We start from the raw sequence: 71,397 nt of genomic DNA, 5'->3' as shown, positions 1-71,397 counted from the left end.
AGCTATGGTTAAAAATAGTTCTGCTTTGTGAGGCAGGGTGCTTACACACTCCTTGACCTGGCAGCCTGCCCGCTGGAAAGGCAAATGCCAGACTATTTCAGGCTGTGAAAACAAGCCCCTGCCAGGCCCCAGCGTCAAACCCCTAGATAGTGGTATTAATACTCTACTATCTCATACTTTCAGGCCAGAAAAATAAAGAAAAGAAAGCTCTGTGGCTGCATGATTCCTTCTTCTGTGACCCACAACCACAGCTGCCAAAACCACTACAAACAATGCACATGACCCTCAACGCCATGTTCTCTCAAACAAAAAAGACTCAGAAGGCTGTGTAGTCGGAATAGTAACAACAACGACACAACAAAGCACTTACCATACACAAAGCATTACGATAGGCGTATTGTTTTCATTTGATCATCTGTTCATAACAGCCGTAGGCGGTACCTGTCGCAAGCCCCAGGATCTAGGAAAGGAAACTGAGGTTTCCCGTCAGAGAAGTGAAGTAACCTGCCCAAGGTCACACAGGTAACATTCAGAGACTCTGGGATTCAAGCCCAGGGCTGCCTGACTCCAAATCAATGCTCTTTCCTCCAGCTACTTCTCCTGATGCATTACGAAAAGAGCACCTGTTTCACTACTTTTCTTTGTTTTAAGTAACAAAGCCCACTGGGGCACGTTCAATGGCTTTCTGGTGCCCTCAAGAGAAACTCCACCCCCTTAGCTTGGCCTTCAAGGCCCTCCGAAGCCAGCCTCTCCTCCCTCAGAGTTCTGTCTTCCTTCTCTCTGAAAACACCGTGTGTTACTGTCCTCTGTCGCCTGCTCTGACTTTGCCCATCTGGTCCCTTGGCCTCTCTTCTCTCCTCTTTCCCCCTCTTGCCCCCCTCAAACTCATACATTGAAATTCTAACCCCTAATGTGATGGTATTTGGAGGTGGGGCTTTGGGAGGTGATTAGATCAGTGAGGGTGAAGCCCACAGAATGGGATTAGTGCCCTTATAAGAAGAGACCCCAGAGAGCTTCCTATCTCTGCTCTCCACCATATGAGAATACAGCAAGGAAGAGGCCCTTCACCAGATACCAGATCTACCAGTGCCTTGATCGTAGACATTCCAGCCTCCAGAACTGTGAGAAATGAGTGTGTGTTGTTTAAGCAACTCAGTCTATGATATTTTGTTGTAGCGGCCCAAGCTGACTAAGACACCCTCCTTCTGCACCCAGCTCCAGCCCCACCTCCTCCAGGCAGCCTTCCCTGATCTCTCTTTGCCCAGAGCAGAGTGAGATTTCTCCTGTCTGACCTCCTATTACATCCACTCTCTGTGTGCTTGGGATACCTCTGCAGAGGTGGCCTTTCAGAATTAGAGAGTCCTATGTCCATGCGGTGTCTTCCCAAGTGGACTAAAAGCTGCTAGAAGGCAAGGGCTGCATCTGTGCTTCTGTGTCTGTTCACATCACTCCCCTGTCTCCACATCCTCAATGACATAGGATGGCATTCATCCCTCTATGCATGTCTACATCCATCCATATAGTTATTCACTCACTCAACAAATATTGTTTGTGTGCCATGTATTATAAGAGATATGGAAATCAATTAGATACCTACAGTCAGAGAGGAGAGAGAGAGATGGAGGGAGGCAAGTGAAATACAGCCAATCAGTGCTGGAAGGGGCAGAAGGGGCCCTGGGAGTCTCTCCAGGGAAGGGAACATCTGAGTGGATCTAAAGGTCAGTTAGATACAACGAGGAGGCCTTTCTTAGACAAGCTCCTGACGCCCCCTCTACAGTCTGACCTGACATCCCTGTCCCCTGTCAGCCATTGTATTAGTCAGGTCCCAAGAAGGAAGGCTGGCTCACTCAAGTGGGGATCACGTGAGAAGTGTTTGCTTCATGGGGACAATTATACACAAAGGGGCAGGTGGGGGAACCATAGGGGACAGCGCAGTTGCAATGGAGCACTTACCACCCCCCTACATCTAAAAGGGTAAGGAGAGGGAGAGTCTACAGAAATTCAGAATGAGGGAGTTGGGTAGAGACCTCTGAGAAGAACAGTGACTTTCTGCCAAAGGGCACAGGAGCCCAAGGCGACCTCGAGGGAGCCGAGAGGATCCCTGCCCTGACCTCACTCTCCCCCAGGCTTCCATTGGTACCTCCCAGTGGCTAACCCAGCCAGCCTGCCAGGGCAGGGAGCAGGGCGAACAAGGGTAAGGGTTGATTCCAGAGGGACAGCCGAAGCTGCGAGCCCATCCAGCCATGCATGCCTGGCTCCAGCACACTGGGACTGACTGCTGTCCCCTGAGCCCAGCCTTGGCCCTTACACTTCTGTGCTTTTGCTCATTCCCTTCCCTCTATTGCAACTGCCTTCCCCAGCTTCTAAGCCCATCAAAATCCTATTCCTCCTTCAAGCCACACTCACAGGCTGTGTCCTCTGAAAGCCTCTAGCTTATCTATTCAGAAAGCATTCATCTTTTCAGCACTTATGTGATTCTCCTCTAAGTCAGGAGTCTGGAATCTGTCAAGAGCTGTGAAGAGTGTGAGAACGTAGCCTACTTGCAAGCTCAAGTTAGCCTGCCGGTTTCACGGATACTGGCAGAAGACATGAGATTCCTGGGTCAGAGGCAAAGGGCTTTATTGCTCACCACAATAGCTGTAGCCAGATGGTCAGCACCTTTGGTCCAGTTCACTGAGCCCCGATTCCCACAGGACCACACGACAAAAGCCAGGTGGCACCTGTATATACTGGAGGCTGCATTACAGGAGAGTAACGCTGATCTTAGGGACCCCAAGCATTTTATAGAGGGCAGTAAGCTCTTTTCAGAGGAAGACATTCTCTGTCTCCCAAGGATGTCTGCTGTATAAACATCCTGGAAAAGATAGTCCAGAATAAAGGCTACACAGACTCTCTGTTTGCAAGACAGGCAGAGACACAGAAGCCCAGGGGTAACAGTCCCCCATGGAACCTGCTAGGTACCATTGAATGTGAAATGTACACCCGCGGTCCCACTCTGCGCTCCTGATAACAAACATCGGGACTGAGTCTCCAGTCAGTCCAGCCCTGACCGGCTCCCATCCAGTGGATGCTAGGACTCGGAATGATAGCACCACCAGAAATTGGGGACGGGTTGATGAGTACTAAAGAAACTGACTGGTTCCCCCAAACCCATGAGGCCCTCAGCCGTGAATGGGGTTAGGGAAGGAGACGGTAGGGAAGAGAGGCAACCGAGTGTGGAGGACCCAGAGTAGGGTGCAGCCCTGGAATGTCTATGGCAACTCATGGAATTCACTTGTGAGTCTCATTTTCCCCATCTGTAAAAGAGGCTTCATGTCAGTAGCTAGCTCACAGGGTGGCTAGGAGGATGACATGAGTTCAGCCCTGTGAAGTACGTAGGCCAGCACACAGGAAGTAGTACATATATTAGCGAAAAGGAACAAAAGAAAAAAAGAGCTGATATACAGAACAGGAGAAGGCTGAACACCTGGCCCAGAGGCCGGCCCCACTCCAGAGCAGGGAGCAGAACCGCAGCAGCAGAAGGCGGAGAATGTCATTACCCAGCGTGTCCTCCTTTCCCCAGGCAGATACAATTTCCTACACCATTGACTCTGGTCTCCATCCCGCATCTTCCTTCACAGATGGGATGTGATGACATCCACGTGGCTGAGGATGGCCCCAGACTCTGATGGTGCTGACTAGGGAGAAATGATACCCATTAAGAAAAATGGAGATGAATGATTTTGGAATCTTCCTAAACACAAAATAAGTACCAACGCAACATCCCTGCTATTATTCCCACTCTCATGTAGACATTGATTTGCCCTCTTAGCAGTCATGCCATACACCAAATCATTGGAAGACCGTAATGGCATTAATGAAAATAGCCACTGCCACACACTGAGCGTGCCAATGAACATGTCAGCCCTGAGACAGGGCTTTGCATCGATGCTCCTATTTGACCTACATCACAACCCCAGGGACAGTCATTATCATCATTAGCCCCATTTTACAGACCAGAAAGCTCAAGCTCACAGCAATAAAATAACTTGCCTCAAGTTCTAAGCTCAGAGGTAAACCCATGCAGGCCTGACTCCAAAGCCCAAGCTTAGCACAATGCATTCTACTGCTACAAGGAGCCTGGGAGATCACCTACGCCCTCGTGTTTGACTGCAGAGAAACACAGGCCTGCAGAACAGAACATGGGCGGTGCTGAGTCCTAGAAAGTGCCTGCACTAAAACTCCTGACTCCAGGCCCTGGCCTCGGTCCCTTCATCCTGTATTTTCTGATAGCTTCACCAGGACTTTGTGAGAAGCAAACACAAAACGATATAAAAACGCAGAGAAAATTAAGAACACTGGTTGAGAGCAGGGGTGGGGCGGGAACCATAGCAATGTGGCTGGGAAAGCTATTTCCAATTCAGCCTAGTCCAAGAATTCCATGGTGGATTAGAGCAGCGATGTCCACCAGGGGGCGCTAGGAATTTGTTAACTGAGTCACTAAGCAATCTCAATTCCTTCATTTGAGGGAGGGTTTCCTAGTCAGCGGTTCCCGTGTGGACACAAGACGTCATTGTAAAAAAGCACACAGGTAAACTCATAAATATTTTCAATAATTATGTATCTTCTAAGAAAATTTCGTTTTCTTCTAAATGCACTTGGCAAAGGACTGGGGTATAACTATTTCCCTTGGTTAGAAAGTGAAGGATTCTTTGGTTCTTTAACTTCCAAAATATAGTGTCTAATGAAAGGGCTTGAAGAATCATATTACTCAATAAGCTCTTCAGGCCCTCGTCAATGCAAGGCGTCTGGGGGGTCCCACTTGAGGTTCTTGCAGGTCAGAGAGCCCCACAGCTGCTGCTAACCCAGAAAGCACTCGCAGGCCTGTGTTTCTGTAGGATGAGGGAGATGCAGAGCCCAAAGGGGTTGTTTTGTAGCTCCTAGAAAATGGAACTAGGCAGAGGGGCATAAGGGATGTTATATCTTCCAAGAGCCTCACATCCTTCTGGGCAGTTTCAGGTCATTTAATGCTTGTCAATTGGAAGCCAGCTGCCACGTTGCACAACTTCAGGGGCCTGGTTTCCATCATCATCTTTATAAACAGTGTCCCTCTTTCCCTTGGAGTTGTGTAGAGCACAGCCATACACGGGGTGGGGGCCCTGATGGTGAGTATTCATTCATCCATCCATCCATTCATACATTCAACAATATTTCTGAGCAACCGCATTTTTGCCAGATCCTATGATAGGCTCTGCTTTTTAAAAAAACACATAGCCAAAAGTGCCAGGGAGTTGGGAGAAATAAGAGCTCTGAATTGGAGAAATGCAGCCCATTTTGAGAAACCTACCTTTCCCATTTCACAGATGAGAAAACTGAGATCTTCAGAAGGTATTTACAGCATGATGATAACAAACCTAGGAAACAGCAGAGTGGGGAAAAGCCCAGTGCCCTGACTCCTGGCTCATTGCTCTGGCCTCCTCCCTGTGCTGCCCTCCAATGGGCCTTTGACCTTGACAATATCTCTGACCTCTGGAAAGGACCCAAGATCATTGCTTCCATTTCACAGAAAAACAAGTTAAGGCATCCAGAAAGCAACCTGGACAGGTTATCAAGCTCAGCCTCTCTTCAACTCTTACATGCTTCTCGAGGAAGACATCTTTCAATTCCTGTAAGTCATGTCTGGATGTGCTCATACAAACACGGAGCTTGTATTCTCTCTGGCATCAGCGCCTACAGACCCCACCGTGACAAACGCCTTCTTCAAGAACAGCCCTTACACATAATGCCTGCCAAACGTACCCACTCCTTCTCCTCTGGACTTTCTGCTTCACCTTCTTCAGCTGTGTGAGCTCTGTGGTATCAATGCTCCAGAACGTTTATTGTCAGCAAGTTAGGGTGCTGGCAGCAAGCATTTCAGTGTGGGGGCATTTCCGTTGCCACAACAGAAAGAGCGGGAGGGAAAAGAAGAGGGAGGAAGAAAGAAAGAAAAGGAAGGAGAAAAGGGATTGGAAGAGCGGGAAGATGAAGAAAAGAAAGGGGTGAAGGAAGAAGGGAGACGAAGATGGAGCGAGGAAGGAAAGTGGAAGGGAAGGCAGGAGGCGGAAAGAATATCCTGCTAATAAGGACACTGGGCCTTCTACTCATGTTCCCATCCTAAGGATCTAGAACAGCCTACGACAACTGTTTTAATGAGCAGTCTGTCGAAAGAGGAGCGTTTTCACCCTGCAGTCTCTATTCCTCACTGCTTGGGCCTGAAACCAACGTCTACTGCAACTTCCACAGTCTCCTCTAACTGGGAGAAAGGGCATTGTGGCTCCGGCTCAGGCCTTCGCTAAGAAAGAAGAGAATCTTATTATCAAAGAACGTCAGAATAGGGCAAGACCCCAGAGATCTCTGAGGAAGCACTCTCAACCCCCCAATCCGTGTCCCCTTTCCATTAACCCAAAACACAGACCAACAGAAAAGACCTGCTTTCCTTAGATGTCACTTGAAATGTCTAAACAGATAAATACCATTACTATAAATAAGGCAAGGCTACGGCAATTTTACATGAAAATAATTTCTTTTTCCCCGCAGGGGAAATTGAATCTTGACTTTATCCATGTGCTATCAGTCTACTTGCCTACCCCAGTTTTTCTCTCTTGGGTCAAAAGTGGCAGCTAAAACATAATCAAGATCGTTTTTGACATGGAGGCCATTGTGCGCCTTTTTTATGTTGACAAAAATGGGAAATAAAGTACAATGAACGCTTATTTGTTTTCAGGAAATGAGAGAGAATATTTACTCTCCTAAATCTTTAAAGTCAATCTTATGTAAGTGGTCTTGCCCCCAAAGTCAAGCTTGAGTTCCAATACACCTCTGGGAGACCTGGCAAAGACTGAGTGCTGGAGAGAAAGGGGCTCCTTACAGAGTTTCAAATGTGCTTTTTAGCCACAATATCAGAAAAAAAGTGTATATCCTGAATTCACCCTGCATACACATTAGATGAATTTTTTTTTCCTTGAAAACAAGATCACCAAGTGTAAACACTAACAAGAAAATTTTAACATGGACATGATGTATCTATAGATACACTTTGGCTATAATTGCTTGACATAGGAAATACTGAAAAATGAGTTGGATGTTTATTTCATAAAGTTTCGCGATCACTGTATTCAAGGTTTCAAATACATCTGCCGAGTTTGCCCAGTTTCTTAGGTCGGGCTGCCAAGAAGCAGACCCTAGAGGAGGACACGTGTTCAAGGGACTTACTTATGAAGCAGGAACTGTAATGGAGTGAGAGAAGCAAGATGAGCAAAGGGGAAAAGCTGGGCAGAGGGGCCATTCAAGCAGGTCCTCATCTTAGCCAGGTCCCCTGAGACCTCTGGGGCATGAGTTACAGATCAGAATTTCTCTGCACCCCCAAAGCAGGAGCTGGACTTTCGTAACCAGCCCTGCAGTCCCTGGTTATAGCCACCTCAGGTGCTACAAACTCCCAGGAGGCACTTCTGTTCTCTTTGCCTGTGCAGAGGACTCCAGCCATCCCAGGGTGACCCTGGAAGAAACAGCAGATGCAAACAATGGTAGCAAAGCACACAGAAGCTGCAACATGAACGCTTCAAACCTGTGAAAGAGATGCAGGGGCTCCGGGAGAAGCACTGAGATGCACTGAGATTGTCTGCTATACCAAGCTATGAGGACAGTTAATACTTTAGAAAGTTTGGAAAGGTCTTTCCCTGAGTATCCCAAAGAATAAGTGACTGTGACCTTCATTGATTCCAGCCAAGTTAATTTCCCTCAGTGTTCTGGGGTCAGCACTCAACTCTTTACACAAAAGGCAAGTGATCTGATGTTTGAACGTACTATTTTTCATAAACTGGCTATCTTGAAAGCTAAAGCAAGCTTCCCACGCAGAGTTTTTTACTCTAATGCTTGACAGTGATAAGATATTCTAAGAAGATTAATTTTCTCTTGGATTTTTGTCCCAAATGCTGATCTTAAACCTGGCATTGTTGAAATCAGTAGACAATCTCATTTTTGTTTTCTAATTAAGCTCATTCCCTCAAATAATGTTGACAGTGCTTCAAACATATCACCAATGTAAGGGCTTAGGAACAGAGTTTCTTCGATGCAGCATGCACAAACAAGCAGTGAGCACAATTTTTCTTTATTGGTGATGAATTAACCTTGAAATTTGGTTTTCTCAGCTAAGTCATCTTTTCAGCTATTGACTGTAAAAGCAAACAAAACAATACTCTGGAATTTATTTGTAATTTTCTCTCCAAGTGCAGTTTTAGCAACACTCAGAGTTTGTGGTTTTCATTAATCTCTTCAACAATATGAAGTTCTTGTCATTCTTTGTGATTTAAAAAGAAAAAAAAACTATTTCAGATGTTTATAACCTAGGTAGCTTCATGATTATATTCTAGTATTATCCAGCCTCATATGCTAACGAGAATTGTGCCTTATTTAAAAAAGAAATCTATCATTTGTTAAAGGTTTGTCTATGGGACTCAAAGCTGAGCCATCACATGTGTAGTCTCAACATCTTCTCCTACTCAAATGAAACACCAACTCAACATAATAAAAGGCAGTGAAAAGCAATTTTAATTATTTATACTTTGTCACATTGTTTAAGTTACAAAAGTAATACATCATGTTAAAAGGACACAAGAGACAACCTGAAAGAGCTCCCACTAGGCAAAGCTGGAACAATTTGAGCAACAAAATAAGTAGCTATAATATTTTATTATAATCCAAAGAACAAAATAAATAAAAATAAATATCCATGAGCCCATACTGACATTTAAAAAAAAAAGACTGAGCAAATAAATAAATTGGGGGAAAGTGATAACTCTTCCTTACAGAAGAATTCCAATTAAATAGAGAAGGAATGGGGGACATAGAAAGCCACCATCAGCGCGCCCAATAACTACTGTAAAACCCATCGATAAAAACTAAAATTAGTGGGTAAAAGTTGAAGGTGAAACAGGATGTTTGATAACCTCAAAGAATCCCCCCCAATATTTATTAATTACAAAAAAGGAAATAGCAACTTTACAGTAGAGAAAGCTGGAAGACTCATGATCAAAATCAACACTACCCTGTTTCCCCGAAAATAAGACCTCGCCGGACCATCAGCTCTAATGTGTCTTTTGGAGCAAAAATTAATATAAGACCTGGTATTACATTATATTATATTATACCTGGTCTTATATTATATTATGTTACATTATATTATATTATATTATATTATATTATATTATATTATATTATTATATAAGACCCGGTCTTATGTCAAAATAAGACCGGGTCTTATATTAATTTTTGCTCCAAAAGACGCATTAGAGCTGATTGTCCAGCTAGGTCTTATTTTCGGGGAAACACGGTAGCATGTACCCCAGTACACGTCGCCTGTGTGGCATTCTTCCCCTAAATCCCTAACCACAGTCTATCTAATCATGAGAAAACATCACACAAACCCAAACTGAGGGACTATCTACAAAATACCTGATGAATACTCTTCAAAACTGTCAAGGTCATAAAAGACAAGACTAAGAAAGCGTCACATGTTGGCAGAGACCACGGAGACATGACGACTAAATGTCGTGTGGGACCCTGGATGGCGTCCTGCTGGCACCGAGTAAGAACACTGGTGGGAAAACTGGAGAAATCTGAATAAAGTCTGTCATCTACTTAATAGTCTTGTCCCAGTAGTAATTCTTAGTTTTGATAAATGTACCGTGTTAACATGATGGGAAGCTGAATGAAGGGTGTATGAGAACTCTCTTTCCAACTCTCTTGTAAGTTTACAATTATTTCCAAATTTAAACAACCAAAAAAAGGAGTACCTGCTGTTGTAACAAGTCAAACCAAATAGGAGGGATAAAGAAAAATTCCACCCTCCCTCCTCACCCATCCAACCCCTCAAAGTGACCAGTTTGGTGTTAACTTTATGGTTTTGCTCATAGGTAGCTGGATAAATAGATGATGATAACAAATGATAGATAGGTAGGTAGGTAGATAGATAGACAGACAGACAGACAGACAGACAGACAGAGATGATAGGTTTTCCCATTTTTCAGTTGTTTGTTTTAAAAAACGGGTTGTTGTGAAAAGCAAGGTAAATATTTACTGATTTAACCTTTACAGAATTATCTTTTAAAAGGCTCCAAAGGGCCATTCTGTTGTAGGATGCCATCAAAACATGTGGGAACCCCTCTGTGCCCCCAATTTTTTTCTGGGGCTCTTACAGTCCCTGCTAAAACTTTTTCTCTATCTCCACTGTACGCCTTACCTCCAAGTTTCCACCCCGCTGTGATTTCCTTCCCTGTTTATTCATCTCAGCACCCTCCTTCCAGCCTTCTCAACCCACCCTGTTTATTCCAGTCTTCTGTGCCTACTTCCCTACCCTTCCCAGTGGGAGCCAGTTCAACCTTCCTGGCTCCTGCACATGCCCCAGTCCATTTGGTAGCATGAGCTCCATCACCAGAGTCCAAAGCAAGTAGCAGAGCGCCCTTGGAGATGGCGGGGAAGCTGTAAACACATCGATAGCTCTGTCCCTGCCACACTATGTTTGACTCAAATGGTTTTCAAGTCAAGAGGGCTATATGGTGGTATGCTCAGTATTTTTGGACATAAACCATCCCGAAGAAATTGTATTTTAGCCTTTGCAATAAACATGGATCCATTCTTTATATGGGCCTTAGAAATTTGGGGGAAAGGGTGTTTGCTGTTGTGGTCAGGAAGAACACCCAGGAGAAGAAGGAGGGACATGCCAATGAGGAAAGGGGCTGGTTGCACTTTCAGGGTGACCAATGGTGTCAGTGGTGACCTGTTGGGGGCAGAGCAGTCCCAGGAATCCAGCTGTTCTTGGGATCAATTTTTGTTTGTCTCCCTGTATGCAGCAGCAGCCTATGATCCTATCTCACCGTTTAATGAAGTCTAAAGGCAGATCTGTGTGTCCTCACTCTGATTTCTTTGGGCAAAAGTAGAGAGGGTTCTAACTTATGGGAGGATGTCATCAAAATAATTGTTTTTGATACTTTATTGTAGTAACCACAAACAAATCGAACTTTATTTAGCACCAGTCATGCCTGGCACCAATCCTCAGTCTTCCCATTTACTTGCTGTGTGACCTTGGGAAAATTATTTTCCCTCTCTGGGCCTATTTTCCTCATATGTAAAAAGGTACTAATATTATTCATCTTACATAGTTGCTGTGAGGGTTAAAGAGCTAATGCATATAAAGAGCTAATGCATATGTAGAGCTTGGCATTTAAAATTCCCCCATCTTAAAAGGATAAATTACCCAAACTATGTATTGCAATACAGATAGATAGAGCAATAGAAGTAGATATGTATGTGTATATATGGCATTTAGAGACCTTTTGATTATCTGACATGGCCATTTGTATGCAAGTGCTTACCCACCCAATTTGGCTGGAAAACAATTAGACACCATATTCCTTAAAAAGCCTCTCAGAGCTTCTACAGGTAACAAGCAGGGGCTGCAGAAAGTGGCTGGGGCGGGGGGGTTGTTCTCAGGGTACACCTGAGGCAACTTTCCAACAACAGATGTGGGTCAGATTTTACTTCCCATTTGTAAACCATCTCCGTGAATTGAATGAGTTTCCTTTCTTTAAGAAACCAAGCACGGGAAAAGTTACATATTTTGAATAAGCAATCTATTGCTCAAACTCACCATCCATTCAGTCTCCCTGAATTGGTGGGAACAGGTAAAATTAAAAAGGTCTTACCAGGGGTGAAACCAGGCTCAAAACTAAAAGGGAATTGCTGTTTATTGAGTTCTGTCTTACTCATTAACTGGATTATCAGAATTAATCCTCACAAGGACACTTAGGAAATAAGGACTATGATTATCCCTTTTTTAATAGGAATTAGGCTCGGAAAGTTATAATACATACAAAGTGCTTAACAGAGCGTTAGCACATAGTAAACGTGCAACATGGCATAGTTACAGGTATAATTATTTACCAAGGTGTCACAGCTGGTCAGTGCACAGCCCGGCTGCTTTGAATACACATCTGACTGCTAAAGCCGTGTGCTTGCCAATGCTTCACAGAGACTTACCAACTCTCCTCCTGCCTTTTCCCCTACATTCACATGACAGATATTTTTTGAGCACGTACTTTATCTTTATCCCCAACAGTACCTTATTACTTGCAAGGTCTTCTTAATTTGACACCTCCTTTGAATCTCAATCTTCTAAGATGAGCAGAGCAGAAACTGCTCTCCTCATTTGTAAAATGAGGCGACTGAAGCTCAGAAAGGTTCTGCGAGTTTCCCAGAATTCAGAATTCTTAAATATACCTTTCCCTCAACACTCATATGTGTGAGCACATGTGAACACACACACACACACACACACACACACACACACACACACACACCCCAATCCCCTGAGGTTACAGTTATTCATTTTTTCTTTAATTATAGAAATACTATGTACTGATTTATAAAATGACCAAAGCTATAATAAGGAAAAGTTATATTTTTCAGTAAGTACACTCCTCAGAGACAGCTGGTGTCAATATTTTGGGGTAATTCAAACATGGTAGATTGGTGGACCAAAGGCCAAAGCTAAACCACCACAATTTTTATTTGGCCAAAAGGTTTTAAAACACATAAATCAGTTGCTAACATTTTAAAAATTGGGGGATTTCATATAAATACTATGGTTTCCAGCTTCTCCTTAAAAATTTGAAGAGCTAGCAATATGTACAACAGCTGGCTAGGAGCCTCGTTTCCAAAGGGCGGGTTCTCTCTAACCTGCCTCAGTCCCCACACATCCCTACATTACACCTGGCCTAAGCCACTAGTTTCTATTAACTACTGGCTCCTCTACTCATCAGTTAGAATCTTTCCTGTCCTTTACTATGCAAATAGTTTTTACATTAGAGATCATCCTGTATGAACAATTTTTTCACTGGCCTTTTTCAGTCAGCTTTGTATCATCAGTACTTTTCTACATTATTAGACATTCTTTAAATATTATCATTGCTGTACAGCATTCCATTGTAAATATATGTGTCCTGTATTTTATTTCTGACTTTTTGCCATTATAAATGTGATGGTCTCTTTTTGATTACTCAGACTTGGAATTTTTTAAAGGTACTGTTCTGGGATTGATCGTGTTGGTCTCCTTTCAATGTCACCCGTGACCTACGACCTTGGCTACAGTGGCTACTGCTTCTTAATAACCCACCAGCAAGTGTCAGGCTCTGAGTTCTGGGTTTGAAGTGGTTCTCCATGGAGTCAAGGTATTTACCTGTCTGAAGATATGAAAAGAAGAATCCCCAGGGTGTGATGCTACATGGAAGGGAGCCAACATGGGCCTTCAGGGCCACCCAGCTCCCGCCCACCTTGCACACAGGGCAGCCCTGCAGTGACCCATCCCATCTGCCATTCCTCCCATCCTTGGAGCCACCCTGTTACATTTACCCAGTAGAGTGAAATGTCACTTAATCTGGGAATTTCACCTTTCAGAAAATGACTCAGAATATAGAAAAAAGCCAAAAGGGCCTGGGCAAAGTCAAAGCTATTGTCGTCACCAAGTGCATACACCAAAGCCTTTGCTCACAGCCATGACTCATAGTGGAGACAGATTTTTAACAAGGTTAGTTATCTGATGTCCCAGATCATAGCCGACTAGAAATAATGAATTAAGAGGGGGCAGAAATTAGAGAGGCACTGATAGTAACAGGAAGTGGCAGTTGCCAGTGAGGAAAGAAATGGAAAATCTAGCAAAAGTAGCCAAAAGACTTAAAAACTACAGCAATCTGGGGTCCAAGGATAATAGAGGCATCCTCTGGAGACACGGCAGAAAGTAATGCCCCAAAGAGTGAGGGCCACCAATGAGCCAGAGCACAATTTCATTTAGCACAAGACTGAGCTGGATCTGGCCCACCCAAGGCTCAGAGGGGTGAAATGACCGGAGAACACACAGCGAGTGGCACAGAGGCAGAACTAGGGCCAGGTCCCTAAGACCTCAACCCCTGGCTGTGGCACCCTGATTCTTTCCCCAGACTCAGGGTCATTTTCAGAGGCTCAAATGGGCAGAGGTAGTCCCAGAAGGAGGAGCATGTGGGAGCTGGAGCTGACCCTCCAACCAGATGCCCCTGTGGCCTGAGGTCGGAGAGTTTTGGTACAGACTAAACATGACCCAGGCAACAGTGAGCCAGCCAGCAGCCCTGGCTCTTCATCTAGTCCCGGCCTCCACCTGCCTCCTGACTGGGAGGAATTTCTTAACCCTCTAAAACCCCACTCAGCTATCAAGTGAGGATTTTAGTTCCTGTCTTACCCACCTGGGGGCAATCTCCTGACTAAATCTATTACCCTGTGAGAGAACCTAATTTAGAAGCTGTTATTGCCATGTGGGTAACCGGCGAAACGGGGAAAGGACTGGGCCTGCTGGCTCACGAAAGCGAGATAATGCTCTATATTGGCCCCAATCAGCTAGCCAGCCTGCGGGATTGTCCAGAACATTTGCTCAGTGACAAATGGATGCTAGAGAGGCTTTATTCTAAAACAGAGCAAAAGGAAAACTGCAAAACAGACACTAGCCGCTCACTCTATCAAATAGGAAGGTTGGAGTAATCATTTTGGCCAAGCAATTTTTATGATAAGAGATATTATTTTTGCACTTATGCATCTTCTCTGAGTGCTGTAATCTTTATAAACATTGGGTATGGTTTTTAACCTGGCTTATGTTCAATCCAATGTGCCTGCTGTGGTTCCTTTTGCTTTCATCCTGAGGAGGGTTACCCATGAATACCATCCCATCTCTGTTAAGACAGGCCACCTGAAGACAGGGTAAGAAAACCGAGGGCCAAAAAGGTGAAGGTACTTGCCCACCCAGGTGACTGAGTGGCAAAGATGAGATTCAGATCCAAACCCTCTTTCCTCCAAAGACTTTGTAAGCATGATGGTGGCTGTAAGGAGAGACAGAGGCTTAGAGAAGGGAGGCCGGGGGCCGGGAGGCTTGGGCGTTGTAACTGACACCGTCCATCTAAAGTGCAGTGAAAAATGTTATCCTCTTAATGAGGACCTAACTTTATTTGGGAAAATACCTTGATGAGACATTTAGGGAGGAGAGGGGTCACGTGAGGCCATGAAGGTAAAAGAAAAGGAGAACCAAATTGCCATTCCTTGGAATTGCCCAAGAATGTGCAGACGAGGAAGGAAGGGAAAGAGAAATGGCTAGGAGATGCCTGGAAATGGGACTCTAGAAATGGTGGGACATGCTGTGTAAAATGCCTGCAGGGGGCCACCGCTGGGGCTCATGCAGAGATGCCCACGTCCCAACTCAAAGTGGGGATGCAGCAATCCAGCCCCTCTCTTCGCTCCTTCCATATCCTCACAAGGGAAAACCTACCACATTCACAAACCGCCATGCATACATGGGATTTTGATCAGGAGAGGAATTAAAAGTTTTACGTCTGGGCCCATTAAGTGCAAAATAGAGAAAGTGGGCTGACCTCTAAGTTAGAGAAGCAGGAACTCCAAACTAAAAGTCACCATAAAAAGGAATCCCCCCCCATAGGCAGCCAGATAGCTCAGTGGTTAGAGTGCGGTGCTCATAACACCAAGGTCGGCGGTTTGAGTCTCCACAACTATATTGAAAACAACGACTTGACTTAGAGCTGAGCTGTGTCCTCCACAACTAGATTGAGAAATGACAACTTGACATGGAGCTGATGGGTCCTGGAAAAACACATTGTTCCCCAATATTCCCCAATAAAAAAAATAAAATTAAAAAAAATCTATGTATTTTGGGGGGAAAGAAAAAAGGAATCCCTCCTAGAAACTCGCTGAGATTTGGGGGAGGGATTGAAATTTCCTGGGGAATGGTGGAAATGGGGCTCCAAGTTAATGTTATCTCCATGACAAGGGACAGGGGCCCCACCTGACATCTGGGCATTCTGCAAAGAATAAGATCGTTAATATCCTGGGTGATTTCAACATGTGGAAGAGGAAGTGAACACAGAAACCACCATGTCCAACAGTCTCCCCAAGCATCCCTAACCCACACATGACTCCCCTAATTCTGCTCACACGGTCCACAGGAGGAATCCCCATCTTTGATTCTAGCATGGCACGTGGGATGGATTATGTATCTCAGGAACCTATTTTAGAGCTAGTTCTAAGTAAGAACTACATCTGCAAGAGAAACAGAATTTAAGAGTGGTAGCTCCGAAAGCTGAGCATTACCTGCTAGGTCCTTTGGTGAGGGATGGGATGGTCCCTTTCAGGTGAGGTGAGAGTGGGGCTTCAGGAAGCAAAGACTGTTTTAGGGAATCACCTGCGCGTGGAAGGGCTGCGGGCCAGGCATCAGTGGCCTGCGCTTTCATCCCACCGCTGCCTCACACTTGCTGAGTGACCTTGGGTAGGTCACTGTAGGCCTCAGTTTCCTTTTCTGTAAAATAGCTACACTGACATCTGCTCTTCCTATGGTATTTCAAAACAAATTCAAAGTGAATGGAGGCATTTTCAGAAGTAACAAGCAAGCAGGCTTGAAAACTGTGCCCACCCTGCTCGTCTCCAACTTGGCAGCTAGAATGGAGGAAGAGTCCAGGAAAGCCTTGGCCTTGGTTCCAAATGCACCCCACCCCATGTGCCAAGGGCAGGTGTACAGCACGATGTGGGACAACCAGGCTCCAGGCTAAGAGTGGAACCTTTACAGGAATAACGATAATGATGGCAACAGTGAAAACAGCAATTAAACACATACATGCATCACACACTGTTAAAAGCATGTGGCGTGCATTCTCTCACTTACGCCTCCCAAAAATGCTATGAGGTTGGTACTATGATTATTATTCACATTTTGCAGATGAGGAAACTGAGAAACTTGCTCAAAGTCATACAGCTAGTAAGTATCAGAGCCAACACCTGAAACTGGAAGCCTGGCTCCAGAATGCATGCTCTTAGCCATTGGGCCAGAATTATCATTGTAAGTGATAATATTGCTATCAGAGCTATTATACTATCATAGTAAAATAACAATTATTATCATCCATTGCATTTGGTTCTCCCCACAGCTCAGTGAGTAGGGCATTGTATCTCCATTCTATCAGTGGGGAAACTGAGGCTCAGGGAATCACTCAGAGTCCAAGGGGCAAAGCCAAGATGTGACGCAGACACAAGCTCACAGCAGATTTTAAAATAATAATAAAAATTACCACCTTAAGATACCACCTGGCTCAGAGTGACCCACCCCCTGTCGGGACATGTCTTGCAGATTTGAAGTTCAAATGTTAGAAAGGCAGGTTACTCCCAGCTTCACATTCTCCAAAAGAGCCTGAAAGATTCCAGTCTTGGTGGATTTCAGGAAGAGAGAGATCCGCCGGCAGGGAATTAAGCTAAGTGAACTCTTGCACCTTAACTCAGCTACAGAAGCCTAGAATTCTGGAGTACTAGGAACTTGTAAGTCTGCAATGCACGCATTCTTTTCAATGATCTATCAATTTTGCCTGCACTCAAAGCATTACATAGAACTGTTTTACAGAGCTCCACTGCTCCTAGGGGTGAACCAAAATGAATTTAATAAGAACCCAAAACTCAACACTATTTTTAATTCCACTGAGATAAACAAGGGATGATTCAGAAGGATAGATAATCACTTTCCAAAAGTAAGCTTCACCCTGCAAGTCTTCCTAGAATCTATAATTGCCACTTCAAGAGAACATGGCACAAGAATGGGGGCTGGATTGCGGGTATACTGATTGCTCGTCTCCCTAGCAAGTATTCCTGATCCTTTTCCTCTGCTGGGGGAATAAGGGAGTCCCACCCCACATCCCATGGCTAGGAATAAGCATGTGACCCAAGCTGGCCAATCACAGAGCTCCATTGCCCAGACCCAACTATTGTGACCCAAGCCAGGCCAAACCCTGGGGTTTCCCGATTTGAAGCTGGAACAGAAGGAGCCCCACCTTGGGCTCTTGGTCCTGGAAAAACTTGAAGCTAAGACCCAGGCAACCATCTTCCCTGCTCTATGGAGAAAGCCTGTTGGCAGCAGGAAGAAAGGGAGCCTTTCGGAGATTGTCAGAGACCTGAGAGAGATGAGGCGTGAGACAGAGCGAGTGTCCTAGTGGCATCAAACCCCTGCTCCGATCCCTGAGGCCCTAGTTCCTGCAAGCTACTCCCCATCCCTTTCTAACATGTGAATGTGAGCCCACAAAGTCTCCTTGCTTCTGATAAAGTCCTTGACCAACATGCAAACTAAAGATGTGAGAGCTGTAAAATTGCTGGTAGTCAATGACTAGAATGGTGACCCTCTGTGAATTTCTCTGGGAATGCTGGTCTGAAGGTAGTCACGTCAAATGTAAGATGGAGCCAACATTCAACTAGTGTGCACTAACACTCCCATCTTAACCTCTCTGAAACTTATTTACCGCCACTGAAAATGGGGCTAATAAATAGAATTAGCTTCAGAGGGTTGTTGTGTGACTTTAATGGCAAATCCTTCCCACTTGAAGATGTAATGACTTTGGGTTATAATCCAAACTCCTGATGTGAGGCGGCTGAGGTCCAGAGAAGCTGTCAGTGACCCTCACAGGTTACACAGCTGGTAGGACAGGGAGGACTCCCAGCCAGGCTGCAGACTCCAAGTCCAGTGCTCCTTCTACTTTAGCAGCACTTCAAAGAAGGAAGGAGGTGCCCAGGTGCTCTGGCACTGGTGGAAGAGGAAATCGATGAACCAATGAGAGGTACAAACCAGGGGGTGATGATTGAGAAAGCCACCCACTAAGGGTTGTTGTTTGCCTGACTCAGTGGGTTTCTTGGCCAGATAGGCAGACAGAGCCAGCCTTCCCTGGGGCCCAGGGAATGGAGAGGCCACCCTGGGGGTGGTCGCAAAGGGAATCAGATCCCCAGGAGTATTTCTTTTGCAGTGACTGATGGCAGCAACCAAGCTCACTGATTACTTGAGCGGTTCCTCTTCAGCTAAGAAATTAGAATAACTGAGAAGAAAAGGGGACACAGGGCAAGGGATGGAAAAAGCCAAACTGCTCAGCTGGCACTAGACTCGAGACATCAGACACTCAGAAATCCATGCCTGCCGAGACTGCAGACTGAATCTGAAGCCAGTTCATTTCATTGCAAATTAAACTTCCAATATTCCAAGTGCTCAGCCTCTGGCAACACCATGAATTCCTCAGGCATCATCAGTTAGAGGTACACAGAGTTATGTGATTATAGCTCTCGGTTTAAAAACTAGGTTGAGCCGGGGAGAAAAACATGAACCACACATAAGCAAGCAAACATATCAGAGAGTTAGTATCTTCCTAAAGAGCGGATACAAATAATTAAAATGTGAAGATACATGTGTAAAAGATAGGAGAAGAAAATTTCCCAAAAAGAGAAAAGAAATATAAAATATAGAGAAAATGTTTGGCAATCACAATTACCAAGAAAAGTAAGTAGAAACCATGATGTACCATGTGGTATCTAGTAAATTAGGAAAAATAATAACAAAACCCCAGGTTGCAGGAAAACTGGTAAGTTCAAATATTACTAGTGACAGAGTATTTTGGAAATGTTTCTTGAGCCATAAAATTATTGATACCCTGTAATTCAATGATCACACTCCATGGAATTTTTTCTAAAGAATCTGAAAGCCCAGCATCCAAAGATGTTGGCCCTGAAGCATAATTTAATGGCACACCATTTTAAACTTATTTAAAACTTATTTTAAACTAAGTTTAAAAACAATCTATATATCCACTACATGGAAACAGTTCAACAAATTACAATTTGTCCTAATGAAATATTTTGGAGCCATTTAAAATGAGAATTGTGAATAGGTTTTTAATATGCCTAGTGCAAAAAGAAAAATGTGTAGAAGCTAGGGTTACAATTAAGGAAAATGTTTATTTTTAGGGATGCAAGAGTAAAAGGAGCTCAGAATAATGGAAATGTTGTAACTTGGTAAGATAGTGGGGAGCTTTCTCACCAAGGAATTGAGGGCGGAGTTCTCTCTCTCTCTCTCTCTCTCTCTCTCTCCCCCCCCCTTCTTCTCTCCCTCCTTCCTTCCCTCTTCACCATCATCAGAGGAGTATGCATGAGATATAATATGAGAAGAATCGTGCACAGAGTAGACTCAGTTCACGCCCTTCTTCTCTTCTCTTGTCAGCTCAGGGTTCCACGAGGGTGTCACCTGTGACCTGCAGGGGTGGGGAGCTGCCTGAGGAGCTTGAGGTGAGAGGAGAAATGCCTCAAGGGAAGCCACATATGGAGGGTGCCTTCTGGCCAGCACTGCTCACACCCCACATGCTTCTGTCTTCAAACCCAGTTTCCCAGCAGGCCCTGCACCCCTTTCCGCACACTGTTCTGGTCAGTAGGAGACCCAGGCTTTCAGCACCCAGAGATTTGTTCAGAGGAGCCCCGAGCAGAGAGGAGGCTTGAGAGTCATGAGCTAACCACACGCTCCCCTGAGGTTTACAGATTATAAAAGACCTCTGACTTTTTGGTCTCCTCTGAGACAAGAATCCTCAGAGGAGGTAGAATGGAGAATGTCATTTGAGGAGGAAACCAAGGCTCAGAGAGGTGAACCACAATCCCCACAGTTGCACAGCCTGTAAGTGGCAGAGATGGCGGAAGCCAGGCCTGATGACTCCAAGCCCACGTTCTGTTGGCTAAATAGGGAGGCTCCTCCCCAAAAGCCCTTTATAACAAGAAGAAATATTTTTTTTGCTTGTGTTTTTTTTTTTAATTTTAAAAGGAAGAATGTATGAATTTATTTGCCTATGTCAGTTTACTGAATTTTTATTATAGAATTTTATTTATCTATTGATTGTCTGACTGAAATGGTCACATTATTTTTTTGTAATGACAAAAGCAGATTTTGCCAGAACACAGATTGTTGTTTTGTTTTTTTAAAGAAGAAATTTTGATTCACCAGAAACCTCCCAAGGGAAAGAACACTGGTTGTCTAGACCTAAGGTTTCCAAACTTGAGCGCATCAATCACCGCGAGGGCATTAAAACACAGATCACAGGTCCCACCCCTGGGTTTCTGAGGAAGTAGGTTTGGGGTGGGGCCCAAGAATGTGCATGTCTGACAAGCTTCCAGGGGATGCTCAGACTGCCGTCTGCGGACCAAGCTTTGAGAACCACTGGCCTGGAAGCTTTGATAAGTGCTTGAGCTTAAAGATGTACTTGAGGCAGAAGGGAGAAATGGTCTGCATGAAAACCATAAAGAAAATGCATCCTTTTGCTCCCAATGGGGAGGTAAAATGAGAAAAGAGGACCAAGCAGATGGGAGGAAGGCCATGGGCTGTGGAAGGTAACCTCTCCTGCAACTCTACCACCAACTTCCATTAAAGCGATTAGAATTACGAGTGCTCAGGGTTAGCGGTTTGGAGGGTGTGGACGTGGAGGGGTTGAGTGATTGAGTGTCGTGTGGCAATAGGGGTGGGACACACAGCCAACGAGGGCCAGATGGACAGGCTGGTGATCTGGATTCCAGCCACCTGGAAATTAGTGGGAAGGGCTTTAGATGTCCAAGGCTGTGGTATCAGGGGACAGAGGGTGTGTCATGCAGCTGCTGTGGGCAGAGCCAGCTGACACATAAATCGGGTAAACCGATGGTGAGGGCAGCCTTTTGTGGCATCTATCATGCCCTGGCGTGATATTATTGGCATGCATTTATGAATACAGCATGAACCAAATGATGCCACTCAGTGGCTGACCCCTCTGGGCACAGGGAGGCGAGGCTGCAAACCTGGACCAGAACCCTGAACTGCAGTGGCGGCCGTGATGCCTCAGCTTCCACCACTGGAGATTAGTCCTGCAGGGAGGGCTTTAGCATCTTCCAGAGTTCTCTGTTGAAACGTGCTTGGAAAACGGGTTTGCTCATGAGCTCAACAAATATTTACGCAGTATCTACCAGGTGCCAGTGATATAAAACCTTTAGACAGTCGTGAGCTAATGCTTTAGTGGGTTTTAATTGGCAGCTGGCCTGTCTCGTTTTAATTTAAAATGGTCAACGGAGTGAAGAAGCAGGGAGCTGAATTAACAACCCTGTGAATTGGGATTTTCATTTGAGTCATTAGCAGGCTGGTGCTATTTAGATGGAGGGGGGCACTTGTCAGAGAGGCCAGGGTGGTCCAGAGCGGTCCCTGGGCTCTGCAACGTTGGGCGGTCAGATCCCTGTGCCAAGTGTCAAAGGAGTGTGTATGGGGGTGTGAATGTCGGGGGAGGGGAAAGGCAGCCGGGGACATAGGAAAGAAGGGGACTCAGGTGGCCTGGGAACTCTGAAAATGCTCACTCTGACAAGGGCTAGAGAGGCCTGATGGACAAACCCCTGTCAGTCCCTGTTACAGGACTCCCTAGGGAGCGGTGGAGAGTTAGGACCAGTTCTTCTGGAAGCCCACCCACTATGTCCCAGAGGCCTCCATTGTTAAGGAAAGCGAGTTTGCAGTCAATTTGAGAGTAGTTCTGTATGTCTCACTGTGTTTGAAGGTTTTCAAAAGCCCAAATGGCAGGAAAAGGGGGTGAAGAAGAGCTCTTTAACAAATAGCCGAAGAGCCCTAGATTTGAAATCCCAAGTCCCAAGTTAGAATCTAGGTTCTGCCACCTACGGGCTATGCAAACTCAGCAAAGTCACTTCTTTCCTTGTGAGAGAGGTGCTAACACCCACATATTGGCCTCTGAGAGGCAGTAGAGAGCAGTGGTTAGAGGCCCTGACTCTGACGCCTGACTGCGGGGTCCAAATCCAGCTCTGCCACGTATAAGCTGTGTGACTTTTGGTAGGTTAACTAACTTCTCTGTGTCTTGATTTCTTCCTCTATAAAATAAGGCCAATAATCATTTCTGACAGGTATCCTTGTAAGAAGGAAGAAAGATAATACGTGTAAAGCACCTAGAACAACCGCTGGCATTTAGCAAGTGCTATATCAATCTTTATTTAAAAGGTGACCAAATGGGGTATTTGTCAAACTCATCACCTGCCACTACCTATGTAAGGGGAGGGTGGCAATTTTTGGAAGGAATTTGCTACAGGTACCCTGGCATTTTCCCAAGGGTGAGGGAAAAGGGGATCCCTCCTGTGCCTCCCAAACAAAGTGGGAGGGAAGCTCAGGAGAACATTTGGATAGGCTGGGGAGAGCTTGCAGGATGAGGACATAGCTGAACCCTCCCGGGCTGGATCTCAGCTGAGCTACAGAATCTCAAAGGCCACCCTAAGCGTTAACGGAGTTAACAGAGTTTTTGGTAGCACCTGACTGAAGGCCCCAAGGTTTGTGGGTATGCAAGCATAAGCCTGGGGCTGGCCCTTCCCACAGCCTAAGGCACCACCTGGCAGGAGCAATCTGTGCAGAGGGTGGGCCCCGTGCTCTGGGCTGAACTGCACTTCCCTCCTCTCCCCGATTCATATGTTGAAGCTCTAACCTGCAATGTGACTATTTGGAGTGATAATAATAACATGATAAAATAAATAACAGATAATAATAACATAATAAAACATAAGTGAACTCATAAGGGCAGGGTCCTGATCTAATAAGACCAGTGTCCTTATAAGAAGAGACACCAAAGAACTCATTCTCCCTCTCTGCCACATGAAGACAGCATGAAGACAGCCCTCTGCAAGCCAGAAAGAGAGCCCTCCCCTGACACCCTATCTGCCGGCACCTTGATCTTGGACTTCCAGATCCAGAACTGTAAGAAATAAATGTCTGTTGTGTAAGACACTGTCATGCAGGGTCTCTGGTCCCGCTCCCCACCTAAGAACACAGGATATGGTGAGGCCAAAAAGGAACACCCATGGAGCCATGGATGGGGGGTTCATACCCTTATTTATCGTTGGTGGCTGGTTGGAGATACAGGAAGCAGGAGCCACACGATCCGCAATCCGCCGTCCGCTTCTCTGCCAACCAACCAACTAACCCCCTAGCTTAGCCACGGCAATTATATTAGTGGCTAATGGCTAACTGGTTACAGCTCATGGCCACCCAGCCACAGCGGATGGCCATCTGATTACAGCTGATGGCCATCTAATAGCCGAGCCAGCACCTTTCCACGTGAGGCCGAGAGCCTGGAAACTGCTCTCAGGGACTCTGTCCCCACAGCCACCCAGTCTGTTGCATTTTGTTACGGCAGCCCAAGCTAAGACACCCAGAATGCATGCATGTCCCCAGGCTCCAAGGGGACTCTGGAGGGCTGCCTGCCAGGGCAAGAGAGCCCCAGTGGTGTGAATGGGAGCAGGACCCCAGATGAGGCCAAGTGTAGCTCAGGGGGCCAGGGTGGAGGCCCCTACAGAGAGAGCATGGGTTAGGGCATCTGCCATTTGTCTACCCAGAGGGAACAGCTACAGACAGCACTAGATGGGGCCGAGGCATCACCTGGGAACCTGTCAGAAATGGAGTCTCAGCCCCCGCCCCAGACTACTGGGTCAGAGTCTGCATTTTAACAAAGCCCTCAGGGCCTTCACATGCCCATAGAGGGTTAAGAAATGCTGGTTAATATGGACACAGCTTGGGGAACATTTACATATGGGCCCAACCACCCAGACATGTATTATCTTGCCAGCACTCCAGTAGGCTAATTCCCGAAAGAGAGCAGAAGGCTGGAAGCTCTGCCCAGGGTGTCAACGAGAGGGAAGGGGCGACCTGGCAGAGCCATTGGAAGGTACTGGTGGGGGGGAAACAAAGCCAAGTCCAGCACGCACCCAGCCAGTCGAGCTCCTGCAGAAACCAGCCCCCTCAGGCGGCCTCTCCCTGCCCGCAGCTATGCCTACATCCTGTGCCTCTGGCCTGATGTCTAGGTTTACTTTCATGGCCACCTGGACTCCAGACTCATGAAAATGCAGATGGTGGAGTTCCTGGGGTGTGAGAGTCTGGGGGGTGGGGGCGTGACGGCTGTGGCTTCTCTACTAGCCAGTTTTCGTTTTCGATTCCAGACAAGAACATGCTGTTTCCTTTTCACACCTCATAATTTCTTGAGTTTGCCACCCTCACCTGTGCAATCAGGCAGCCAAGATTTCTCTGTTCTGACGTTACTTCCCTGAGGTTCCTTCCAGTTGATTCACTAACATCTTGAAATGCTGGCACATTCTCCAAAAGAAACTGCTCTCCTCTGTTTCCGGCGGCCTTGACGTGTGCCATCGGGTGAGTCTCCAGGGCTGCGTCTGCTCTGGAGGGTCTGTCCTGAGGGGTGGTTCTCCCTCCTGCCAAAAGAATCATGCCAGGGTGAGCAGCTGCCATTGTCTGAAACAGGGTTTCTCAACCTCAGCACTACTGACTTTGGGGCCGACAGTCCTGTGTTGGGGGGCGGTCTTGTGCATTATAGGATGTCCAGCATCATCCCTGCCTCTGTCTACCAGATGCCAGGTAGTTTCTTTTAGTTTGGGTTCCCCAGAAAAAGCCCTGAGACCAGGATTTCAGCACAAGTTACTTATGTGGGAGATGCAAGGAAGACTGCTGAGGGAGTGGGGAAGTGATAACAGCAAAAAACAGGTGCCAATAAAGGGTGTGCTCTCAAGCCAGCTGCCACTGAGTGACTGGAGTGTAACCCTGCTGGGGACCTCTAGGAGGCAGTGTTGACACAATCCTCCCCATCCTGGAGTATTCATATGCTACCACTGTCAGTCAGTGCTCATTGGCTGCTCCCACCCACCAGCACCTCTCCCCAGCGCCTTCCCTCCCAGCTGCACCCCAAAGTACCCCTTGGGACGCTACTCCACACAAGGGTCAGATCCATTAAGGTGAAAGCCTGGCGAGTGCTCAGATGATCAGACCCAGGGGCTCCTGCCTCGCACTACAAGTGAGGACCCTCCAACCCCCTTGCAAAAGTTGTCCCAGAATCCCTGTGAGCTTCTCTACACAGGTTGGCCCCCACTCTCCACCGAAAGGCCATCTTCAGTTGCGAACCACAGACCACACCGTTCTCTTTCACAACCACACTGTGGCCGAGGGAAGGCTTTGGCACTGCTGAGTTTGAAGCACAACCACTTAGCAGCTGTGTGACCGCTGGCACATTACTGTACCTCTCTGAACCTCAGGAGCTCCCACCTTCTGCTAAGCATTATAATGGAGACCCAATGAGAGTGGATACAATGAGTCTAGCGCAGTGTCAAGTGTCTAATTCTCTGAGTCCACTCATTCAACAAACATGTAACTAACTAATGGCACCCCTCCCTCCATTTGAAATAACAGTCCTACCGTTGAGTAACAACAATAACCAATGCAGCCACCTCTTGCCATGTGCGGGGCAGTGCTGTGCTTTCCATTCATTCATGTGTTCACTCACTTAACCCTAGGAGTAGGGAAACATCATCACCCCATTTTACAGAGGAGGAAACTGAGACATGGTGAGATGAAGTCACTTCCCCAAAGTCACACTGGGTACGTGGCAGAGCCAGGATGAATCTGAATTTATACAACCCAATTTATGTCTCTTCTCCTCAAAAACACACATCTCAAGATTTTCTGTGTTTAACAGAAGTACAATGGCCTTAAACGCAATTCAAAAGCACTGGGAATCCAGCTCACAGCTGCCCATGTTTCTTGACTCAGCTCTGAGATGAGTCCTTCGTGTGCCCGACAATAGCCACTCCTAATCGCTTCCAGAGGCCAAGAGCAAGCAGATGCTGGCAGCCACCTCCCTGCTGGTGGAGCAGATATTCAGCTGGAGTGGAGCTGGACCCATGTTCACAATCCGTGCCTTGTCCCCAGGGGAAGTAAACCCAGAGAAGCCAGGGTCCCAGACCCGTAGAGTGCACATGAACATATATAACAAAGCACAACATTTTCTATCACCCTCCATTTGCAGACTTTTCTGGCCAAGCATTTCTGCTCTCATTCTCTTCCCAGACATAATCAATGTGGTATTACTTCCATTTATTCACTCAGTAAATACCTACAGAGCCCCTACTGGGTGCCAGGAACTAGTTAGTCTCCAAAAAGCTGAATTCAAAGGAACTACTTATTCCCAGTTCTTATTCATTTCCCCTGAATCAATTCCTTCCAGAAGTCTCTTTTGGTCTCTGAAGAGGCCAGTACAATTAATTCTTCAGAGCATACAATCAGAAACCTTGAAAAGCTCAGGAACTCCCCGGGTAACCTGCCTTTTTTAAAGGAAAGACTTCTAGTTGGATCCTTTCAGATAAATCCAACAAGCCTGCCCTGGGGCAGCATATGAGGCCACTGCTTTTCCTTCCACAAGTCATCTCCTTTAATGCTTCTATCCTTCTCTCTCAGTTTGCGAGCTTTCTTCTCCCCCATGTCCCTTGGTCTCCCTGCCCCAACTCCAAAGCCACTTTCTCCTCAGCACCTCTCCAGGGCAGGAGGTTAATACCCAGTGTGGGTTTTTTCCCCACACCACCATGCAATTCTCAGACAAGAGCTGGTATCCTACCATTCAACTCGGTTCTGACTCTATCTACCTGGAGATAGCATCAGGTCCCACAGGTTAAGGGCTCCGTCCCACAAGACTGCCCCCACACACATATTTCAGGTGCCAATTGTAAATCCAGGTTGTCACCTGGGCTTCTGACCAACTGGCTATAGATCAGAGGTCCCCACAAACCCCTCCTTGGGTTCCATTAATTTGCTAGAGTGGCTCACAGAACTCAGAGAAATCGTTTACTTACTAGATTACCAGTTTATTATGAAAGGATGTAATTCAGGAATAGCCAGATAGAAGAGACGCATAGGGAGGTAGGGGGAAGGGGCACAGAGTTTCCGTGCTCTCTCTGAGCCCACGACTCTCTCTGAATCTCCATGTATTCACGAACCTGGAAGCTCTCTGACATTCATCCTTTTGGGTTTTTATGAAGACTTCATTACAAAGGCAGGATTGAGGAAATCACTGGCCATTGATGATAGAACGCAACGTGTAGCTCCTCTCCCCTCCAAGGAGGTTGGGGGTGTGGGACTGTACCAGGAATGGGGACGAAAACAAAATATATGTTTGTTATTATAAGTCACAGTATCACACTGCCCCTTTCCCACATCCTTGCCACTTCCTTCTTCCCAAACTTCTTTGGCTCTGTTACCGGAGAGCAGGCCCTACTCGGCGTGGTGTCCAGGTTCTTGGTATCTTGAGCAAAGAATTGAATGAGACACAGAAATACAGTGGTAAAGAGCAGTTTATTAGAAGCGAAAGTACACTCCAAAGAGATACCATAGAGCGGGCCGGGCGCGAAGTTGTGGTTCAAGAGCCCTCGGCTAGCGAGAGCTTGGGGGTTTTCTTTTCTTTTTTTTCTCTAGAATGGGTTACTCCTCTCCAGGTGTGGGACCATTTGATTGGCACCTGTGATTGACAAGAGGCTATTCCCTCATCTTTTTAGACTGCACATGTTCCTTCCCAGAATTCAGTCTGCTATAATTTTAATGAACTTTCAGGCATATGTATATTATAATGATGGTATAATAAGGCTAAGGTGAGATGAAGGTCGTTGTAGCCTTTACTGTGCAGGTGTGAGCGACTGGTCTAATCCAGTTAGGTGTTCTGTTTCCTTTAGGTTCCTCATAGTGGTTGATGGTTATGGTAGATAAGGAAAGGTTTGGGCAGGAGGGGAGGTCTTCTGGGTGTTCACTCTTCGTAGACCATGTTGGATGTGCAGGAATGCTACCTGACGTGTTTGGGCGTATGGGAGACCCAGTTCCTGTCTCTAACTGCCTGCCTTACAACCCCCTTGAGAGACGTGATCCTCATAAATCTCTATGGGAGGTTGAGGGACAGGAGAGCTCTTCTTCTGTGTCTGCTTCCTGCTGAGTGCGGCCGTTGTCCCTGCCTATCGGGAATTCACGGGACTCTCGCCCCGTCTTATCTTAGATGAGGAGAAGGGGGTCTCGGGATCCGCCCGGCAGGCCATGGTGACCTCTTTAGACGGATGTACTGGAAGTCTTGTGGGGGCATCATTTGTATCCCATCAGCCCCTAGATAAGGAGAGATAGATTTTGGTTAAACAGAGTTAAAAGTGTTGGCCCAAGAAATAGGCCCCAAGCCACTGATGCAAGGTGGCTGTGTGGTGGAAATTGTTTGGCTTCATGGAGCCTGTGGTCTTTTCTTCTGGTTTAACTGGTCATTCGGGTGGCGTTGTTCACCCAGGAGCGGGGCCACAATGATTGCAATCAATAAGCATAACTCACAGGTTCTGGGGTAATTATCTGAAGCAGGGGGCAGGATACTTCCTATGATTCAGGCTAGAAACAATCTTCCGTTTAAGATTAAAAAACGGATTTGGAAGGTAATTAAGATCAGGAACCTGCTCCAGTGTGGTTTTGTCGTCACTGTGGGTCCTTGAGGCTGGCAAAGTTTCCATTTCTTTTCTGTCACCTGGAGACAAAGTGGATTTTACCTGAGAATGGCAGGGCCATCTCCCCTGTTTTGGCAACTACCCTTGAGGGGGAGAGTTCATTTACTCCAAAGGAAGGTAAGGATCTGCGGCGTCCCAATGAAATGTAGGACTCAAGGCAGAGATCATCTTCTGCAAGGTGGGAAAGAAGCAATGCTGTGGAGGCTCGAAAATGGACCGAGGCTGCCGGCTGTCACTCAGGAGTGGCTCTGATGACCCATCTCAGGACTGTAAAGAGGGTCGGCAAACTACAGCCTGCAGGCCAAAATCTGGCAGCCACTATTTTCATAAACAAAGTTTTAGAAGAACACATCCATGCCCCTGGATTTCCATACTGTCTGTGGCTGCTTTTGTGCTGCAGTGACAGAGGTGAATTGTTGTGACAGAGACTGCATGGCCCGCAGAGCCTAAAACCAGGATCAACTTCATGGGCGTGCAATCCACAGGCCCTGGGCTTAGATGCCACAAGCTTGGTTTAATGCTCTACTGCCGCTCTCTTGACATTCTTACTCATTTTTTCTTTTTTTTAACAAGGGTCCCACATTTTCACCAAGTCCTGTAAATTACACTGCCAGACTTGCTTAAAATATTTGCTATCTGACCCCAAAGTTTGCTTGTCCCTCAACTTTTCCACTCCGTGACTGCCTTTCACTCTCTGCCTTAACGATTCTGGCCTCAGGAAGCTCACCCCTTTCTGAAACAGCCTGTTATATTTCTGGAAAACTGAGGAACCCTTCTTCCTGATACCCTCACTGGTAATCCTACCCGCCATCAGCATCACGGGGCCTACTATGAGCCGGGTACGAAGTTGAATGAAGCCAAATTCTTCCACTTCCTCACCTGTCCTTGGGACCATTCAGAATAAATCTCATCCCTTGAATGTCCGGAGATTGGAGTAATAGTCTTCTGTCTCTCTCCCCTGAATCTTCTCTTTCTAGCCCAAAATTGCTGTTTCTCCTAAGACATGTTTCAAGCTCTGCACCAGCTTACTCACCCTCTTTAGGTAGGATCTAGTTTCCCAAGACCCCTCTTAAATAGTCTGACCAGTGCAGAGTTGAATAAAACAGTCACCGCCATCTTTCTAGATGGTATATCTCTGTTAATACATCCTGAGATCACATTGTCCTTTTTGGGAACCATTCCAAAATTCTCCAAAATCTCTAGTAGGAACCAGGTACCAAAATCTGGTAAGAAGAGATGGGATTCTAATCTGTATTGTATAGATGAGTAAACTGAAGCTTGGAGGGTAGGGACCTGCTGATTGGCACATGGCCAATCACTCCCAGTTCTTCTGTCTCTGAACCCCAAGCTCTTCCCTTCCCCTAACCAAGACTCTTTGGGTCCTCAGTTTCTTCACCGAATGCAGAAACCAGGTCTCTTTCAGCTCTGGGATGCTGTGATTTGTCTTCTAAAAGCAGACTCTGCCAGCCAAGTAGCGAACAGAAAATAAAAGCCGTCTGCCTACATGTAAAACTCCTAAGAAAAACAAAACAGTTTCCTTTTCTACCATTCATCCTGGCCTTACTTATCTTGAAAACTTTCACATAAGTGATAAATCTTGCTGGTTAGTGGTAGCTTTAAATTTGACAGTTAATTGAGTCTTCAGATCAAAGGGCCACAACTTTCTCAGTAAGTCGGTCTATATCATCTTTCCTATTATTTCCCATTTTCACAGTCCAGAAATTTATGTCTCCCTGCGCATCCCATTTGCAAAGATTTTTCTCCCTCTCCCTTAGCAAGCCAACCAACAACAACAAAACGCCTTTACAAGAAGAACGGGGTGTCCTCCATAAAACCCCAGGCACAAAATGGGCTTTGGAAAGTCACTCTCCCTCCTTTACTGCGTCCTCATGTCAGAGCATCACCCTTGAAAGCTTTATCTTTCAGTGTGTTCTTCATAACAGTTTATCCATGGGTACACGGGTCTGCCAGGACCCCATTAGGTTTTCTCCCTGGGTGTGAGGATGCAGCAGGATCACCAGCCACATATGACAGATGAGAACACTGGGCACAGAGAAGGGAAATAGCTGCCCCAAGGTCACAAAGCTGGTTAGTGATGGGGCTAAGCAAAGACCTCATGATCAACGGTTCCTGGGTTAAGTGTTCTTTCTATCTATTATCCATCATCTTTGGAAACAGGATTGTCATAATGAAATGAGAGACAGCTCTGCCTCTGGCGTCTGGCTCTTTCCACTCTGTCTCTCTGAAAACAGTCATTCTTCTGGTCCAGCTGAAGTGCTGCCACCTCCAGAAAGCACTCCCTGGCTACCTCAGGCCACAGCATTTCTTTCCTCTGGAACCCAAAATGTGTATTAGCTGCCCCACAACCTTAGCCCTCAGACTGAACACCAGCTCAAGGCTGTGACACTTGCACGTGACAAAGGAACCAACTTACATGCACCACAGATGCCTTAGCATGACACAAGCACTCAGTGAACCTCAACAGACAGTAGTTTGCTGACTTCTACTTATCGCTCATGGTTCCAGTTACTATGACCATGGAACAAGCTACCCCAAAATTTAGTGACATAAAAAAAAAAAAAAATTGAATGCTCATGGATTCAGTCATTTATATATTCAGACAGGGCACAGAGAGAATAGCTTGTCTCTGTTCCATGATGTCTGGGAAGCTAGAAAGTATGAAGGTTTAAGGGTGACTTGCAGATGGGACTGAAGTCATCCAAAGTCTCATTTCCTCACACACCTGAAAGTCAATGTTGGCTGATAGCTGGGGGCCTTCGTTTCTCTCCTTGTGGTCTCTCCACATGGGCTAGTTTGGGCTTCCTCACAGTATAGCAACTGAGTTCCAAAGACAAGCATCCTAAAGGAGAGAACCAGGAAGCTGTGTCCTTCCTATGGCCTGGCCCAAGGTCACAAGCATCAGTTCTGCTGTGGTCTATGGGTGAGTAATCTAAACCCCTGCCCACATTAAAGGGGGAGTCATGGACCCATCTCTTGGTGGAAGGCATATCAGTCCCATTGTAAGAGCATCGATGTAGCCATATTTGAAATACACAATCTTCCAGAATCATTACTATTATCTGTTCCCATCACTTCTCCTGTAGGATGACTCTCTTCCAGGTGGCTTCCCCATTCCTTGTAACAACACTGCTGACCCCGCAGCAGCCCCATTTGGCTGCCCCAGCTTTTCAGCAGACATATCCGGTCTGGCAGCAGACAAAGCTCAAGCTGGGGCTCAGATCCCTGCCATCTTCCCCAGGAACACAAGCAACAACATTCTTTCTTTGTCCCAATCTCTTCGCAGGAAGAGGTGCACATCCCCAGGACCTAGGGGCCCCAGGCAGGAGGATTGGGGGGGAGGGGAGATCATTCCTAAGAGATTTAGCAACAGAGTTTTCTAATTGCCTGTCACTTACCCCTAGTGAGACCGTGGGGGCTGACAATGGGCTCCGCTACAAATCTGCATTTCTAGCCTCCGTTGCTAAGAGGTGTGGCCAATGAGAAGTAAACAGAAGTTGTCAAGTGGGACTTCTGGGAAAGTTTTCTAATGGAACTGACTCAGCTGGCAGATGCCTTTTCCTTCCCCTACCCTTTCTTCTTTCCTCTTGTCTAGACTCAGATACAATGGCTGGAAGAGCAGCAGCTATCTTATGAGGTGGCTTTGAGCATAGCAGAATAGAAAGATGGAGGTCTGCTATGGGCACCTAATGACATCATGTAGCCACCATAAAAGTTCTGAACTACCTATTTGTAATATGTGTGAGAGAGAAAAGGTCTTTACCTTGTACAAGCCACGATTATTTTGCATCTTTATGAGCAGCAAAGCACAATTACTGATAGAGCCCTTATCACCTCCAGCTTTTTGACCACTCTTTCTGCCTCAAACCTCACCCAGGTCCAATCACCAGTGATGTTCCTCACACACACAAGACCCTCTGCTGCTCTGAAGTCTTCAATGGCTTGAAGATAAAATCCATAATCTATAGTATGACATTCTGGATCCTTCACACCCAGGCCCCAACAGAGCCATATCTCCTGCCTTACCGCCCCCAGACAACCCCATGCTCCAGCCACCACGCACTTCTCAGCATTGTAGTTCATACTAGTCCTCTGATAGCTATAGCTTTCTACATGAAATGTTCTATGTGGTGAACTCCTGCTTGTTCTTAACACCTAATTCTAAAGTCACCTCCTCCAGGAAGCCTTCCCGAATGCCCTGAGAGTAAGCCACTGCCTCCTACGGACTTCTAAGGGAAGTTCTTTGTAAAATGCCTGTGATCTGCAGCACTTGCCAGGCTGTATTATAATTACTTATTTTTGATCAATCCGTCCCCCTGGACTGTGAATTCCTCAAGACAGAGACAGAGCCTGGGGGGTCTGCTTATCCCCAGCAGTTAGCAAATCCTGAACGAATGAGTAGGTGGATGGATGAATGGATGCCTACACCCTGACACCTGGGGATTCAGAATTTTCATTCTTCAAGTTGTAGAGCCTTCAAGTAGTAATGGCTGAGTTGGAAAAGGACACAGGAAAACTGAGCAGGCACCTCAGAGAGCTGCACCCCACTGACGCCCACACTGTGTCTGGGGCCCGTGGGTAACCTGGAAGCTGTCACAAGGGCCAGGACAAGGGGTCAGTGTTAATATGGACTCCACATCCATTCCACCCAGCATCAATGAGGCAGAGGAGGGTAGGTAACCCCATCAGTGGTGTCCTTCCCTGCCTCACCCCCAGCCCCACACCACACCACAGTCCATCAGCTCCCTGTGCAAGGGAAAAGCCCAGAAGTAGGGAAGGCTCAGCCCTGCACCAGGCCACCAAATAGCAGGGCTGGGTCCTAACTACTCTAATGCGAATCCCTCCCAGATAGCATTTCAGTTTCTTTATGAAGTTTTTTTCTCACATATGAGCTCATCTCCTCCTCTCAACGAGGGACAACAAAACCCCAATAATATTATTAGGGCCACTTTACAGGTAGGGACATGGTGGCCCAGAGAGGGGAGGTGTGCCCAAGCACACGTAGCCAGAAAGAGGCAAAGCTGGGGCCCAAACCCCCCCACCCCCTCCCAGAGGAGCTCCACCGCTGACACAGAGGGGCAAATTCCAGGACCTCACACCCAGAGCCAAGCTGCCTGGTGGCAGCAGGAGATGCCAGGCCCTCCACTCCTTGCGTGAGGCCCAGCGCCTGCAGCAGCCCCCTTTAAGGAGTGCTGGGCCTTCCAGCAGAGCTCTGGTCTTAATTTTAGCTTGGAGGCCTGCCACAGAGGCTTTAGTGAGAGGCAGGCTGAAGTTATGTGGGACAGCTGTCAGCTGGCATGCTGGGTGGGGCCTATTTAGCCGGCAGGGGCACAAGTCTGGGGACACTGAACTGGTGTCCCTGCCCCAAGTCGTTGCAGCCCCGGCCAGTCCCGGGGCTCACATCTGCTCCGCGGGTCCCCCAGCTCCGCGATGATGGCCGAAGAGCACACAGACCTGGAGGCCCAGATCATCAAGGACATTCACTGCAAGGAGATCGACCTGGTGAACCGAGACCCCAAGAACATTAACGAGGACATAGTGAAGGTAGGCTGGGCGGGCCTGTCCGGGTGCCGCCCGCCCGGAGGGTGTTGGTTTGCAGAGCACTGGGTGCTAGACAGGGGAGGGCTCCGCTCCACACACAGGCAGCTTCCCTGAAAAGAGCCTTGTTCCTCTTTTCCCAAAACCCAGCTGTGCACCCCGCAAAGACCCTTCACATACACAAGAGCAAAGAGTCACACACGTGTGACCCAGGCATTGACTGGGGGGGTGGGGGGGAGGCAAGTGACAAAGTCTTCACTACTCTGCAGCTCTTCCCATTCGCTCCTGGGCCTCAGCCCAGGATGAAGCGAGGTGGCCAACTTGGGTTCTTTTCTGTGCCAGGGGGCATTTCTGCGGTCCCCACAGGGTGCACAGGGCTAATCCCCAGAGGGCGGCTTCCAGCAGGGCTGGTGGCCCTCACAGGGCACTCACTCCCTCGGAGCACTGCCCAGTGTCCACCCACCAGGTATGGGAGCCATGCCCAGAGCTCACGCCAGCTGCCTGCCTGACCCCTGGTCCAGTGGCCAGACTGGGGCAGAGGCCTGTCAGAGGGCACTCAGGCCCCTGAAAGCGAATGCCCAGATGAGGATGGAAAACTTTCGGGGAGTCTCCCCCCGGCCACGCCTCTTTCCTCGCCTGGCTGCTTCTAGGCCCACACCTTCACTCCAGCTTCCATTGGTTACCTATAGGGAACTTCCTACAGCAGAGCTGCTGGAAGCAGGGTGTCCAGCCGCCTGCATCAGAACCACTGGAGGGGCTGTTAAAAGGGCAGTTGCCTGGGGCCTCCCAGGCCCTACTGAATGCATCAGAACTTCAGGCAAGCGCGATCCAATGGAAACATAACGCTTTATATGATCACCCTATGTAACTGTACATTTTCTAGCAGCCAGTGTTTTAAAAAGGAAAAGCAAACAGGTGAAATTAATTTTCATGATATTTTTTACTTAACCCAATATATCCAAATAGTATCATTAAAATATGTAATTGATATAAAACAGCTAGCAATGAACTATCGTCCAGTCTTTCTACATCTTCAAAATCCAGTGTGTATCTTAGACTTAGGGTGCATCTCAGTTCAGACGCCAAATTTTTATCAGAAATCCTTGCTCTGCGTTTAGATTTCATAAATGTACTGTGGAAATGGCCAAATCGATTCACGTGTCCAAATTGTTCCAAACATTCTCCAAAGCTTCCCAGTCATAGAATTGAGTAACAGCTTTTACATTTTAATTAAAATTCAACAAAATTTAGAATTCTCCAGTTGTACTAGCCACAGGGCAAGCTTTCAAAGCTCACAGCCACTGGATAGGTGGCTGTGAGCTAATGACTTGTTCTAAAGCACCTCCTTCGTTGCCTTCCTTCAATGGGACACCTCCCATGCTAGAGAAAGTCTAACTTCTCTCCGTGGCTCTCAAACTCCAACACACCAGGATCCAGCCACACCCACCAGAACATACTCCTGTGTCTATGCCAGGGCCACCCACCTCCTCTCCTCCACATGGTGAATGCCCTGCTTGGCCTGCAAGACCCAATTCAACCGTCACCTCCTCCAGGAAGCCTTCCCCAACTCCTCCAGGCAGTCAGTAGCTCCCTCCCCTATGCCCCCACTTCACTCTGGGCATTTCCTCAGAACAGCTCATATTATTCTATTATTATGTTTATACATACATATATACATGTGTGTCATTAGTAATGGAGACGAGGTGATTACAGCACAGTGTGAAAAGTACTGCAAAGGGGAAGTTGAGGAGCAAATTTTGCAAGCTGAAAACCACCATGCAGACGTCAAATAGTATTTGTCCTGGTTTGCACAGTGTGGCCTAGAGGGAATAGTCCTGGACTTGAATTTAACAGATCTGGTTTCACATCCAGGCTCTTCTACCTAAAAAAGATGGCACTAGGCATGTCTCCTAGGTTTCCTGAGCCTGAATTTCCCCCTATAAAATGATTATAATATCGTTTACCTCCACTGGGTAAACGCAATAGAAATAAGATGAGAGGGTTAAATGAAACAAGGGATTCGAAAATGCCTAACACGGCGCCTGGCACACAGCAAGCACATGAGCAACATCAGCTGAGAGGGAACCTATAGGAACTTGCAGGACAAGAGAAGAAGCCAGTGCCAACTTCTACACCCGGGGCCCCTCTGGTGGCCCCTAGCCAGCTCCTGGGGATGGAGAAGAGGACCCCAGGGGAGAATGTGGTTTCCAAAGGAGACCCACAATAGGTGACAACTGGAGAGCGGCCCTTGGGTCCTACTGAGCCAGGACTGAGCTAGCTCCAGGCTCCAGGCTCAGACTATGACCCGAGGGAGGGATGGGAGGCCACACAGATGCAGCTGCTCATGCACCCTCCCCGGGGGCTGAGCCCCAGAAAAAACATCCCTCACGAGGGAAGCAAGAGGCCTGATAATCTTGCTGAGAGGAGATTATTACTTGGTATATTTATCGAACAGTCGCTGGTTTGGGGAGTTATTTGACTTTTTCTTTCTTTTGTTTTCAATGAGTGACAAATGAAAGGTTTGAAATTTAGAACAGAGATCTTAAAATGGAGTCAGATAAGTACCACAAACAGGTTCGATCAGACTTCAGGTGGTACAATGGTCTGTGAGAGACTCCAGATAGGAAGGAAGGAAGGAGAGAGGAGAGATTGGATCACCAAGCGTCTTTCATCAACTGGGGAAAAGACAAGATGGAGGGAGAGGGAAGGAAAAGGGAGTGAGGTGGGGAGAGAGACAGGGGACGAGATGAAGTCCCAGGAGGCACCTGCCAGGGGTGGTGTCACATGTGGTAACAGGCTCCACGTGGGCTAGGATGAGTGACACAGGAAGATGCTGGAATAAGACTGGATGCAGACCGAAGTTCCGGTCGCAGCCCTGATACTAACTTGCTGTGTGACTCTGGGCAAATTCCTTTCCTCTCTGGGCCTGAGTCTCTGGTATAGATAGTGGCTGGCTGCTGAGGTTTCAAACAGAAAAGCCAAGGATGAAGAGTAGCAGATAGACCCACTGTGTCTGCGGACTTGACCCCCAGCAGAGGAGAGGTGCTCCCTTCTGACTTTCCAGAGTCAAAACTTCCCCAAACTTCCCCAAGCAAGGCCTGGGGCTGCCTTTGAACCCAGGCTGGAAAATGAGTGCTAAGACAGAGGGGGAGGCCTGTACAGTCCAACAGACTTGAACTTGGTCTCCAAGGCTCAGAGCTGGGCCTAGGAAAGAGGGGAGGCTCATGGGGGACTCGAGCTGAGGAGCTGGGGTAGCACACCCCATTCCCTTTGCCCCCCACCATCACCACCGTTTGTGGAATATTGATTCCATGGATCAATACTGACTGCCTGCTACACGCCAGCTACTCTGCTGTCTCAGAGGAGGTGGGGATGAGCAGGACAGACGCCTATGCCAGGCTGTGGTGGGGGGGGGGAATCTGTGCCAGTGGTCCCCTGGGCTCTTTAGCTCACTAGTGAAGACACCTTTCCCTTCAGACCCACATTGTAAAGCCTCCAGCCCTCTTCCCCCTGCATTCCTAGGACCCCAGCCGTACCCCAAAGTCCTCCTGAGTTATTTCTCAGAGGGCTCAGGGCTGTCTCATCAACAGCCCGCTTTCTTCCTACCTCACATGTACCGTGTTTCCCCGACAATAAGACCTAACCGGAAAATAAGCCCTAGCATGATTTTTCAGGATGACATCCCCTGAACATAAGCCCTAAGGCATCTTTTGGAGCAAAAATTAATATAAGACCCGGTCTTATTTTCGGGGAAACACGGTAGGCACCCAGGCCCTAATGCAGTGACGCTTGAGCCCAAAGGCTCATGCAGGTCCTTGAGTTTCTGGCCCCAACTGGTCTCTCCTTGGACACTCAAAGCTAGCCCTTCAAACAGAGCATGGGACAGATATGATCCTAACCCAACATTCTAGATTCCATCCCACCTCAAACCTATACCTGCCACCAAACACCCTCCTCCTGCAGAAAAACACACAAGCAACACCCTTTGCTTACCAGCTCAGGCTGCAGACACCTAGAGGGTCTGGTGGACTACCAGTTCTACAAGCTCTGCTCCCAGGTCGGGCCCATCTGGACACCCTGTTGCAGAAAGATAAACTTGACCTGGTTCTTCCTCCGTTTTCTTGAGAAGAATCCAACCTGACAGAGGAGATGAAACTAAACTAATGAGAATAGTAATGGGAGGTGCTAAATGCCATAAATTAGTGCCAACTGAAGTGTCAACAGGATGTCAAGGGAGGTTAAGGAGGGAGGCATTACTTTTATATGGGAAAACCAGGAGCCAGCTTCATGGAGAGGTATTAGCCAAGGTACATTTAAAAATGGGAAAACATTTAAATGTGGAAAGAGGGAATAAGGTTTTCTAAGTAGAGGAAACAAAATAAGCAAAGGCCACAACACTGAGGAGAATATTGGGCAAAGTTGGCAAACGTCAGGGGTGGGTATTGCCTCTTCACCACCTGTGTCCATGGCAGACATTACTAATAGATCACAGCACTTTTCCAGGAAGCCCTGGACCGTCAGCTTGGCGGAGTTGGGACACAGATGAAATCTCTTTGCTACTCTGTCCACAGGAGAAAAATGGGACTAAGACAAATTACCTGAAAGGGAATTTGTGGGAGAGAAGGCAGAAGGGGCAGGTTAAAGTTGGATTATGAAAGGTCATCCAACCTGCCAGTCATTCCTCATTGGCAATTCCTTCCTTTCAGAAATGTCTTACCCTCTGTCAAGTACTTCAAGGAAGGGTTACATTAGACTAACTCACACTGAGGTATTTATGACTTAGTGTTATGGGGACTTCTGAGTATCAACTAGTCTAGAGTTCTTCAAAAATCTGGTCCACTTTCTTGGGGAGCCTGTTAAAATGCAAATTTGTGGGCCCTGCCATCAGAAATTCTTATTCAGCAGAACTGGGGAATGTTTTGTACTTTCAAGGGCAAACAAGTCCCCCTTATCCAATAGAAGATAAACCTGGAGTCTATTATCACCAGTTTTCCCTAAAGACAAACTTATCTATTATATCAGTTATCTATTGCTGTGTAACAAATTACCCCAAAACTCAATGGCTTAAAGCAACCACCATCTAATGATCTCTCAGTTCTGTGGGTTGACTACGCTCAGCTGGGCAGCCTGCTGGTCTCACCGGCATCTCATGCAGCTGCAGTCAGATGGCATCTGGGGCTGCAATCACCTGGGGCCTCTACTGAGCTGGAACATCCCAGATGGCTCACTCATATGCCTAGCGCTTTGGCTGGAGGGTGGGGCTCAGCAGGGATGCTGGGATGGCTGGGCCTCCAGCTCTGTGTAGTTTGGGGCCTCTCCTTCACATGGCCTCTCCTCCAGTCTCTAGAGAAGGGTGTAGCAATGGACTTCCAACCCCACTGGTCTCTAAATCAGGGGATAAAAGTGGACTTCTGATATGGTGGCTCAGGGCTCCCAAAAGCAGAAGCTGCCAGACCTTCTTAAGGCTTAGTTCAGGAACTGGCACAGTATCCTTTCTACCTCATTCTGGTGGTTAAAGCAAGTCACAGGGCAAGCCCAGACTCGATATGGATGATCATGACTAATTGGGGGTTGTCTTTGGAGACTAGCCAGTCACCCACCAAAAGCTGGTGCACAGTGAAGCTTAGAACTCAATCCAAGGCTGTTTCCAGTGCTCTCCATTCCACCTGCACCCACTTTCCTGAAGACAGAGCCTGAGAGTGCAGAAGAGACATGGGAATAGATGGGAAAAAGGGCAAGGACAGGGCTTATGAGACCTGATGGGAGTTCTTCTGACAGGGGCCTTTCTCTCACCCTGAAATGCTCTGTTATCCTGCTCTCTTTGCAGTTCTTTTACATAAACCTAAGTCCCTTTAAGCCCCGGCCCAGGTGTCCCAGGCCCCTCCCCACCACCCCCATGGGGTGCTCTGGACCCCAAGCTCCAGTGAATCCCTGAGCCCCTCCTCCCACCCTGAGAATCAGCCTGTGCTGTGTTCCGTGCCTCAGCTCCTGATGGGGTACCCAGTCCTGTGATGACCCTGGTCAGGGAGATGGCAGAGGAAATTCAGGCACAGGAATTGACGTCAGGCCAGCTTAGGCTCCACCTTGCTTGTCCCTCACCTGCTGGGTGAAATGCTAGATATAACGTACATGGCCAGAAACTGACATCCACAAGTGCCAAAGTGTGGCCATTACTAGGGTGATCCCCGATTGCACAGAATTCTGTTTATGTTATGACCAATTATGACACAAGAAGGGAAGCTTTGCCATTTTTGCAGCTGTTGTGCTGCAATCTCCTCATTTTAACGTCCTACTTTATAGGCCAGTGCTTTTCAAACCATCTGGGTGAGGACTGGTTTTATTATTATTATTCCAATCTCTTTGTGCACCAATACTTTTGTAAAATTTAATAAAAATTACTAGAAAAATCACATGAAAAAATAGACATCCACGATGTGAGCTCCAATTTTTATTATTATCAAATAACTTAACAATAATTATTAAATAATAATAAAAATTATTATTTGAATAATTTCATTTAAATTATTTGAATAAATAATAAAGAATAAATAATAAAAGATAATAGTGAGTGAGAAAAGTAAGACCCAGCAAACCTAAACCACCCCCTTGGGTCTTCTGACTCTAAAACTAACTCCATGTCCCGAGGGATCACAGCCCAGCCCTCTCAGTATAGAGTTAAAAACAAAAACAAAAACTCCCAGAGGCCCAGAGAAGGAAAGCACCATGCCCAAAATCACATAGTAGTAACTCAGCGGTCAAGTGCGGGCTAGAACCAGATGTCTATCTTCCTGCCTAGAGCTGTTTCCCCCACCACAGACACCCTATCTGAATAGTCCAGTGCCCTGGATGCCCAAGGACTGAGTCATGTGGGACTCTGGGGGAGGTATTTTTGACAGGGTGTGGCTTTTGGCCTCCCCCGCACACCCCCCCAATCCTCTGGCAATGCTTGCCTTGCTGATCTGTACGTTCCCTGCCCTCTTGCAGACTGCGGGGGCTGCAATGGCTGGTTCTGAGTAATCAACTGGCTCTCTTGCTGTTCCAAAAATAAATATGGCAGAGAAGGGGACACCAACTGAATGAGCAGCCCAGCCCCTCCCTCCAGCTGCACACCAAGCCCTGAAGCTCAGCCAGTGGATGCAGACCCTACCCCACCACCCTCCCTGAAAAAGCTATCTCACCTCCCGCTTCTGGAAATGAATTAAGAAATGAAGTCACTGTTGCTTCTGATACACTGGCATGACTGCCTAGAGCTGCCTGAGCTGGGTCTTATAAATACATCTCCCCAAACTAGCGCGCTATGACCAAAGTTGTCTCCATGCTTAATCCAAGTTAGGGGAACAGCTGTCCTCCCAACACAGCCCATCCCTCGGAGGGCACATTTTCTGATTCGCAGAAAACAGAGCAGTTGCCCCATGCATCGCCCCCAAAGGCAATCATTGGGAAGAATTCAAATGTCAGCACCAATGGCTGCTGCAGGAAAACGATAATTAAAAGCCACAACCAAGAGATCCTTGGGGGTAGGATTATTACTACCATAAGCAGAAAATGCAGGAAAGAGGACTCTGTCCATCTTATCAGCACCGGCTGAGGTACGCGTGTACACACATACACACTAGGTAGGCTAGAGAGTTCTCATATTTGTGATCTGGGATGTCAACAGATTTTCTGAGATATATTTTCCTACGACCTTCAGAGCAATTGAACAAATAATTACCATCACTGAGCACCTACCACACTGCAGGTATTAATCATTGCCCAAGAGGTAGTGTGCCTAGCACACAGTGGGTGCTTCATAAATACTTGTTTGGATGGATGGATGGATGGATGGATGGATGAAAAATTATTTCTATTCCTCATACAAGGTTGTAAGAAATAGCAAACCCATTTTAAAGATGAGGAAATGAAGCCCAAAGAGGTTATCTGCCAAAGTCACTCAGATCAGCAATTGCGTTGGGGTGCAGACCTACCTTTGGGACTCCAGCTTCCTGGTGAAGAAAGCACTCTGTAACAACCACCACCAGCAGCAGCATAATTCTTAATCAGGTGTTCTGTGCCAGGCAGCGTTCTGAGTATTTACATGTCTTAACTTATTAACCCTCTGACAAACTTTATGAGATCAGTCTAGGAAAGCGAGGCATAGAAAATCTAAGTCACTTGCTGCAGGTCATGGAGCCAATAAGTAACAGAGCCTGACTCAAACCACAACAGTGTGACTTCAGTCAGGGCTCTTTGCCCTTCTGTTGCCTCTTAGGGGCCAGACACAAATAATCAAATGTGTTAAATGAAGGAATATTCTAAGATAAATGAACAAAGCAGGCGGGGCTGCAAAGGGGCTGCGGGGAAAGTGCTGACTGCTGGGAGCAAGGTAGGTGGCTGGAAGAAGAGGCTGGGGGCTGTGCCTTGGGGCAGGTGTCTGGCTGACAAGGACCAGACCTCAGAGGGGGCAGCATCTACCTGTGGGTCTGACCCTGCCTAGGGCAATGGGAAAAGCTTAGCCTAGAATCAGGATGCCTAGATTCAGTCTGGGCCCTGCTTCCCTCCTCGGGCCCGACTGCCCACCTGTAGGGTGAGGAGGCAGGGCTGGGTGACCTGTGAGTGGGAGGGCACTCTCGTAAGGAACAGCCATAAGAAAGGCAGGAGAGGCCACAGGTGCTCAGTGGGAGAGGGAAGGAAGGAGGGCGTGCCTGCTGGGACAGAGGCAGGGAGGCGTGTCTCTGCCCAAATGCCTCCTTCCTCTGGCAAAGTTCCTGGGGCTGCAGCATGCTCCAGAAGCCGGCCTGGGTGCTATGAGGCATCAGGCACAGGCCAGGGCATGGGCCACGATGGAGGACGGGCCGGCTGCAGATATCAGGACACCTCAGTTAGTTGGTTCCTGGACCCAGGAGCTTGAACCTCAATACTTATGGTAGGGGTACCCAGGTCAAGGTTGGAATGGTCCCCTGGCCTATATTCCTCAGCTTCTTGGATTTGAAAGCTCCCCCAGGAATCAGCAACTCTGGATTTTTGCCCCGTATAAACCAGATGTAGAAGATGCCAGCCCTTTCCATCCACATTCCCATTAGTCATTCCCCAAACAACTTGGGCCCTCTTTTCTAACTATCTATGACACATCTTTTCCATGTCTGCCTCCAAATCCCAGTCCCCCAAATTCCCAGCCAGCCACCACCTCCTGGAAGCCCTCCAGGAAGAAGTGCCATCCTTCCAAGGAGACCAGGACTCTGTTCCTATTCTTGTCCTGTCATCCAGGGGGCTTTATGAGAGTTAAGTGATTGTCACTGAGCACCAGCAGAGAATGCTGCAGGCTGAGGGTCCTGGAAGACTTGACTCCCTGAGTCAGCTTTTCCACATCACCTGCAGCCTGAACTCTCACCCTGTGAACTTTGTTCCCCATTCACAAACCACCCTAGGAAGGGCCTCATCCTCAGCTGTCCTCAGGGGGGTCCAGGAATCTGAGGCCTGGCGCAGGAGCCCAGGATCTATTCATGAGAGAAAAACAGGACTCAACCTTGTACATACAACCCAGTTATGTCCACTCCCTCCCCCAAAATAGTTATACTGGAAAGAAAAGCGCCAAAGCAATCTTTTTAGTACTAGAGAAATACAAATCGGAGATGCTTTCATTTTCTTTTTGCTATTCCCTTAACTTTCTGCAATGTGGCTATGATATTTGATAATGAAAATCAATTTTAATAATAACGTTGTGCATGGAGGAGAGAATCCCCTCCCCCTCAACAAATGTGGGGAAGGGGCCCGCCCTGGAAAACTATACGTTTGAACTGTGCCCCGCCCCCGCCTCCATGGGGATCCTTCTCCCATTAATCTGATTAGCTGTGCATTCATTCATTCAACTTTTTAAAAATGCCCCAAGAACACTGAAGATGGTCACTCCCCCCATTTTACAGATAACGACAGCTAAGGCTTAGGGATGTTAAATGACATCACATATAAAGCAGCTAGGACAGTACTGACTACATAACAGGGACTCAAGAAAGGTTAGTGAAGTGACGTGGCTAGAAGTCATCTTTTTCTTCAACTCCACTGACCAGATTCCTACTCCCCAAATGGGGCCTCAGTCACCATTTCAGAGGGATGCGTGTATCGGATTCTCTGAGTGCCCATGTTCCTTCCAGCTGCAGAGGAGGCCCGTGTGGGCAGTGAGGGGAGGGACACTGAAGTCCCTGCAGGACTAGGTCAAGGGAAACAAGTCAGCCTCCTCCACATGGTGCTTCAGGCCAGCCAGCCACACTCAGACACCAGACTCCTCTACCAGCCAGGATGGCGTGGCCCCTGCTTGGCCACATGCCAGACCCTAAAATAACTCTCGGAGCTGTGCACCTCTCTCCAACTCGCTGCCACCACCCCAAAGCAGGCTGCCACCAGGTCCCGCCTGGACTCTTCATGGCTCCCAGCTTGTCCACACACACACACACACACCACGGCCCAGCCGCAGCGGCCAGAGCGAGCTGCTCCTGCACGAAGGCCTTCAGAGGCTGCCCAGCACAGGACGTCGTCCTGCCTGCCTCCCCAGCCTCACTCCGCTGTCTGCGCTTGGACTCAGCCTTCTGGAAGCACCTGCATCTCCCTGAGAACACACACTGACCTGGCAGCTCCTAGCAGTTACTGCTCCTCCTGCCCTGAGCACACTTTTCCTGCCCAAACCCTTCCCTCCATCTGGCTGCCTTCAGATAAGAGCTTAGCTGGACGACTCTTCCTCCAGGGAGCCTTCCCTTTCCCCAGGCTGAGTTCAATGTCCCCTGGTGAGTGCACACCGCCCCCCACCCCGTCCTTCCCTTACCCGAGCGCTTTGATCACTGTGCTACACCTGCCCGCCATAAGCTCTGGGATGGCAGGAACCTTTGCCTACCCACCATCATAGCAGCAGGCACCCCATTCATCTTTTCCAACTCCCTAGGATCATCAAATAGAACCTGAGAGCCATGGCTCTAGGCCTGCCTCTGACTTACTGTTGGCCTGAAGCGCGTCCCTCAGCCCTCGGGCCTGCTCACCCACCTGCAAGGCGAGGGGTTGAGCCCGCTGCTGGCCCTGCAGAGCCAGTCCCCAGGGGTGGGCCCCGGGCCGGCAGGGCTGGGAACCCTGCAGGGGGTCCCGACACTCACAGTGAAGGCTGAGGAGCAGGTGGGTGGTGCTGTGGTTAAGGATGCCCTTCCCGCCCCTGCAGGTGGATTTTGAGGACGTGATCGCAGAACCTGTGGGTACCTACAGCTTTGACGGCGTGTGGAAGGTGAGCTACACCACCTTCACCGTCTCCAAGTACTGGTGCTACCGCCTGCTGTCCACCCTGCTGGGCGTCCCGCTGGCGCTGCTCTGGGGCTTCCTGTTCGCGTGCATCTCCTTTTGCCACATCTGGGCCGTGGTGCCCTGCATCAAGAGCTACCTGATCGAGATCCAGTGCATCAGCCACATCTACTCACTCTGCATCCGCACCTTCTGCAACCCGCTCTTCGCCGCCCTGGGCCAGATGTGCAGCAACATCAAGGTGATGCTGCGGAAGGAAGTGTAACACCAGGTGGGGCCAAGGGGGCGCTGGGCAGGGGAGTCAGGCCAGGCTGGTCCCACGGTACTGCTCCCCGGGGGCTGCTGGGGAGCTTTCTCTGTGGGGACTGCTGCTTCCCCCCAAGACAGGAGCACAGAGTTTTCTGAAAGCCAGAAAGACAGAGCCACCACAGAAGCACAGTGGCCCTTCCCTCCACCCCCATCCCACCACGATGTCCCCGTGACCGTGCACGAGGCAAGATCATTTGTTAAGAGGCAGCTACTGCAAGTCTTTGCGTTCATGTGTACTGTAACAGCACAAACCAGCACTCAGTTCCCACCCAGGGTTGACCTGCCCACACGCGCCACCCAGGAAAGCCACCGGTGACTGTCGGTGTTGGGAGGGTGGCTCCAATAAAGGGTTTCGGCTGCATCTGGACAATGCTATGTTTCATGTGTCCGTAAGGTGAGTGTGTGTCCTGATCAGCTCCAAAAATATACTTCGCTGCCCTGAGAAACAGAAGCGGGGCAAGTTGGTTGGCCCTTCTCTTGGCCATATCCAAGACCGGGAGCAGAGTTTGGTTTCTCTTGGGATTTTTCTTGTCGCCTGCATACCCGCTCCCCCTTGTTCCTTAGGACACGATCTCCCACTGACTTCTGCTCCCCCACGCCAGCTAGTGGTCACCAACAGAAGCAAATGGCCCTTGGGCTACAGGGGGAGGGGGACTCCCCCTGGTACCGCTGAGGAAAGGGCCTGGGTTACAACATCTCGGAACCTTCCCCAGGGCACCCCAACCCCAAGGCGTCTGCATTGCCACTCAGCATATGGACACCATCAGCCCTGAGAGAGGTGATGAGGGCATAAGGTCCAGCATGTGTGTGTGTGTGTGTGTGTGTGTGTGTGTGTGTATTCACGTTGAAAGTAAGAGGCAACAGAAAGGGCATGTCCCCCCTCCTCCCCACCCCTGGGGGAGAAAAACACACAGCAATCTTAGTTCTTTGGGGGTAACTGTGTTATCAGAACTCAGTCCTCAAACACAGGAGGGGGTGGCTTTTGTGGTTAAATTTGTTTGGGAAGTGCTATATAGTCTCTTCAATGTCTATTTTCAATAGACATTATACTTTGAGAAGTCCTACAGTTAAAAAAAAAAGTATCTTGTTTAGGTCAGTGTCCCAATATCCCACAATTTTATTCACCTTTCCTTTCATGCAACACCCATTTAAGTATCATAAAATGAAGGTGCCACGGTGCTTTTCAGGTTTTCAGAGCCATCACCTCATCGGTGCCTGTGAGCCCCTCAAGGGCTCAAGGGGGGTGTGGTGAACGGGCCACACGTGGACTGGGAGACGCACACCAGCCTCGTTCTCCTAGTTCTCCTGCTTCTCCTCCTAGTTGCCGTCTTGGGCCTCAATTTTATCAGCCACAAAATGATCTCTACCGTCCATTTCAGCTCTAAAACTTTTTTTTTAAAGTATCTTGTGAAATTTTCAAACACAGAGGAAAGTTGCAAGGGTTTGCTGTGAACACCTATATCGCCACGATCTAGGCTCCACAATGAATATTTTATTGTTCCAGCTTTGCCTCATCTTTATATACCAAGCTTATCTTTATGCATTTTTAAAGAACCTGCCGGTATCAGTATATTTGGCTCAACACGTCATCATTCATCCCTTAGTGTTCTCGAGATGAGACAGTTACAGCCCAGAGAGGTCAGCAAGCTTGCTCAAAGGCGCACAGCGAGCCAGCATCCGCTTTGCTTCCAGCCCACATTGTCTTCTCCAGCCTGGGGCTCGTCACATTCTCCAGTGGATTCAGGAGCCCAGGCTCCTCCTGATGAAAGGGACTATAGCCAGTATTACTGACATCCTCCTCCAAGGGCCTACCCTTCCAAACACCTCTTGAAACCATTAGGCCATGAGTTTCAGACTTGGAATCTTGGGTTATGCACAGATTTTTCACCAGCTTGGCATTTGCTAAAACCTGATTTGATCAAAACTCCAATTCTTCAAGCTCACTGGGCGCAGAGTATGGCAGGTGCTCAATTACCTGTGCAGTTCACAGAAGTGGAGAAAAGACACACTTTCTGACGCATGTATATCTGAGGAGATCTGTTCCTCCCAGGAACGCCCGTCGGAGGTAGGACACAGAATGGCACCCTGGGGGTGTGATGCCAATGGGCCACAGGAGAGAGGTGGAGTTCCGCTCCCTCTTGTAAGCTGCGTCCGGGTCATCAGGGACTCTCGCTTAAAATGCAGGTTTGGGGCCCCAGCAATTCAGTAGTGGCACCCAGGAATAAACACAAACCCATTTGATTTCACAGGCGGCCCCTATATCCCACTTGAGGAAACACGTGTTAGGGTCCCCTGAAGAGGACAATCTAAAAATCCTATTATCTCCAGAATTAGACTGTGGCGCACAGTGGGTGTGGCCACTTCACAACAGAGGTTTATTCCTGGGACTTAGAGCATCTTCTGACAGAATTCTGACAAATGAGAGTACCCACGACTGAGGACAATAGGACCACCCCAACCTACCCCACCCCACCCCCTGCAACAGCCCAGATACCCCTCTGTCACAGTCAGGCAGGTAAGTCTGCAGCCCCGCAAAGGAATTCAAGTCTGCAAGCACCAGATATGGTCCCTGTTCTTGGGAGGGAGAAAGAGGGCAAAGTGATGTATGAAAAAAAATGTTTATTAAGTGCACCATTTATAAAGCAGGTAATGAAGCAGACATCTCATTATTAGCCACACCATTCACCAGCTGGCACAGTACGCGAGGGTACCCTGAAAAGTCACCATGGTAGAACAAAATCGAGGAAATTAACATTTTGCATTCAGTAGTGTTTCACTGCAATTAAATACAAAAATATTAAGCAATTTGAAAACAGGATCTTCATAAAAGGCAACCGCCTTGTACAGTATCAATCCATAGACCCATCCCAAAAGGAGACCAAATTGTGTGACAGATTATTTTTTCAGGGCCTAAAGAAACAAGGCTGTCTTCAAGTATTCATGTTTCACTTTTGACCATCAGAACAATAAAACATTCCCAAAGAAAATCTGTGTGCTCCAATTTATTGGCACCTCCAGCCACGTGTTAGGTTTGTAAACTGAAGGAAGGAAAAGACTGAGCTCAACGTAGCATTCTGGAGTCTGCACTCATTTCTTCAGGCTTTTGTGGGGGAAGACAGTGGAAATATTCTTTAGGATGACCTGCGGGGGGGGGGGGGGGTGCATAGCCAGGGGTGCTGCTGAAATCAAATGTCACTGATTTGCTATAAAACGCAGACTCCTGCGCTATAATGAGACCCAAGGTACCATCCAAAGCTTTCACAGGAGGAAAATGAGGAAAAGTGTCTCAGTTGCTTCTGGAGCCCAAGAGCTTTGCAGCTCCAGGGTTCTCAGGAAGGCTGTGCCCCTGGTCAGCAACTTACAGTAGATTTTTCTATCAACTTCATCCCCAGTGGCTTCTGCTGGTGGTTAGGAAGGCAACTTCCCTGGGAACAGCAGAGACCGGAGCACCTCTAGCCAGTGAGCAGACCCCACCATCGCTGCCTCTGTACCCAGAGAGCCCCAGTTGTACATGGGCACTGAGACCTCAAACCAATATCCTGTTAGCTTCCCAAAGAGCCAGCCCTGGCTGGTGTTGACACTCTACGTGCATGTCATAGAAACACTGTGCAACGCATCTGGTCTACAGATGATACTGTTCTCAGTCTCCAGTTAATCCTGCAGATCTTGAACTAAATGCTGAGACTTTGAACATTGAAACGTAGTGTATGCCTCTCTTCTCCCTGAACATCTAGACCCTGCTAGCTCATTCTACTGTGTGCATGTGTGTATGTGCACATGTGTGCGTGCGTGTGCCCATGGGTGTAGATTGCAGTGTGGAGGGAGAAGATGAAAGTGGATAGGGACAGAGTGGCTCTGTGGCTTTTGAGAAGTGCTCTTGCTCTATCATGGTGAGTCCAAAAGTATGTGTGGAAACAAACAAACAAAAAAATATAAATGTGCCCCAGAATGCTGTTGAGCTGCCTGCCCAGTCTCAGTCGGGAAACCTCTGATCTATAACGTCCTGTATTTAACACCTTAAAGGTATTTCCTGGACACAGTCACTTCCTACCTCAAGGCTGAGAGGACATGTGAGAACAAGTTTACCTTAGTGAATTGCTCTTCTAAATAAAACACAATCTACAGCCACAAGGCATCACTTGTGCCTCTACCAGAGCAGGGTGGGCATACTGTCACTGCTGGACTTTTGGGCCAAAGTGGAAACATCATATCTTGTAGACAGACTGAGTAAAAACACCATGGGTTTCCTCCGAAATGGTGAGTCACACAGAGAAATGCAAGCACTGAGTGGTAAGAGATTCTCCAAGGAATTCATCCTTCAAGCTGGCCGCCCCTGAATTCAGCTGGTAAACTTTTTTTTAAAAAAAATTTTAAGTATTCAATTAAGTGGCTTTTATAGCATATTCTCAAAACCATGCACCATCATCACTAAGTCCAGAAAATTTTCATCACCCAAAAAAGAAGCCTCGTACCTATTAGCAGTCACTCCGCATTCACCCCAGCCTCCAGCCCCTGGCCACCACCATTCCAAAATCTATCTCTATAGAGTTGCCGATTCTGGACATTTCATATAAATGGAATTGTGTAGTATGCGGCTTTTTGCAATGGCTTCTTTCACTTAGCATGGTATTTTCAAGGTTCATCCATGTTGTAGCATGAATTAGTACTTCATTTCTTCTCATACTGGATAACTTGCCATTGTATAGATATAGACCACATTTTATCTATCCATTAATCAGTTGATAGACATTTAGGTTATTTCCATTTTTTATACGATGAACATATAGGTACAAGTTTTTGTGCATATGTATGCTTTTATTTCTCTTGAGTAAATACCTGGCAATGGCATTGCTAGTGTTTTAACTTTTTGAGGAACTACCATGCTCTTTTCCAAAGTGGCTGCACCATTTTACATGCCCACAAGCAATGTATGAGCATTCCAATTTCTCTATATCCTTGCCAAGACCTGTTATTGCCCATCTTGTTATTATAGCCATGTTAGTGGGTGTGAAGTGGTATCTCACTGAGGTTTTGATTCACATTTCCCTAGTGAATAGTAATATTGAGCGTCTTTTCATGTGCTTGTGCTTATTGGCCATTTGTATATCTTCTTTGGGGAAGGTAAGAAAATATGTCTATTCATTTGCTTATTCAAATATTTTGCCCATTTTCAAAATTTCCTGATTTTCCTTCTCATTGTTAAGTTGTAAGAGTTCTTTATATATTCTGGATACACGTATATGATTTAAAAATACTTTTTTTCATTCTGTGAGTTGTCGTTTCACTTTCTTTCTTTATTAGTTTCAGATGTACAAAACAACGTAATAGACATTTATCATTTATACCCCTCACTAAGTGATAACCCCTCTCCCCCCATCTACTACTCCTCTGACATCGCATACAGCCGTTACATTCCCACTGTCTCTATTCCTAATGCTGTATTCCGCTTCTTGTAACCATATATATTTATATACATAAAATTGTAGTTGACATTCACTGCTCAGCTTCAGCGGCAGGTGTACAGTGCAGTGATCAGGCATCTACATCATCCCTGAGGTGGTCTCCCTAACGAGACAAGTGCCCATCAGATACCCTACAACATCTTTACATTATTGATTATATTTCCCCAACTGACTTTCGTATCCCCATGTGGTTACCAATTGTGCTTTCTAATCCCCTCACCTTCTTCCTCATCCCCAGCCCCTCCCATCTAGCAACCCTCAGTTTTTCCTCTATATCTCTGAGACTGTTTCTGATTAGTTAGTTCATTTATTCTTTTCTTTAGATTCCACATATAAGTGAGATCATATGGTATTTGTCTTTCTCTTTCTCACTTATTTTGCTTAGCATAATGTTCTCTAGGTCCATCCATATCGTTGCAAATGGCAAGATTTCATTCTTCTTTATGGCTGCGTAATACTCTCTTGTATAAATGTACCACAGTTTCTTAATCCAGTCATCTACCGATGGGCATTTTGGTTGTTTCCATGTCTTGGCTATTGTGTATAGTGCTGCAATAAACACAGGGGTGCATACATTTTTCAGAATTAGTGTTTTGGATTTCTCTGGATAGATACCTAGGAGTGGAACTGCTCGTTCATAAGGTACTTTCATTTCCAGTTTTTTGAGATACCTCCATACTGATTTCCATAGTGGCTGCACCAATCTGCAATCCCACCAACAGTGCACGGGGTTTCCCTTTTCTCCACATCCACGCCAGCACTTGTAGTTTGTTGATTTATTGATGATAGTCATTTTGACTGGGGTAAGGTGGTATCTCATTGTGGTTTTTATTTGCATTTCTCTAATGATTAGTGAGGTTGAGCATTTTTTCATGTCTGTTTGCCATCTGTACGTCCTCTTTAGAAAAATGTCTCTTCATGTCCTCTGCCCATTTTTTAATTGGGTTGTGTTTTTTTTTGGAGTTGAATTGAATGAGTCTTTTATAAATTTTGGATATTAATTCCTTATCAGATATATCATTGACAAATATCTTCTCCCATCCAGAAGGAAGAAAGGCTCCCAAACACTTTTTATGAGGCCATTATCACCCTGATCCCAAAATCAGCCAAAAACATTACAAAAAAAGAAAACTACAGGCCGATATCCTTAATGAACATAGATGCAAAAATCCTCAACAAAATATTAGCAAACAGAATTCAGCAATACATTAAAAAGATCATACGCCATGATCCAGTGGGATTTATCCCTGGTATGCAAGGGTGGTTCAACATCCGCAAATCAATTAATGTGATATACCACATTAACAAAATGAAAAATAAAAATCATATGATCATATCAATAGATGCAGAAAAAGCATTTCACAAAATCCAGAAGCCATTTATGATAAAAACTCTTAAGAAAGTGGGAATAGAGGGACCATATCTCAACATAATAAAGGTCACATATGATAAACCCACAGCTAACATCATACTCAATGGGGAAAAGCTAAAACCATTCCCCTTAAGATCAGGAACAAGGCAAGGTTGCCCACTTTCTCCACTTCTATTCAACATACTTCTGGAAGTTCTAGCCACAGCAATCAGACAAGAAAAAGAAATAAAAGGCATCCAAATTGGTAAGGAAGAAGTAAAATTCTCATTATTTGCAGATGACATGATACTATAGAGAGAGAACCCTGAAGACTCCACCAAAAAACTATTAAAACTGATAAATGAATTTAGTCTTTTCACTTTCCTGATAGTGCCCTTTGAAACCCAAAAGTTTTGTTTCCCATTTTTATGAGATTCAGCTTATCTATTTTTCCTTTGCTGGTGCTTTTGAGTGTCATATCTAAGAAACAAGTGCCTAATCCAAGATCACAAAGATTTATGCCTATGTTTTCTTCTAAGAGTTTTATAGTTTTAGCTCTTAAATTTAGGTCTTTGGTGCATTTTTAGTTAATTTTTGTATAGAGTGTGAGGTAGGGGTCCAACTTCATTCTTTTGCATGTGGATAGCCAGTGGTCCCAGCACCATTTGTTGAAAAGACTATCTTTCCTATTGAAGTCTCGTCACACTTGTCAAAAACCAACTGGCCATAAATGTAAGTGTTTATATCTGTACTCTATTCTATGCCATTGGTCTATATGTCTACCCTTATAGCAATACCACACCCTTCTGACTACTGTAGCTTTGTAGTAAATTTTGAAAGCAGGAAGTCTGAATCCATCAACTTTGTTTTTCAAGGCTTATTTGGCTATTCTGGGTCCTTTGCATTTCCATATGAATTTTAGAATAAGCTTATTGATTTGTGCAAAGAAGCCATCAAGGATTTTCATAGGATTGCATTGAATCTGTAGATCAGTTTAGATAGTATTATCATCTTAACAATATTTAAGTTTCTGACCCAAGAACACAGGATGTCTCTCCATTTATTTAAGTCTTCTTCAGTTTCTTCAAGGATATTTTGTAGTTTTCAGGGTTATAAGTTTTGCGCTTCTTTTGTTAAATTTATTCCTATTTTTTCTTTCTGATACTATTATAAATGAAATTATTTAATTTCACTTTCCTGTTGTTCTTTGCTAGTATAAAGGAATACAATTGAGTTTTGTACACTGATTTTGAACTCTGTAACTTTGCTGAACTCATTTATTAGTGCTAAGGGGTTTACATGTGCATGTGTGTATACACGAACTCCTTACAATTTTCTATATACAAACTCATGTCATCTGCAGAGTTTTACTTCTTTCTTCCCAATTTAGAAGCCTTTTATTCTTTTTATTTCCTAATTACTTCTTAAATATTTGCTTCTTAAACATTTTCATCCCATTTTTAAGTTTGAATCGCTGCCTGTGCCAAATGGTCTCGTAAAGGAATCCATGCTCCTAGGGCCACGCTCTGACAAGCTGGTACCCAGGGACAGTCCACTCAGAGGCAAATACACTCTGCAGTCAGAAGGATGTGAGCACCACCTCCCATCTGTGGTCCCACTCCCACTCCTTACTCCGAGGTCAGGACACTAGGCTTCCACACTCAGTTGCTCACCAATCCTACACTTAACTGCTTTTCACAAGGTCCCAGAATAAAAGAGAAAAAAAGATGCTGGAGTGAAATTACAGGTTCAGGAAACAGGAACAACCCCATCCAGCAGCCAGGGGCAGCAGTGTCAGGGTAGCAGATGTACCTGTGGGGGCCCAGGGGAGATCCAGGGACTGTCTGATGGCTGTTACCCTATCATCTTCCCCCATGGAGACCACTTCTGCACCCTGTGTCAGAATTCCCCACCCCACTCAAGCTGCCCCAAGGCGTGGAAGGGTACAAACTGAAAGGTACCTTATATACATATGTACATGGCCACAAGGGGCGGACTGTCCACGTCACGTGACCCAAGCGGAGGGAGGCAGTCCAGCCCCAGGCCGGTCACACAGAGGATGGCTGTGTGCAGCTCCTCTGGCTGGAGCTGTGCTGGCTCAGAACAAAGGTGGACGAGTTACTCTTTTTGCTGACACTTGTCTCTCCCGGCCGGGGGCCCTTCAGGTAGCTGGAGGAGCAGCAGAGGAGGCGCTGCACGAGCTCGTGGAAGAGGTGGCCCGTGAAGAGCATGTAGATCCAGGGATTGCAGCAGCTGTTGAGGCTGGCCAGGAGCATGGCGATGATAAAAGCCGAGGCTGAAGGGAGAAAGGAGAACAGGGCATCACAACCGGAGCGTTAGCCATCATTAGCTGAGAGCTGCCTTTTCCAGGTATCAGGGCTGGGCCACGGAATGGAGTACTAAAGAGACAAAGTCTGCCTCCCTTCCATATCCTTGCTGTGGAAGGTTGTGCACTCAGCCTGCCCCTCCTCAGCCCTCCCCCTGCCAAGCCCTCCCAGGCTCAGCCAGCCCTGGAATGCTCCTATCCTTTCTCACATCAAACAGGTCCCCACTGTGTGCTTCCATCAGCAGCAGGAGCTGTCTGCCTCACTCACCCAGCAAGTGCCAAGTACCTACTGCTCAGAGTCGAAGGGTGCAGAGTCCAGAAACTGCCAGACCTCACTCGTATTCTAGCCTCACCAGGAGCAGATAACTTTAACTCCCCCAAAAGTGCTGTTTCCTAATCTCTACATGGGGATAACAGGACAACGCAAACCTCATGGGAATGCTGCAAGGATTAAAGAGTGTCTGGTACTCAGTGAGTGCCCAGTTCATGGTGGCTGCCATCATAACCATGTGCCAGGTACCAGGTTAGGCATCAGGGACACCAAAATAAGATGAGTGGCACCATGAGGTGGCCATGACATGGTTCAGGTGGCCACACCAAGGAGGGGTGCAACTCTTGAGAGTGAATCACGGCTGGCCCCACAGAAACCAGCATTTGAGCTGACACCTGTAGGATGCTCATGACTTTTCCAGGGATGGACGGGAGGAAGGGTCCCCCAGGCAGAAGGAAAGGCACAGGCAGAGGCATGGTGGCGAGAAAGCGGATGCTATCTTCACAGCTGAGAACACAGAAAGCGTTTCTATGAAGACACCCCAAGAGCTTCAGCACGATAACAGACTTATACAGAAAAACAAAAGGTGACACTAAAATTATATGAAGCACTGTGTAGAGCCATTATGCTGAGAATTTATTGAGTTTCAGGCAGAAATGATGATCAGAAATCAACTTCAAGACATTGCTCGTCATAAACTTACACCTCAAGGAGGAAGAAAATTCCTAACCCCAAATACTTTTAAGTAGAAGAGGAAAATATCTGGGTTTCTTTCAATGGACTTAAATTGGCAAACCGCAGCCATCTCCCACCAACAGAGGACAGGACAGGCCTCCAGAAACCTGAGGAAAACAACAGACCTGAGCGTTCTGTTCACAACCACATTCTCATGAGCGAAGGCAACTGCAAGAAGGCTCGACAAATCCGCTAGTCTCCCATCTTTTCTGCACCAAGTTATCAAAAAATAACTCCAGAATTCAAAAGCGAAATCCAGGAAAGGATTTCTCGTGGGGATGTTGGAGTTGCAAGAGCTAGACGCCATGGTCAATGCAGAGATACAGAGTACAAAGTCTCCAAGCGCCCAAGGGGGAAGGGCGCTTGTTTGTGAGATGAATTCAGTGGTTCCCAAAGTGGGGTCCCCAGATCATCTAGGAACCTGTTGGGAATGCAGGTTCTCAGGCCCCACCTGAGAACTACTGAATCGGACTCCTGGGGGCAAGAGTCAGCGATTTGTTACCAACATCCCTCCACCGGCTTCTGCTGCACAGGCAAGTTTAAGAACCACTGGTCTATTTACTTGGTGCACCTGGAACTGAAGCAAGCTACAACAGACAAAAAAAAAAAAAAAAAAAAAAAAAAAACTCTTGCAAAAGAGAAAGCTTAGAAAGCCAAGGAGGGAGATCTAATCCTTAGATTAAAATAATTTTTAAAAAGAAGAGAGGAAGCGTGAAGGGAGATACAAAGCCAATAATATTGAATTCCTCTTTCTATATAACAGAATGAAAAAAATATATATTTGCTTTGATTTCCATGGGTGAGAAGATGAATTTAAGTTTAGAAATTCTGGTGAAATATCATCAAGACTAAGAATAGAATGTATTCAACATCATAATTAAACATATATAATGAAAGAGACAAAAATCAACATATGAAAGTCAAAATTTTAAAAGGCATCGAAAAGAAAACCATCAGACACAAAGGGAAGAATGGAGGGGTGTACGGCTATGAAATGGGATAGAAGGAAATATCAGGAACGAAGTTCACGCGTGGATGGAAAGGCACTGCTTTACATAGCTGTGCAGAGTCATAGGGTATAATCTTAGCTGTTCATTTAAGCTCCTTGCCTCACTCTTTACATTTGGATCTTTTTAAATATATACATCTCCTTCAGAAATAGCAACAACAAAAAGGAAACAGTTAATGAATTCCCGAGTGGCCACCGGCTGCGGCTGCGTGGGAGGAGCTGGGGCCACAGCCGACACCTCTGCCCCCACCTGGTGGCCACAGACACGAATGACCGGCCTAGCCTGGCTCCTGGGGGATGGATGACCCTCTCTAAGCTGAATCTGCTCACGTAAGTTACCAATGCTAAGGGCACATTTGGACATTTGGACTTCTTTTTTATTTTTTTTGCACATATCCTAATCAACCAAGACATGATTCTCCAGCCGTGGAATTTCAAGCCATCAACAGGAAGGAGAGCTATTTGGGAATAAAAATACAAGGGCTTTGGAGGACGAACGGTAGACTGGGGGTTGGCAAAGGGAAGTTTCACAGAGAAGAGACTGGAAAGAGCCAGGCTGAGGAGGACCTTGAATCTAGGCTGAGTCTGAACTTTAATCTGTAGGTAATGGGGAGCCATTGATGCTCTCTCGGCGGGAGAGGAGCTTCACCGCACCTGTTCTCTGCACTTACCATATGTTGTCTAGGGCACAACACTGCCCTTTCTGGTGGCTAGAAAGGCTTCATAGGATGGCACACGAGCAGGAATAGAACAAAGCATGCAAAACATTGTCCTTGCATTTCACGACGATGTTTTCAGGGAGCACATGACAATGCAGCAATGTTGCCCATCGGAACCACTGCTCAAGTTTGCACAGGACAGTTTTCAAAGCAGCCTTATCCCCATTTAATGGATGAGGAAAGTGAAGCTCAGAGAAGGGAAGTAACCTCAAGGACACACAGCAAGTCACCCTATGTTCCTACCTGAAAGTAATGAAGTCTGATTCCTCTTAAAGCTAGGTCTGCATTTACACGTCAGGTGGGTGCCAGTTGGTTCCTCCCCTTCCCAACACAAAGACACAGGCTGTCCAGGCAGTTGACCTCATGGTGGGATTTGAAGGACAGAGTCAGAGAGCAACTTCCCTGTTCCCACCACAGATGGAGGCCCCCTCGGATGCTAAGCACTGCCTACTCCCCAAGGATGGTCTTTTAAAATCCAAGTGTATCTGGAAGGGGAAACACATTGCCTCCCATCAGATCACCATCCTTCCTGGCAGAAGTTTCTCCTGGTGTAGCCTAGGGGCCAGCAAACTACAGCCCACAGCCAAACCCTGCCTGCAGCTTGTTGTTGTACATAGAGTTTCATTGAAACACAGTCATACTCATTTGTTCACATACTGCCTATGGCAGCTTTCGCATTACAAGGGCAATGCTGAGTACATGCTACAGAGACCTTAGACCCCGTGAGCCTAAAATATTTACTGTTTGGCCTTTCTACAGAAAAAGTTAGCCAATCCTTGATGCCTATACGAGGGGCAGATATTTAAAAACCTGGGAAAGGGCTCAGCAAGGGGAGGGGCAGACCACAAGGGGACGCTCAGCCCACCTCTCCCCACATTAACAGGAGCATAACTTTGCTTTCGAGTTACCCTGGCCTGGGAACAAATCCTGACTCTGCCGCTTTGCACCTGTGTGTTTTTGGACAAATTGCCTAAACCCCCTTAACCTCAGTTTCTCCATCTGTGAAACTGGAATACTGAAAAGAACTTCTTTACAGAAGAGTTGCCAAGTTGAATTGGACAGGATGCCAAGCGCTCACCGTGACTCTGGCACAGTAACAGTAAACACTTAGTAAAGCTTAGCTACTGTCATTCTTAGTATAATGATGTGTACGTGCTCAATAAATGTTACTTTTCTTATTAATAACAGAGTTTGCACCAACACACGTGAAACAATGGAGAGAGGCTGCTTCCTGGGCCGGGCTGTGTCTTGGAATCTGAGGCAGCCCAAGGTGGGACCCAGGACCCAGTGGCTGGGCTTCTGGAAGCGGAACCACCATATGGCAGTGTTTGTCCAGTGTGGCTCCTGGGCCAGACTGTGTGGCCACGGTCAGCTTATACACAGATTCCTGTGCTGCCTCCAAAGGCCCCACCACCCGTGGAGCCTGCAGAGCTGACGCACCTTCTCAGCCAGCTTGTAATTTCCTGATGGGTTTAAACAGACTGAAACAATGGGCCGTCTCGGGGAAGGGCAAGGGGGATGTCTGCGCTCCACAAAGTCAAAGGTGGGGTGAAACAATGAGCCAGCATTAGCTAAGAACGCTCTTGGCTGATTCCATCTTACTTGGGGTCCTGGGAATATCTGACCTTACCATTCAGATTTCAGTACTAAGAGCTACTTGGGCTCCCACAGGAGCCTAGATATTCTAGCTGGGAAAAGCTACTGACTCTCCACGCTGCAAAAACCGTCCTCTCTCCTTTCTGCTCACCTCTATTCCAGCCGGAAGTTCTGGGGCCCTGCCACCTTCCTGATTCTTGTACACTGAAGTCCTCACCGTGCTGCTGTCTCTGTTCAACACACGCCCGCCCACAGGGCAGCTGCTGTCCAGCACTGACTGGAAAGGTAAATCACCGTAGCCTCACAGGTCCCCGGTGATGCTGGGGTGGCCACGCCCAGGGCTTCTGGGGAGCAGGCGCTGCTCCCCCAGCCTGCCCAGAGCTGGCTGGAAATGCTCACAGATGAGCTCCTCTCAAGGCACTGCCTTTGTCCCAGGGCAGCCCCACGCAGAGGTACACAGGCTGCCTCTTTGTCTCAATCCAGGGTCATCCTGGACCCGTCTTTGAAGGGTCATCCCAGCTCCCAAACTCTCCCTGAGACGGGTCCCCAGCCACACTTTCCACAAAGCAGAGCAAGGATGAAGTCAGTGCAGAGAAAAGGAAGATCTGATGTCAGAATGCATTCCGCTCCCCGGACGGTGGAGCCATTCACGGAGGGTCCCAGCAGAGCCCTGGCTCAGAGTAGGGGGGAGGGGGAGCCAGGAACACAGGATTCAGACCCACACCGCTCCCCCCCACCTCCCCGTCCTTCTCTGTCCTTCTCTGAGCCACACCCACTGCCTGAGCCATCACGTCCTTACCTGTAAAATGGAGGGACACTGACAAGGACTTCGAGAAAACTGGGGGCAAATCATATGAAAGGGCTTCGTAAAAGGCAAAGTGTTTATTCAAACGCTTAGCATTATTATTATTAACGGATACAAGATATGATCAACTGCATAATTTTTTAAGCTCTGGGGACTCCTGATCCCAGGTCTGTTAAAGAAACTGCTCTTTGCCCTTTTTTCCATGACTTCAAAAATCAAAATAAATAAATAAAATAAGAAAACACAGAGCCCTGGGATTGGGTTATGTAGCATCAAAGGAACTCAATAAATAGTCCATTCTGGAAAAACTTACTCTGCCAGTGACATAAGAAACCCAAAAGGGAAGGTGGCAGCAACCCTGGGGAGAGCTGGGGTTCAGGGTCTCCACGGGCAGAGCCATTCTAATCATGTTTCCTCCACTCGCTCCCCCATAAAAAGAACGCATTTCCCCCAGGACAAGCCCGGAGTCCCTGCCCAGAAGGGAGGGTGACGGGGTGGGACTGGTCCCGGGATTGGCCCTCACACCTGCCTGGCTTCCAGCTCAGGGCAAAGAGAAGGAGGAGGAGGAAGTGGGAGAGGAGGAAATGAGATGTTCACGGAATCCTTTCATGCTTCTCTCCTCCGTGCCAGCCACTGCGCTGGCCCTGGGCACCAGTCCTCAGGGATTTACAGACAGGTTGGGGAGAGAAGTGCGTACAAGACAGGCAGTCTATTACACAGGGTGGTGCAGCATTTGGGGACGGGCTGGTGGGCCCAAGGCTGGGGGACCACAGGTGATCTTCAAGGGGGGGAGGGGTTCCTCCATGCCAAGCATGGGCAGATATGGCCACCCACCAATAGCAGATGTCCCCTGCTGGGCAATTTTACCCCCAGCATACAGAAATAACTCTGTATTCCACTCAGCACCATGATTCATGGAGGGGTGGGAGGCGGAGGGCCACTCCAGGATGGAATGCCCAAGCCTTCCATCCGCCCACCAGCTGGCTTTACTTAAGCCCCAAGAACTCCCCTGTTCAGATTTCCCGCACTCCCTCCACCCACCCAAATTTCCCGGCACTCCTTCTGTTGTGGAAGCCCAAATTAGCCCAGAACAGCTGACGTGCAGCTGCCCAAGGCCTCCTCTGGGCTGTGTTGCTCCTGAGGCATTTCTCGTACAACTCAGAGGCACCTGGTGCATGTGACGTCTCTCATCTGAAGCAAATCAAGCTCCTCAACTTTTTTTTTATAAGTGGCCCTCACTCCAGAAACCAATCATTGGTTCAAGGCCTCCCCCCGCCCTAGGGGATCAGGAACTCAGGTCTAAGTCCCTTATTCCTGTGTAGGAATTTGGGGGTCAGATCTAAAGAAGGCCTTTTCTTTTTAAATGTACACGTACAAGATTGAATACTCATGTGTATTACAAAGTGCCTTCTTTGAAAAGACTACAATTTTACAACATTGGAATCGTTCTAAAAATCACAAGTGTGTGATCACTCCAGGTATCATAAGGTAAGGGTTAAGAGCCACAGAGTGTGCTACAGGGAGTTAAGTGGGCTCCTATTATGTTGGGGACGTGTTGGGCTCACTGGGCTGGACCTAAGGAATAACTACATTCTGGAAGCAGAAGAGCCGGGGTCTTTTTGTGAATGACCAGGCCTTTTCTACCTTGCAGGGATTTTGGTAAAAAGGATATTAAAGACTTACTACTCAATGTGTAGTCAATGGGCCAGCTGCCTGGGCATTGCAGAGGTGGTACCCGGATGCCTGCTAAAAATGCAAACTGTTGGGATGCCACCCAGCTGTCCTGAATCAGAATCTGCATTTTAACAAGATTTCCCACATGACTTTTGTGCACACTGAAGTTTGAGAAGTAGCTTTCCAATAGAGGGGAAGATACTAAAGTAACTGTCCAGTGATCTCAACATGAAATATACAACAGCTTCTTTGCATAGCCAGCTCCTACTCATCCTTCAAAACCCTTTTTAAATGTTGCTTCCTCTCTGAAACCCCCAATTTTATTTTTCCCCAGAGAGACATAATCAATGATTCCCTCTTGGGGCACACACAGTACTTGATAAATAACTATTACTCTTATAGAATCATCACTTCATATTGTCATTATTTATATTTACAACCTGTGGCTGGGACTGTATCTACTTTGTGGCTCTGTCCCTAACTAGCAGAAACTGGAAAGTAGGAAAAGGGACTGAATCGAACTGAAGCATGAAATCAGCAGACAGAAATCCTGATAAATCTGCCACCTCCACTAGCACCTTGGAAAGGCAAAAAGACAATTTCCCTGCTTAACAACAGGAGACAGCCTCCTAACAAGATGCAATTCCCTCTAGGAAAATTAAGTTCAAAGTCAGATATCAAGGTGAGCCAGAGAGAGAGAAAGAAACAGAATGAGCAAGAGTGACCATTACAATGTGAGGCCTGGGCCCGGGAGGGCAGAGGCCTGTGGTACTGGAGCCTCTAAAACACAGGTAGGAAGTGCCAGCTTGTGGCAGAGCACACAGGCAGGCTCCGGTAGAGCCTGCGCCTCAGTGGCCAAATCAGGATCACAAGAATCAGGGGCTGGGATGGTGAAGACCAGCTGGTTACACCCCACTCCTGCCCACCCCTCATGCAAGGGGTCCCTTGGGTTTCCGAAACCCAGAGCTAGGACCTCCCCCACCTCACCTCCTGCTGGCTCCTCCAGGCGTGGCCTAAGTTTCTCTACCTCTCCACAATCTTGTTCTCAGCGTCACTGGGCTTGCCACCACTCCTCCACTGAAACTGCAGCCCCTCTGCTAAAACCCTGCTCCTCAGCTCAAAACGATTCCCACCCCCTCCACGGCACTGACTTACCCCAGGACGCTGACCCATCTTGAAATTTCACTCTGTTTTCTTAAAGCAAACATTTATCGAGCACTCACTATAATATATGCCAGGCACTGCACCACTGGCACATTCCACCCTCCCTGCAACCTAAGCCCTATTTTTAACCCCAGGAAACTGAGCTCTGAGCAGGTTTAGTCAACTGCCCAGGGTCACGGCTGCTACTCCATCTGGCTATACCTTGGGACATCAGACTCCCCCACTCACCAGCCTGACAGAAACTGGGGGTGTCCCTCCGGAAGGACTGGGAAGCTCATTTTCACATGGGGGAACACTTAAAACCAGGCCTCCTGTACATTTCAAACCTTCCTCTTGACAGATGGTTGGTTGCCCCCAGTGAATGGGGCCCTCACTTATTCACCAGGTAGGCAGTTCTACTGTTGGAGGGCTGCAATCCTACAAATGCAAACCAGACTTGTAACAGTCAGAATAGGGGGAAGGGAGGAGAACAGTGATACTGATGAGGTGGCCCCCACTGCCACAGGTCATACCATGGCCTCCTCTTAACACCTCCATGAGTAGGCTTTGCTGTCTTCATTATACGCAGGAGGAAGCTGAGCCTCAGAGAGGTAAAACAACCTGCTCGAGGACACACAGGAATGAATGACAGAGCAGGCTCTCAGCACTGGCCAATGGTGTGGCTCTCTCCTCGCACGCATGTGCTAGGGTCTGCAGTGCCACCCTCTGTCTGGGCTCCTGCAGTGGAGGGCCCAGCCCCGTTCTCTGAGCGTTTTCTTGCTCCCATGGAAATCAACAATTAACTTGGAGGAGACAATCTGAAAGACGAATAGGGCTCATCTACGAAGAATGAGATTTTTTTAAAATTCAAAAGCTTCTCTAGCTTCTGGGAACCTGAGAATGGCGATTCGACAAGAGCCACACTTACTGCTTGGTGGGTACAGGCAGCACACCCACCCCATCTGCCAACCAGTCACCTCCTCTCTCCTCTCTGCCCACTGGGCAGGGCATTTCACAAGGGACACATTGGAAGGGGAAAACTGAGGACAGAGACTCAAAATCAGCTCCACCACACACATCCAGCACCCACTGAACCCTGGAAACACAAACACGTCCCTGTCCGCCCCCTCCCACAGAACTAGCCCAGGGCTGGAGTTCTTGGGACCAGCAGCAAAGCACATTTCACTGAGTCCAAGGAAAGAGGTAGGTGCCAAATCTTTGGCTGTGGAATGTGATTCTGAAGGCTACATGTGGGGCTTCTCAAAACCTGCATGGGTGTCTGGTCTCAGGCCTCCTTCTACAGTCTTCCCAGTCTCCCCAAATCAGAGCTCCAGCAGCATGTGGCTGCTGTGAAGTGTGTGTGTGGGGGGGGGGTTCATTCAATTACCACGACGCTCAGCCCCTCTTCCTTTTTTCTTCTGAACAATGGAAATACTGAAGCTGCAAGTTTTCCTCTTTGCTTTGGCTCTTCCGAAAAGGGAGCTCCCTGTACAGCTCACCTCCACACAGAGTGCCTTTTTTATTTTTACTGTCATTATAGTATTATAATTTTTCTTATTCTTTTTCTGCTCCTACATCTAAGTTTCCTTATATCTGCTTCATCTCACTGCAGTACGTGAATCGTAAGTATCCCCCTCAAATTACTCTTTGGAACAAGGTGAGCTCTAAAGCCATGAAGGCAGCTCTTGGTGTGAATGAAGACGTAGGTGCGAGGGGAGAAAGTAGGTCAAGGGAGAGATGCAAAAGGGGGAACTGGGTTTCAAGAGAACATCAGAGAGCGAACCGTGATGGAGGCAGGGACTTGGTGTTCCGTGAGGGGCTACAAGGCCAGCTGCCAAGGCTAGCTTAATTTCTGCATCCACCGTTAACCCCCGATCTGTAGCCAGTGGTGAAGGAAGCTCTCCTTTTGTTCTTCCACAGGTTTTCATGATGAAGCTACTGGCAGGAAGAGATCCCACGTCTGCCCTTCTCCTGCCTCATTCTGAGCCCATCTGCCCTGGGGCTCCCCTGAAGAATGCTAATGTCACGCTGTTTCCAAGGGCTCCCTGACCTTCCAGGCTCCATTCCCCAGGAGATGAGCAGAGCCAGGGGCCCTGATCTGGATATTTTGCGTCTCTTGTAAAGTCCCTCCCTCTTGGAGAGGAAAGTGGGGGCTGTGCATTAATTCCACTTTGCTGATCAACATCTCCTGAATAGCTCAAACGTGTCTCTCTTTTATCCTTTCCTTAACATTTGTTGATAGCCTCTCCAATGAGTCATGTCTCCAAGGTGATTATAAACACCATCATTTCCGACAGCCCAGCCTGCTACTTGCAATTGTCCAGATTAATGCCACGTGGGCACAGGGCATGTTCTGGCTGAGCCCACGTCCACTCGGAACCCTGTGCGTCTGGGCCAGGCTGGTGGCCAGAGCCCAAGTCCCCTGTGCTCTTGGGCCTCTCACACGTGGACTGGGCACCTGCTCCTGGCAACACCCTGGGAGTGGCAAGGGGGTGCTGGCAGCATCACAGCCATGAATGCCATGGTCTGCATTTGTACTCTCCTCGGAGCACGCAGGACAGAAGGCTCAGGAGGCCCAGGAGGACCTGGGTTTCTCACGTGATGCCCACCCTTTCCTCTGAACTAGGAAAAAGGAGCAAATGGAAGTAGGACCTGATGTTCCTACAGTCCATTTCTTTCCCTGCTCCTGGAGCCGGAGCAGGGGCTCATCTCCACTGAAGGCCTCGCTCCAGGAAATCCTCATGGGACGGTATGCACCCCAAAGGCCTCTGGCCCCCACTTTATGTGGCGGCACTCTCTTCTTTCTCTCTTTTCCTGTGTCTTGTTTTTAAGACAGAAAAATGAATTGTTTGATGCACTTTTAAAGTGTAGAAAAGATCTCCACTTCACTGAGTGATGATGACGTGTGTTGCCCCCACGGTCTCAATCTTGAAGGAGGAAAGTGAGAAAGAGGAGAGCAGGTGAGGGGATGGCCAGGGGGAAGTCCTATGAGGAGGGGGCTGTGGGAAAGAAAGAGGAAGAAAAATGAAGGGGAGTGGTCAGGGAGCCGTAAAGAGACAGGAGTCCGAATATCTGCGGAATGCATGCACTGAATGCTGGGTGTCCTCACAGTAAGACACTAAGGGTCAAAGAGAAGAGGGGATTCCTCACCAAAGTCCCACAGCTAGTAAGGGCTGGAGGGAGGACTAGATCCCAGGTCTCCCCAGTACCTGCTCTGAGGGAATGTCAGTCTCGTTTCCTCAAGTGCTGAAGTTTGAGCTCCTCAAGACCTGGTCTGGCCTCTTCAGAGCCTGCCCAGGAAACAACAGAAGGCTGATGCCTTACTGACAATCCCCCACTGCTGGCTTTTGCCCAGCCCAACTCCATAACTGTGCGCCCCTCATAAGAAACCTGGTGCAGAAAGAAATGGGGGGACAGGAACCCCCAGCTCTAGGTCCTGCTTTGCCTCCCATCTGCTGTGTGACCTGGAGCAAGTACCTGCTTCTCTGAAGAGATCCCTGAATGCCCTCTGTCAGGTGTGACAGGGCTGCAGGATGAAGCCAGGCTGGCTTTGCTGAGTCCTCACAGCAATCTCCACCCCGCACAGCTGGACTGCCATAGGCAGGTGCTCAATAACTCCTTCATGACAATTGCCCTAGCCACTAACTCTAGGCTAACTGGCAGGGGTGGGCAAGCCAGGAGTCTGTGGTTTCAGGAGGAGAGCAAAGCAAAGTGACCCGCTGAATGTTGGAGGATGGCTGTGTTTGCAACCGTGGGAGAAATTATGATTCTATCCGGAAACAGGACATGTATGCCGTCTCAAAGGCAGATAGGGTGAAAGCAAACCCCTTGGTCTCTCCTTACAAGCATTTGAGTCCCTGGCATCCCAGTGCAGTGTTACCTGCTTACAAAAAGGTGTAAGTCATTCACCACCACTGATTACCCCTCCTGCTCTCTGCAAACTGTGGCCAATGAAGTCGGAACTGCCTGGAGCTCTCAGAGGCCAGTGCCAGCTACAAGCCCCAAACCTCAAAGCGACCGCACTCTCTGCTTCCCCAAGCGTCTCTCCACAGACCACTCCATCCTCTCCTGTCCTCTCCTACTACTCTCCCCGACACCAGCCCAGCTTGGATAATGGCCCCAGTCACCCACAACCCGCCTCCGCCATCCTCCAACCTGGATGGAGAGTTCCCCGCCCTTTGCCAATCACCCAAACCTGTTTACTTCCTGGCTCCTTCCCCTTCTCCCACACCCCCAGCGGAAGCCACAGCCCCCACGACTGCCTGCTGTCCCCTGAGATACCTTGCTACCACCTCCTCCAGACCAGGGTCCAGGAACTCATCTTCATCCCCCGCCAGCACCTTCTCAGCGCTTGGGTGGACGAACCGAATCGCCCGCCTCCTGCTGCCCTTAGCCAAACCAGACAGGTGGGTTCAGGCTAAGCTGAACTTCAAGAGGAAATTCAACGTAAAGTGAACTTAAAGTGGAAAGGAGCTAGAGCCTGGGCGAGGGTTGGAAAGTTACCTTGGACACTCGCTAATCATGCGGCAGTTAAGTCACGTGAACCTCAGTTTCCTCGTTTGTAGTAAGGAACCAACCATGCACCGCATGTGCTCTGTGCTCTGCAGGATTCCCAAACCCGCTTCTCCCGGCCAGAGGCCCCGGACCCGGCCGTGCGGAGGCAGCAGGCCCAGGCCCGCCCCGCCGCGCTCCTCCCCGTCTCTGGCCCGCGCTACCTTCCTTCGGCGCATTGGCGTCCCAGACGCTCCACATCTGCACGAAGAAGAATGGCGTCCAGCATACGATGAAGGCCAGCACGATGATGAAGGTCATCTTGACCGTGCGGATCTTGGCCTTGGAGATGAGCTTGACGCTGCTAACGCGCGCCAGGGCCGCGCGTTCCCCGCTGCTCGCCGCCGCGCTCTGGGGCCCCTCGGCCGCCGCCGCCGCCGCCGCCGCCGTCTTGAGCCGAAAGTTCTGCCAGATCTTGAAGCTGATGAGGCCGTAGCAGGCGGCAAGCACGATGACCGGCACGATGTAGACGGCGAGCGTGATCCACGTGATGTAGGCCTTCGGTCCCCAGGGCTGGATGAAGACGGCCCAGCAATCGAAGACGCCGTCAGCCACCTCGCGCAGCGAGAAGATGTGCACCTGCGGTGCGCTCGCCACCAGGCAGCCCAGCCACGTGGCAAGTACAGCCAGGCGATCCGCGCGGCGGCGCAGGGCGCGCAGCGGCTGGCAGATGGCCAGGCAGCGGTCCAGCGACATGAGCAGCAGCAAGTAGGTGGAGGCGAACATCCCCACCACCTGCAGATACTTGACCAGGCGGCACAGCAGGTCTGGTCCGTAGAAGCGGAAAGTGATGTCCCACAGCAGCTGTGGCAACACCTGGAACACGGCCACCACCAGGTCGGCGATGCTCAGGTGCTTCATGAAGAAGAAGAGGCGCGAGTACTTGTGGCGCGTGGTGCGCAGGGCCAGCAGCACGCACGCGTTGCCGCTCAGCGCCAGGAACAGGATGAGGCACAGCACCGCCACCTCCACGCGCGCCAGGGCCTCATTGCGCTGCGGCGGCCCGGCGGTGCGGTTGCCCTCGGCCCCTGGCGGTGCCGCGCTCCCATTGAGCGCCTCCGCGCTCCAGTTGGCCGCAAGTGCGCCCTCCATGACCGTGGCCACCGTGGTGCTCCCCTGGCCTGGAAGCCCCTTAAGACGGGGTGCGACGGGGCTGGGCCGGACGGAGAGGTTCCACTCCTGGAGACTCCGCGGACCTGTCTGCTGGGTGGGGCCCTGAAACAAACCCCCAGGGTCTTGAAAAGACCGCCGCGTTTCCCTCCCTACGCAAGTGCAGCACAGCTGTCCCCTTCCCAGGAACCCCAAATAATCTGGGACTCGCGCCACAACTGCTGGCCCCGGGGTTGCTCAGCCGCCACCCTAGGAATCCCCGTTTGAGGTACCTCCTCTGAGCCACGGAAATGTGCGCGAATCAACCGGACGGCCAGTTCCCTGGGATATTCAGTCACTTCCACTGAAGGAGAGGGGAGAGCCACAATCAGCCACTTTCCTCCGGGACTGGGACCCCAAACCAGCCGCCTTCCCCGGGGACCTGCAAACTAGCTACCCACCCCACCCCCAGAACGCTCGGCATAGCCACCTCCCGCGAGACCCCCAAACCAGCCACCTTTCCTGGCTAGTCTTACTCCAGTTACTTCCTCCGGAGTTCCCCAACGGCCCTTACCTGGGAAACCCCAGCTCAGGACCATCCTCCAACCAACCTCCTGTTTCTAAGACACTCGGCTATCCCCCCATCCCGAATTTCCACAGCAGCTTCTCCCCCCATAACCCCAGTCCAGCGGTCCCTCCAAGGAATTCCTGCCTCAATACCTAACCCCAGGATACCCAGGCGCTGTTCCCAAGCCCTCTCCCGCCGGGATCCTCCAAGGCCTAGACACTTCCTGCGGGGATCCTCCCCAGCCCAGCAGCCTCGAAGGTTTAGAAATCCCACAGGCGTCTTTTTCCCCCCGACAGTCATCGCGAGCCGGAGCACCCGGGGCGCCTCCAGGAACCAGAGGCTCGAGGCACTCCACCATTTCCACTTGGGTCCCCATAACCCCATCAGTCCCTGCCATCCCATCCACCGGTGGGCAGGACCCAGCTACCTGCACCGAGTCCACAGACTGGACTAAAGTTGGCTCCGCGGGGAAGTTGCACCGTGGCGGAAGGCTCCTTCAAAGATGCCTGCGCTCCCGTCCCAGGTTGGGATGGCTGCTGTTGGAACCCAATCTGATACTATGCTGAAGTCTCGAACTCGAGCTTCGGCTGGATTCCCCTGGTCCGCAACCTGGCTGGTGGCTGGATAGTGACAGAAGGCGAGCGAGGGGCGCCGCCGAGGCTGTGCGCGCCGACAGCGTCAGCCTGCGGCGCTGTCTGCCAGTGGCCCGCTTTTCTGCCGCGGGTGGTGGGCTGCACCACCACAGGAATCCTCTGGGGGGCGCAGGAGGTCTGCAGCGCCGACCCCCGCAGAGCCAGGTTAACTCGCCCAGCATTGGCCTCTGAGCGGTAACACACAGGCTTATTTCACAGAGGCTTAAAACTGCAGGAGGGAAGGAGCTCGTAAATAACCCGCGTGGTTTCTTCCTTTCTTGGTTTAGAAACTCCAGACTCTCAGGCAATGGGAGGCTTGAACAGCAGTGTTTTCCCCTGCGTAGTTGGTGATGAAGTTATAAAAGCATTTAACTGATATTTCCCAAATACCAGGTTAATTTCAGCGGGGTTTTTTTGTGTGTGTTTTTTTTCGTTTGTTTGTTTTTGGGGTGTTTTTTTGTTTTGTTTTGTTTTTGTAATCCCAGGAGTTTATGTGGTGGATTTATCAGTGAATTCAAGTAAGTGCTTGCTTTGGAATGCTTTTGTTCATATTCCCATTCATGAGGAATTAGAAATGCATTCTGTTCTAATCAGCACGGAGAGAGGTCTTCAGTCTAGGTAGCTTTAGAAGATCTCAAGGGAAAAAAATTCTGTCTTCATTTTAAGGCGATTCTGATCATCTGAGGCCCAAAGCCACTTCTTCCTCCTTACCATGCTTCAAAATTAAAATTCCACATGGTGCCAAAGGAAGATTAAATGTTAAAGACCGCTTCTCTGACTCCTAGCTTCTTTTCTATTCTAAAAATTGTTGTTGTTATTGTTGTTGTTTTTGAGTAATTTACAGTGGCCAAGAATTAAGGCAGAAGAAAAAAAGTGAGGATTCAAAAATGAACAGTTCTTCGAAATTCATTAAATGCATATTTCTTCCTGACATTTCACTTCTCCCTCTTTTAATTGTGTACCATTGAATTAGCCAAGGACCTGTTCTGTGCCAAGACACCCTGGGGGCAGACCCTGTGGCAGTCCTGGTCCCAGGGTTCTAGTTGAGTAAGCATTTCAGGACAGGCCTGGGAATTCCCGCAGCATTGTGCAGGGGCCAGAGACAAG

At 48.0% G+C, this 71,397-nt stretch overlaps 2 protein-coding genes across 2 annotated transcripts; one reads left to right on the top strand and one right to left on the bottom strand.

Annotated features, from left to right (window-relative positions):
• Positions 1–34,500: 34,500 nt before the first annotated feature.
• On the top strand, positions 34,501–46,720 carry CAV3 (caveolin 3). Its single transcript, XM_019748245.2, has 2 exons — positions 34,501–34,800; positions 45,974–46,720. The coding sequence occupies exons 1-2, from the start codon at positions 34,687–34,689 to the stop codon at positions 46,313–46,315; spliced, it is 456 nt and encodes a 151-aa protein (XP_019603804.1). The 5' UTR covers positions 34,501–34,686; the 3' UTR covers positions 46,316–46,720.
• Positions 46,721–48,958: 2,238 nt separating this feature from the next.
• OXTR (oxytocin receptor) lies at positions 48,959–70,463 on the bottom strand. The gene is made up of 4 exons (XM_019748246.2): positions 70,086–70,463; positions 69,384–69,454; positions 68,166–69,216; positions 48,959–55,468 (listed from the first exon to the last, which is right to left on the bottom strand). The coding sequence occupies exons 3-4, from the start codon at positions 69,091–69,093 to the stop codon at positions 55,221–55,223; spliced, it is 1,176 nt and encodes a 391-aa protein (XP_019603805.1). The 5' UTR covers positions 69,094–69,216; positions 69,384–69,454; positions 70,086–70,463; the 3' UTR covers positions 48,959–55,220.
• Between the last annotated feature and the right edge of the window lie 934 nt (positions 70,464–71,397).

Source organism: Rhinolophus sinicus, linkage group LG10 (assembly GCF_036562045.2).
Source record: "Rhinolophus sinicus isolate RSC01 linkage group LG10, ASM3656204v1, whole genome shotgun sequence".
Lineage (NCBI taxonomy): Eukaryota > Metazoa > Chordata > Mammalia > Chiroptera > Rhinolophidae > Rhinolophus > Rhinolophus sinicus.
The sequence above is the reverse complement of the archived record's forward strand: the minus strand, read 5'-3'. Positions and strand labels throughout refer to the sequence as shown.

Bases quoted from the DNA above. Each gene is read 5' to 3' on its own strand.
- CAV3 (XM_019748245.2), top strand. From the start codon at position 34,687: ATGATGGCCGAAGAGCACACAGACCTGGAGGCCCAGATCATCAAGGAC. The intron at 34,801-45,973 runs GTAGGCTGGGCG...CCGCCCCTGCAG, and splicing joins TTAACGAGGACATAGTGAAG to GTGGATTTTGAGGACGTGAT.
- OXTR (XM_019748246.2), bottom strand. From the start codon at position 69,093: ATGGAGGGCGCACTTGCGGCCAACTGGAGCGCGGAGGCGCTCAATGGG. The intron at 55,469-68,165 runs GTAGCGCGGGCC...TTCTCCCTTCAG, and splicing joins CGCCAATGCGCCGAAGGAAG to CCTCGGCTTTTATCATCGCC.